The sequence below is a fragment of the Phacochoerus africanus genome, chromosome 8 (assembly GCF_016906955.1).
Source record: "Phacochoerus africanus isolate WHEZ1 chromosome 8, ROS_Pafr_v1, whole genome shotgun sequence".
NCBI lineage: Eukaryota > Metazoa > Chordata > Mammalia > Artiodactyla > Suidae > Phacochoerus > Phacochoerus africanus.
The window spans coordinates 145,338,079-145,410,167 of NC_062551.1; the positions used below are offsets into that span (position 1 = coordinate 145,338,079).

General features: G+C 40.3%; 2 protein-coding genes across 10 annotated transcripts in view; both read right to left on the reverse strand.

Moving 5' to 3' along the window:
- Positions 1 to 607: 607 nt before the first annotated feature.
- On the reverse strand, positions 608 to 29,640 carry DYNLT5 (dynein light chain Tctex-type family member 5). The gene is made up of 5 exons (XM_047792113.1): positions 29,355 to 29,640; positions 27,593 to 27,714; positions 8,684 to 8,775; positions 2,005 to 2,129; positions 608 to 1,168 (listed from the first exon to the last, which is right to left on the reverse strand). The coding sequence occupies exons 2-5, from the start codon at positions 27,709 to 27,711 to the stop codon at positions 965 to 967; spliced, it is 540 nt and encodes a 179-aa protein (XP_047648069.1). The 5' UTR covers positions 27,712 to 27,714; positions 29,355 to 29,640; the 3' UTR covers positions 608 to 964.
- Positions 29,641 to 37,972: 8,332 nt separating this feature from the next.
- SGIP1 (SH3GL interacting endocytic adaptor 1) overlaps positions 37,973 to 72,089 on the reverse strand; it is a 229,982-nt gene continuing 195,865 nt past the window's right edge. For all 9 annotated transcript variants that reach the window (XM_047788738.1, XM_047788744.1, XM_047788743.1 and 6 more), the window contains 7 exons: positions 66,494 to 66,605; positions 55,108 to 55,263; positions 49,192 to 49,324; positions 43,214 to 43,416; positions 41,977 to 42,041; positions 40,990 to 41,154; positions 37,973 to 39,999 (listed from right to left, as the gene is read on the reverse strand). In XM_047788738.1, coding sequence (XP_047644694.1) covers positions 39,977 to 39,999; positions 40,990 to 41,154; positions 41,977 to 42,041; positions 43,214 to 43,416; positions 49,192 to 49,324; positions 55,108 to 55,263; positions 66,494 to 66,605 — 857 coding nt within the window. In that variant the 3' untranslated portion in view covers positions 37,973 to 39,976. The remainder of the gene's footprint in view (positions 40,000 to 40,989; positions 41,155 to 41,976; positions 42,042 to 43,213; positions 43,417 to 49,191; positions 49,325 to 55,107; positions 55,264 to 66,493; positions 66,606 to 72,089) is intronic.

Sequence of the window (72,089 nt, forward strand, 5' to 3'; positions counted from 1 at the left end):
CCTAAAAAGCCTTTGTTCATTTTGTTGTTTCCATTATTGAAGAGCTAATATTTGGTTCTCCCACAATTTTGTAAAGTGCTGGCAACCCACAAGGGCTTCTAGTTTTAGCCAGCCGTCCTGTGGGACTAGGATAATTGTGATGAAATCATTAATTCTACCTCAGCAGTTTCTACTGTCAGGTACATGTAACCGTAATTGCAGTTAATGAATGCTGCTCAATTTATTAAGTACAAAATGAAAACCAGTTTTCTTTTATATACAGCATTGCGATCTAGTAACATTGATCATTTGTGTGTCCCATATTGAATATTCTGCCATCATTTATTAGGGTCTATAGCCACATTTTTAAAAAAAACTTCTCTTCATTAAAAAACAATGCATGGGCAGTTCCCACTGTGGCTCAGCAGAAACGAATCTGACTAGCATCCAAGAAGATGCAGGTTCGCTCCCTGGCCTCGCTCAGTGGGTTAAAGGATCTGGTGTTGCCGTGAGTTGTGGTGTAGGTCGCAGATATGGCTCGAATCTGGCATTGCTATGGTCGTGGCTTAGGCCAGTGGCTGCAGCTCTGATTCAACCCTTAGCCTGGGAACCTCCAAGTGCCACAGGTATGGCCCTAAAAAGATAAAAACAAAAACAAACAAACAAAAAGCATGGAATTCCAACTCTCCAACTAAAGAGTAATTAAAATAATTAGTACCCAAAGTAATATTTAATAAGAATCTATGTCTATGAAAAACAATCCAGCAGAACAAAGACTTAGTTCCTTCTTTGGATAAACAAAATTCTTTCTCGTGCCACTTTCCCTTCACCAATTCTGACAAGAGTATGAAAAAGTCCCAAAGCTTCCAGTTGTTTGAAATATTAGTGTTGTTTCTTTCTCAAACACTTGAGCAGTGAAACTCGTGTACATAGATACAGTCTATTTCTTGATTAAAAAAGTAAGGACTAGATGTCTGGTTTTTCATCACTCCAAGTAAACTGAATAGACATTTGCAAGGGCAAAGAGAGAAGAATTTCTGAAAATGTATGACGAAAAATTATCATTTTTAGGATCCCAGAGGCATCTGCTTGCAATGAGTAGGCTCTGGCTATTCAGTTGTCCAATATGAACCACCACAATTAGCTTATACCGTGGAATCATCAAGTCCTTGACCTGGGCTTTAATAACCTAGAAATTAAAAGAAAAGGTCCTCACTTAGTCATGTTGAAACTTACAGAGTCTTAATTTTCATCACAAATATTGTGGATTTAATTTAAGAAAAAATCATGATGTGAAGACTTTCAGTAAATGCTGTAAAATGGTAGCTATGATTTTCTGCAAGCACCATCCTCACCAGATAGGACATTTAGGGACAAAAGGATCGCACCAGCAAGAAATCTACATGTTTTAAAGCACAGGGAAAAGTTACAATCCTGAGAACAGAATTCAATGGCTTTATCACTTTCTTTGAAGATCTATGCTGAGATGACCTCCCTTCAAAAATGTTGGCCTTAGAGTTACACCATCCTGCTCATGTCTAATTAAGAGAGCATATATCTGACGTTTCCTGTAATATGACTACTCATAAATGCTTATTAAAGAGTTTGTTATTTAAAAAAGTGCAGCAAGGATGATGGCGTGCCAGCACTTTAGGTGATAAAAATGGAAATAGTGTATTTGAAGGGCACCATGTTTGCATTTGACGACATACAAAGAAGGTGCCTCGAAGAGAAAATGATCATTAAAATATTGTCTCTTTTACAATAAAAAATTTTAAACAGATTGGGCAGTTTTATACATTTTCTGAACAGAATACATGCAAACGATGCACATAAGAATTGGTTGAGACAAAGGCTTTTTACACCCACGCAATATGGTATATGACCTCATGAATATTTTCATAAAATAAAAAATCAGCAGTTTTACTGCTACTGCAAAGTAACTGTCTTCATCAAAAAGTAGGGGGTTGTGCTTTTAGCAAATATTCTGGTCATAGTTAACACTTTGGGAAATCACAGGTATACCTCAGAAATCGTCTTGGTCATCTGTTTACAGAACTCTGGTTCATATCGTTCTTCTTGTAGGTAGTTAGTTAACACATCTTTCAGAATGTGATCGACGATAACCACAGGAAAATGTTTGGTAGGACCTGAAAATACAGACGAAATCGCTTTCAAAGAAATAATTTCAAATCACACTTTCCCACCCCGTCACTTACATCCAAAGAGTACTGAAACATGGAAAGGCATTTACTCTTCTGGGTGGCTTCTATTTAAGGGGAAAAAAAAGTTGTCCTGATCTGGTTTCCAGTGAAGCTCTCTGATGGAGGAGGAGGACAAGGGACTCATCCATTTATCAGACTACCTAACAGGTGTGTTCAGTGCCACTGAGGCTTGACATTGGAAGCATCTTCCTTCCAGTTCCCACTACTACTGACTCACTTCCAAGTGTCAACATCTTTCTAACTGGACCCCAGCTCTTACGTCTCCCTCCACCAATCTATCTACCACACTACAACTGACCCCAGCAGCTCCTTGGCAAAGTCTAAGGTTCAGCTCCTACCCAACCTACAGCCTCTTCTCTGACCATTGCTGCTTTTCTCGTGATGACTGCTTCAGCATCATGGGCTTCACCTGTCCTTTAAAGAATGCTGTGTACATCTGCTCTTCTTTTCATTTCTTTATTTATTTTTTGCTTTTTAGGGCTGCACCTGTGGCATATGGAATTTCCCAGGCTAGGGGTCGAATCGGAGTGGCAGCTGCTGGCCTCTGCTCCAGCCACAGCAACGCCGGATCCTTAACCCACTGAGTGAGGCCAGGGAGTGAACCCACATCCCAATGAGCCACAGTGGGAACTCTTCCTCATCTGAGAAATATCCACTCATGTTCAAGGCCAGTTCAGATGTCTTCTGCTTCAGGTAGCCTTCCTCCTCTCCTCAGGTAAAAACCAGCCCTTGCTTCTCTGTGCGCCCAAAGTGCTGAGTGTCCCCTGCTGTCCTGGCTCCTAATCCACCTGATAATGGCTCCTAATCCACCTGATACCTGCCTTCCTCCCCTCAAATGGTAAGCTGGATCAGATTGTACCCTCCTGAGAATCGAACGTGATGCCAAAGGCATAATAAATTATTTATGGTATGGTTTCTGAATTTAAATAGAATTAAACATTTTATAGATGATAACCACAGGACAAATGACAGCTGCTTTTATTGAGTATGTTCTCATGTTAGCCACCATGATAAGTATTTTGTATTTATTTCCTTGTATGTATAATCTCCCAGTAAATCTCTGGGGGTAAATCTTACCATTATTCCCACTTCACAGATGGGAAAACAGAGGTTTAAATCTGTTGGATAACTTGCCTTGAATCACACAGTGGTAGGGCTCGGATGTACTCCCTGGTTTATCTCACTCAAGAGCCTAAATTCTTAACCATGTTTAACCCACTTTCAGAGGAAGAGCTTCGGCTGCATCTTATCCTGCATCCCAGGAATCTTAGCTGTACCCCCCCAGGAATATTAACCTCCTCTGTCATTGCACAACATGAGCACGTGCCCAGGGCCTAGTGTACAGAGGCTCCATCATTACTTGCTAAGTTGATATGGGTGAAGAATTATACCCAATTCTATTTTAATATTCATCAGTATTTTTTAAAGGCTTATTTTTGTTGACTGTATCAGCGTCTAAGGAAATATTTCGCACACTAAAGTTAGGATGATTCTAGGAGAACTTAATAAAGAGACTTGTTGGGAAAATCTGAGCAGGATGTAGGAAGTTAGGAAGGAAAGTGTAGAGCCCCCTTGGCTAATGAAAGTGAGAGCATTGCCCCCATTCTAATCTCTACCCCAACCTCAGCAGATCCCAAAAGAGCCATGTGGAGAGGGCTCCCTTGAGAGCACTTGTGTCCTTCTGTTGATGGATGCAAACAGCCGGAGATGAAACCACAGGTAGGAGTTCACACTCCTCTCTTCTCACTCCCTGCTGAGGTTTCCTGATGGCTGAACTTAACAGGAAGGTGACAGCCCATGCTTAGGGTTAAGGTAGGTCACTCTCCTGGGGCTCAATAAATAGTATTTGTATTTTAATAATTATGTATAAATTGTTCAATTAAATTTAAGTCAGCATGGGGAATGAATCTGGACGTGTAGAACAGAAACTTCTGAGTTGGTGAGTATGATCATGAACCCCAGCATGTTGTCAGCAGGAATCTCTGGTCTTCAGGGGAATGACAAGCAGTTATAAAACTCTGACGGATTGGTCCTGATTGCTCCTGCTTCATTGGCTCAGGGATAAAGCACCAGCCCCTGGAGGCAATGCTTTAGATACCTACTGTGTACCCATCCTGTGGACCTTTTAGAAGATTTCCACTTGCCTACTCTAGTGAAATGAGGCTAATTTTGAGGGTGGTTTCTCCCTATTGAAGAAATTGATAAATGATACTACCAGCTCAGACTAAATTAAAATAGATTATAGCCTCTAGATTGGTACCTCTCTTTTTCATTCCTTCCCACGGAGCACTCAGGCTGCATTTATCTTAACTTGACATATATCATTCACCTTGAATGTCATCTGGCCTCATATTACAGTGCCTGTACGCACCATTCCCTTCACAAAATGGCAAATTCTTTTAGTGCAGATATTTGTCCACCTGGTCAACCTCCCTGTCATTTGGGAACAGCATTTCCCAAAGGGAAGGAACTGATCCTCTTTCCACCGTAACCATGTGCTTTTTAAGATCTATCATTACCTCCTCTGAGCACCTCCAGGTCATGCTTGATTGGCTCTGGGTAGACTCACTCCAAGTCCAGCCAATTGGAGTTCTTTGTTGGAATTTTTATTTTAAACTGCAATTGGGGTGTAGGTAGGGAGCAGGGAGTCAAACTCTTTCTGGTGGCAAAAGTTATGACATGTGACCCTGAGGAAATGCTGGAGGTCATGTTGCTCACGGTGGGAAGGAAGCCAGGTCTCAGTGACAGAGGAAACCTACACACAGTTTAGTGCTAAAAAGACAGAATCCTGAGTCCTGGGGTCCAGCAACTCCCACAGTCCAGCTTCACCAATGTCCTTTCTGTACTTTGCTTCGTTTTTTAAAGAAATCTAATTAACTAGATTCTACTCTGAAGAAAATTTAAAACATAGTAGTCAATGTTTCTTTTCACACTTCTTTGTGACCTCGGCCCTATACAGCCAGAATAATCCATTGCCTCACTCAGGCTGGGATTCTGAGATGCAGAGAGAAAGCATCAGTGTTCGGCTTTGGAACAAAGCTCTCAAAGCCTTCAGAGTGGACTCGTGTGAATGCCTACAGTCTTTTCTTTTTTTAGAGCAAATTTTTTTTTCTTTAGGAGGAAAGAATGCTTTTGGATATCAAAAAGCAAAGACCTGAAGAAGGATCAGGATGGGGAAAAAATAGAAAAAAAAAAAAAAAAAAGCCCTGTCCCCATAAGTAGATTTAAGAAAGAACAGACAAAAAATTTGGTTATTTAATATATCTGTATCTTAGCTTTCCAAATTAGGATACTAATAAGAATGACCACATATTGCTTTTTGTTGGGATTAAATGAGGTGAAATAGTTAAAATGCACAGAACAGGGCCTGCCACACAAACAAAGCCACTCAGGAGATATTTCTTCTTATTCATGTTGTTGCTGTTATTTTTGCTGCCTCACTCTGAGTGAAGAGATAGGAACTGGTCCTGCTGAGAAGGCAGCAAGATGGGTGAGGGTGCAGGTAGGGAGGTCAGGTGGAAAGGACTCTATAGGGTGGAGCAAAGTCATCCCTAAGAGACTGGCAGGCTCTGTCCAACAAAGCAGCTGATGACAAAGCCTTATCATCTCATGGAAGTTGAACTCAAACAATGTCTCTCTCTCTCTGTCTTTAGATTCTACTTTTCACTCTGTTGGCTTCATTGTCAGGTGGGCTGTGTTGATGTGGCAGCAAAGATGGCCACCAACAGCCCTCGTCTGGCGTGCGACTCACAAGCAGTGTTCTTAAAGAATCACATAGCTCTATTGTCCTTGCCCCAGAAAAAGTCCTATGCAGAACGCATCCCATATTTACCAGGAACTTACAGGGAATGCCACAGAAGGCTTTTATTCCTCATGAGCTAAGGTGACGTCCCAGAACAGTCATTTTGAGAAGCAATCACATACCGAATGGGGAAGCAACTTAGATCAAACACTTCATTTAATTCTCCCATCCTTATGATGTGCGGACTATTATCCCTACTTACAGATGAAGAAACTGAGATTCAAGGAGGCGGAATACCTTGCAAAAACATCATTTATTTAGAAAGTGGTAAAATGAGTATTCAGATTCATAGACATTGACTCGTTCAGCCTGTATATTCCTCTGTACTCATGTTTCTGTACTTAATAGGAAGACGTAAATGGCTTTTGTTATAAGAAACATTTCAAGTCTTCCGTTCCCTTTTTTCTTTCCTTAATTATGCTCATGTTTCATTTCGTTTTTGGTGGCTATAATCAGTCAGTTAAAGGGAGGACAGGAGTTCCCCATGTGGCGCAGCGGAAACACATCTGACTAGAATCCGTGAGGATGTGGGTTTGATCCCTGGCCTTGCTCAGTGGGTTGGTGATCTGGTGTCTTTGTGAGCTGTGGTATAGGTCTCAGATGGCACTCAGATCCCGCGTTGCTGTGGCTGTGGCTGTGGCTGGCAGCTGTAGCTCCAACTCGACCCCTATCCTGGGAATGTTCATATGTCATGGGTTTAGCTCTAAAAAGCAAAGAAAGAAAGAAAGGGAAAAGAGAAAGGGAGGGCAAACATGCTAACATCTATTTTTTATTTTATTTTTATTTTTAGTCTTTTTTTTTGCTATTTCTTGGGCCGCTCCCACAGCATATGGAAGTTCCCAGGCTAGGGGTCAAATCGGAGCTGCAGCCACCGGCCTACGCCAGAGCCACAGCAACGCAGGATCCGAGCTGCATCTGCAACCTACACCACAGCTCACGGCAACGCTGGATCGTTCACCCACTGAGCAAGGGCAGGGATCGAACCCGCAACCTCATGGTTCCTAGTCGGATTCGTTAACCACTGCGCCACGACAGGAACTCCAAACATGCTAACATTTAAAATGTGTTTAGATGATGCAAATATTATTGAGTAGATGTGAAAAAATAAACACAGTAATACTGGTGATTGACTATTTTTTTTTCTTCACTCTTCTGGTCAGTATTGTATTTATAGATATGAGAAAATCTTTTCCAGAGGTCCACAAAGTACCTTTCAAATGCAAAGTAAACCCAGAAACAAGCAGAAGTAAGTTTTTGATTCTTCACAAAATTGCGACGAATGCTTAAAAGATGAGTTGTCAAGCATGAAAGGCTTTAATCAAAAAAAGAATAATGCACATGACTTTTTGAAAGAAAATATGGAAAATAATTTATCCTAAGGTATTTCTAAAATTACTTTTCTCACTTGGTTCAATCCTCAGTACTTCTAAAATGGATTAGATGATTGGAAATGTGTTATGAAAACATATCCTTATGAAGAAGAAACTGGGTTTCCTATTTCAACTACTTTATCTTGTGGAAATCTAAGGATGTGCAGCTGGATTTAGGGCTTGGTATCAGGCTTCCTGTGGGGAAAAGATGACAAAAGCTGCCATGGTCCTCACTTTCTTTCAGGTTTCAGGGTCTGATCTACTTCTTCAACAGCCCAAACAACATTTTCCGAATTGAATCTCAAAGACTTTGATGGGCCTGATCAATCAAAGGGTTGTGTACCATCCCCAGATCAGTCACTGCTACATCTCTGAAGGCAGTGTCAGCTCTAGCAGGATGCTATGGACCAAAAGTGGTAATGATGGCAGTGGTGGGGCTCCCCTAAAGGAAACCTGGGAAGGTTACCAGAAGGAGAATAAATGTATGTGGTATGGCAGGAATATTAGTTGTCTAACAAAGGCACTGTGAAAATACCGGTAGACAGACTAATTAAGGAGCCTTATAATCCATGTTGCCTTGGGGATTACTGTAGAAAACTGTCTGGAAGGCCTAATGGGATCTGCTGATGGTGTATAATTTTCTTGAGGTTAACTGGCCACAGATGAAACCACTCTGGTCCATGGTGTCTTCCTTTGGCCATTGGTAAGTCTCTGTGGAATTTCTTTTCGGCGGTAATTATATATGGATCCAGATAATAGTGGGCAGTACACATTTAGAGAGAACAAGTAATTCTATGAGGAAACATGAATGGGGAATGACAGTCACTGTGGACTCCACCTGGAATATAGGAGCAGGTGCAAATATTTTTGTTTTCAGAGACCCAAAAGCTCTGTGGGAAGGGATAAACATCTTGGTTAACAGGGGACCAGGAGTCATTTGCCTTTGCCTTGAAGGCTTTTTTCTCCACTTACCAGCAACCTTGATTGGTTTTGTTTGAAAAAATCTTTAATGCATATCTCTTTCATTTAACTCAAGATAACCTGGAAATACCCAGTGATTCAGTAATATACACCACACCTCCGTGCCAACCAGTGAATTGCTTGGTATTTAGGAAATACTGATAAAGAAAAGTAGGCAATGGATACCAGTCTCATTTTGCAGAGGAAGAAATTAAAGCAGTATCAAATTAATTAAGATATATTGTGCTAGCATTGAAGATAATGCCAGGTTATCATATAGTATTTTAAGTAAATATCATTCATGAGATTAGAAATTTTAATTAGGAGGGAGTGACAAAACAACATACCCAACTGATAGGTATTTTCCATCTGAACTATGAGGCGAGAGGCATCTTCACGCTGGCTAGGTTCATCCATATAAGAGACTGTACTCACAGAGCTAAAAGCAAGGAGAAAACCAATTTCAATAATATTATAACAATTATAATGACAAAATTATAACAATAATAACAAAACACGACTCTGCTTTCAGCAAAAGTGTTACCAAAGTTTTATGTTTTCTCCAAGAAAATTTCAAACGTCTCATGTAAATATGTAATTTTTATTTATACAAAAATTAGATTGTAATTTAAGTCTAAATTAAAGACTTAAAGTCTTTAAGTGATGTAATTAACACCTAAAACATTTTAGAGGTGAAAATAACATGGGAGTAGAGAAGTGACTTGGAGCTGCTCTCCATATAGTGGCTGAAGCCCAGTGCAGTGCCTGGGGCATTTGATTATCACTAAAGTGTTCATGGGTTGTTCTGTCTCTGGGGTAACAGAGTGTGTATAGGATTTGACCAATCGCGGATTTCAGTTGGTTAAATCCGTGGATGCAGAACCTGCAGATACTAAGGGCCAACTATACTTTGCCATTTTACATAAGGGACTTGAGCATCCACGGATTTTGGTACCCAAACTGGCTCCGGAAACAAATGCCCCATGGATACTGAGGGACCGCTATGTATGTTTCCAAAGCTATTGTCAATTGCCTCTTTACCACAGATGCAAAGGCTCTCCTCCAAGTGGACAAAACTCACAAAAGGGGCTGGGGATTAAATGAGGAAGCTTAAAATGTTGGGAAACAAGCTCTCTATATACATGGGAGTTTACTATTAAGTGTACCTCACAAAATCCCTTCTTAGAAAAAAGAAAAATGAGAAACTCATGGGCATCATGAGAGAAACCGCAAGTCACCCAAATGCTCATAATCAGTAAGCATCAACCACCCTTTTCAACATTAAAAAGAGGGTTTTGACTTGGTTACCAAGGTGATAGAAGCTTATCCAGGTGCTGAACAAGAGACCCAAGCAAAGAGTAACCCCTAAAGCCCCTCCAGGACTATTTATTCAATGTAATCAGAGGAAATTCAACTTTCACTAATGTCAGTCTCAGATCTTTACCCCAATTCTCTCCACCTGTGAAATGAAGGTTAAGACAGATGTCATTTCAAAGAATATAATAGTGTGTATGTGTTTGCGAGCATGCACACACCTGTGCACGCGTGTGTGTTTTCAGAGTGACTGCTTTTATAAGCATGCCATGTTTTTGCTTTAATTAGATGAGAATGAGATTTTTGTTTTAAATCTTTTGGGATTTTTTTTTTTTTATCTCTGCAAGGAATTTTAAATACTTAGTTCTGAGCTGTTGGGAATTAGTGAGCTTCTTGAAAATTGCTATTTTAAGAACATCAAGGATATTATATTTTTAAAAATCCTTTAATACAATTTACCCAATAAATTAAGGCTTACCCACCCAACCCTGGAAAGTGATGCAAGGCATTATGGCTGCTTTTCCATGATGGATTTCTGGATTAGAGTTAGTCTTCATTCTTGTAACACCTGCTTCCCTCAATTTTCTCCTGCCCTTTGAAGTAGCAACCAATCTGTTTAGCCACATTGGCTGCAGGTGTTGTGGGCAGCACCAAAGATGATAGCGTTTGCTTAGAAATCCCCATATTGCAGTAAGCCCCTTGATTCTAAGATAAGCCAGCCTGACCCAAATTGTATATGTCACTTTTCATTTTGCAAAACATTTTCCACCAATTATCTCATTTTACCTTTATAATACTCTTTGAAGTAAATAAAAGAATCATTATTCCACTCATTTCAGTGATAAAGGGAACTGGACAAAGATATTAACATCATACACATGGGAAAGGCAGACTTAGATTTCAAATGTTCTATTTACCTTTTAGGGACAAAGTTTCACACAAGATCGTATCTGACAGAATGGAAGTAGGGGCAATGACTACCTGAAATAATTAATTGCTACAACCAAAATTTACTCACACAAACCTAAGAAGGCATTAATAAAAACCTTCTTTTTCTTTCTTTCTTTTTTTTTTAGATCTGCACGTGCAGCCTATGGAAGTTCCCAGGCTAGAGTTTGAATCAGAGCTGCACCTGCTGGCCTACACCTCAGCCATGGCCACACTGGATCAGAGCCACATCTGTGACCTATGCCATAGCTTGTGGCAATGCTGGATCTGCAACCCACTGAGCAAGGCCAGGGATTGAACCCACATCCTCATGGATACTACGATGGGCTCCTAACCTGCTGAGCCACAATGGGACTCTATTTTTTCTACTAAATGCCATATTAAAAACTCATACAAGAAAGGAAGACAGTTGGTACAAAACTCAAATTAGTAGGAGTTAGAAGTCTGAGACAAAAAAAAACAAACAAGGATTTTTACAAATAGTCCTTACTATTGCAATAGCCATGTTACTAAAAGAATGGTATGCAGTGCACTTTATAATATTATCAGTATGAAGTTAGTAAGTGTCATAAGGGCAACTTAAAACCCCCTGGATGAAGATGGACATGCAAAAATAGAAAGTTTTTCAGAGTGACTTTTTTTGAAATACTTAAGACAATTTTATTCAGTGTGTTTTTACTTCTACAGTATTCTGTCAACAGTGTATAGTCATTGTACAAAGTTCAAAATGCACAGGAAAGTATAAAGAACAAAGAAAAATTACACAATAATTTACCAACCTCAGCAAATTTTGCTTTTTTTTTAGGGCTGCACTTTCGGCATATGGAGGTTCTCAGGCTAGGGGTTGAATCGGAGCTGCAGATGCTGGCCTATGCCACAGACACAGCAACACCAGATGCAAGCTATATCTGTGACCTTTACCACAGCTCATGGCAACACCAGATCCTTAACCCACTGAGCGAGGTCAGGCATTGAACCCACATCCTTATGGATACTAGTCGGGTTTGTAACCTGCTGAGCCACCAGGGGAATGCCTATCTAACCACTCTTAATATTTAAAAAAACTTCAGATATGATCTTACATACTGGATCATATGATAGGTGGATATTTAACTCAGAAATGTATAGTAGATAATATTCTATGCCAAAAGAGAGTACTCTACATGCATATTTTCAATATCAAGACAGTATTTAATATATGAATATACTGCATTTTATTTAACCATATATTCTTCAGGCCATTTAGATTGTCTTTAATGCTCCACCATTATAAAGAATACTGTCACGGCCATCGTGGCAGGGACTGTCTTTTGCTTTCCAGTGTTGTTCTCTTCATTGTTAGCAGAACCGGAAGTTCGTGGGAATATGTCTTTCCAAACTAAAGACAAATTCTTGGACTCTTTGGTGCTCTTGGAGTCATGCGGCTTGTGAGCCAATGAGATGTAAGTGGAAGTTAGGGGTGAAAATTCCTTTTTTTTTTTTTTTTTTTGGCTGAGCCCACAGCATAGGTTAGTTCCTGGGCCAGGGGTAGAACCTGCATCACAGCAGGGACCCAAGCTGCTGTAGTGACAACCCTGGATCCTTAACCTGCTGAGCTACCAATGGAGGTCCAGGGGTGAACGTTCGGAGAGAATTAATTCAACAAAAATAACTCAACCAACAGGGGCTAGTTTATGACTGGAATGTGGATATGATGGCAAGAGCTCAGCAGCTATCTTGAGTCCTGAGATGACCTTATGGATTACAGATCAGAAAGCTAGAAGACCAGGCCCCTGAGCTGCTTTTTCCAGATGTCTTACATGTAAGAAAAAAAATATATTTCTATTTTGTTTGTGCCACTGTTTTTGTTTTCTTTTTAAAAGTATTATTCTAAGAAGCATTAGATATAACTGATATAAATTTTAACTGATCTAGTTGTTTGGAAGTGGGATGCTGCAAGTCATAGAGCATAAAACTTGAAGTTAATTTTGAGGAAGAGATGGAATTTTGGGGAGTGAGATTTCAGATATATTGTTAGAAACCTGGCTTCTCTTATCATGCAGAGAAAAGTATTTGATCGTCTATTGATTTCTGTACATTGGAAGACTGACCATGTATCACCAGGACTATAATAACTTCATGGTAGATTACAGGAAATTTTTACTTTTTAAGAAACTCTATTTATGGTGTTTTTCAAAACAGATATCCAATAGCTTCTGTATTAGATTGAGATGGCTTGGGGAAAGGGAGAGAGAAAAGAGAATAAGCGAAACAGAAAAAAACAAGTTATTTATTTCTTGAAAAAAGAGAAAAATGAAGACAAAATATTAAAAGTGCTTTCAGTAATCAATGTCAGTTCAGAATATTGGCTAAGAAAAGCTTGGGCATATTTTATATGGATAAAAGCTTTATGCAAGCCCTTTGAAATTTTTGAAGATTAAAAACTGAAGATGCTTCAAAGAGCAAATTTATAATTTTAATTATCAGTGCTGTAGACATAGCACAATAAATTTATTGAGTGTATTTCACAATATTACATGTGAATGAGTTTCAGTTTTCTAAGACCAGGCCTTCCTTAGTTTATAACCACAGTCCTTCCAGATACATGATCTCATTGTGAATGGAATGCTGTAGCTTTTTTTGTTAAATGTGAGAAATGTTTTTGCTGTCTATGTGTTTCATCTGTGTGTTGGCATTTACGAAGGAAGAGGATCTCAATTGGCAAAATATGTCCAAGAGGAGTTCCCGTCGTGGCGCAGTGGTTAACGAATCCGACTAGGAACCATGAGGTTGCGGGTTCGGTCCCTGCCCTTGCTCAGTGGGTTGACGATCCGGCGTTGCCGTGAGCTGTGGTGTAGGTTGCAGACATGGCTCGAATCCCGCGTTGTTGTGGCTCTGGCTTAGGCTGGTGGCTACAGTTCCGATTGGACCCCGAGCCTAGGAACCTCCATATGCCGCGGGAGCGGCCCAAGAAATAGCAAAAAGACAAATTATATATATATATATATATCTCTTGGATATATATATATATATATATATATATCCAAGAGAGTTGTAAAGTTTTAGGAAGGAAGGGAGATTAAAAGTAAAAGCAGGAAAACTGAAAGCCCAGCGTGAACTGCTGGTGAAAACACTGAACGAACCAAATATATTATTCTAGAGAGAGGAGTAACAATTTGTGACCAATGTAAATTCCAGTTACCACCTGGAATCACATGTACTATCGCTCAGGACAGATGGAATTAGCCTGGATGTGGAAATAACTGCATGAAATCAGTTCACAATAACAGAAATAACCCTCCTATATTGTACTGGATTGACCCTGCTAACATCCCACACGAATCCAACATCCTGTGTTCTGATTATGCCGAAAAAGAGCCAAGGAAATTAACTCAGGAGTTCGAATATGTTTATTTTTTTCACGAATTTCAGTTTCCTGAAAACATCTTACAAATTTGCATGCTAAACCATTTCTTGAATTACATAGAATAAATACAAGGAATGTCTTATTGTTATAATGGCTGGAGATAAAAATAATAATTTCAATTAAATCTCACCAGCCACAGTACCATCTAATTCTTATTAAGAATGCACTCCAGATATTTTCGCTGCCATTATGACTTAGATGTTTTGAAGCTGCAGTGAGAGATAATATTTGAATGGATAACCAGCCATGGAGCCATTAATTTAGTAGATTAAAAGGCCAGACGTTCATCTCTTTCTTCGATGTGTGACTGTGAAATGCCCGGAGATAACATATATTGAGCCGTCTCATTAAACATGCCCTCCTTTTTCTTCTTTTTCTTTTTCTTTCTTTTTTATTTGTTGCTAAAGTCATGTGCTGCCTCCCAGTGGAGATATTTCAGAGCACACAGAGCAATATAAGGTTTCAAGGTATAAATTTATACATTTGTTCTTTTTTTGGTTTTTGTTTTTTCTCCATTGTTTCAACAGATATTTATTACCCACAATGTGACAGGCAAGATGGGAAGTGCTAGTAACACAAAGAAAAATGAGAGTCCCTGTACTGGAGAAACAAGATGCGGAAAATAAAATCAAATATGCATCAAAACTCTTGTGGCAACTTTCCACCTCAAATCTTCTACGGATTATTTTTGTGAATGTTATGCTTAAGAGCAAAAGCACACTAACTCTTTCCCCATCAGTGGAAGGTACAGACTGTCTATTCAGGTAATTTAATTTTGTGGTGACAGTTTATAGCAAGGTTGTTGGATTTTTATGTAGTTTTCAGCTATTTTATTCGCATTCTTGGTCCCATCTTACTAGTAAAAGGAAGGCTATAATGCAAACAAAATTCAAGATGTATTTTCACAAACTGAGAGAAAAAGACATGATATGTGTTCTTGTTTTTTAAGAGGACAAAGGGGCTGAGGGACAAAGAATGAATCATGCCATGTGTGAAAAGTCTAGCTCTGAAGTGATTGGAATAATCCAGTAGAGACAATTGACAAAGTAGAACAATTTTGAGTGCGTGGATAGAAAGTCAGAGTTAGTGCCTGAAGCTCACTGACAGATCTCTTCATCCAAGAGAAGGTGAGGTTAAGGTCAAGGGCAGCTGATGAAACTTCTGTTGCAGCTCCTGGATGAATGCACAGTTCCAAGTTGCATTACCCTTGGCCATCATCAGAGAGGTGAGGCTGAGAGTACGGGTGCCATGGTTACCTCTGCAATGCTATGGATACCTTCAAGGACTATGGTCTATTCCAACAGGTGTTCTGGCATTGCTGCAAGCTGCAGCATAGATCACAGATGTGGCTTGATCCAGTGTTGCTGTGGCTGTGATGTAGACTGCAGTTGACCCTGAGCCTGTAGCTCTGAGTTGACCCCTAGCCCGAGAACTTCCATATGCTGCAGGTGCAACCATAAAAATAAAAAAAAAGATAAAAAAGGTTAACGTATACTTTGTTTTCAAAACTTGAACCAACATTTTTCTATTTGCTGTAAATGCGTCTTATGTCTGCAAGAGGAAAGCCCTTAGTCACCCTGGACTAAACACATACATGGACCTGTGAATCTAACCTATTTGAAATATGAGCAAAAGAACTTGCTTGTCCAGGAATTAGTATAAAACAATAATTATTTACTGTTCCATCAAAAATATTTATTGAGTGATTGCTATGTGCCAAGCACTATTCTAGGTCTTTGGGATACAAAAATGAAAATAAACAAAAAACCCCAAACCAAGATCTCTGCCTTCAAGGAACATAGTGAGAAGAGACAGAAAGGAGACAATAAAATACTAAACAAGTAAATTATATATTATGTTAGAAGGGGCTAAGTGCTACAAGGAAAAGAACGGCTTGGTTAAGGGAGCTTGGAAGTGGGGGGGGGGCTGTTTGCAGTTTTAAATAGAATGATCAAGATAGATCTCCCTGAGCAAAGAGTTGGAGGAGGTAAGGAAATGAACCATGTGGATGAAGAGTGTGGTGAGGGGAGAGAGAAGCGAGAAGCGAGAAGCAGGAGGCAGGAGGCCGCCTGGTGTTTTTTTTTTTTTTTTTTGCCTTTTTGCCTTTTTGCCTTTTCTAGGGCTGCTTCCGTGGCATATGGAGGTTCCCAGGTTAGGGGTCTAATCTGAGCTGTAGCCACCAGCCTATGCCAGAGCCACAGCAATGCAGGATCCGAGCTGCGTCTGCAACCTACACCACAGCTCACGGCAACGCTGGGTCCTTAACCCACTGAGGGTAGGCCAGGGATTGAACCCGCAACCTCATGGTTCCTAGTCGGATTTGTTAACCACTGCGCCACGACAGGAACTCCCGCCTGGTATTTTTGAAGAAGTGCATAGAGGCCAGAGGGAGCAAGCCAAGGGTGGAAGACGACGAAGGTACCAAGGTGTCAGGCAGTGAGCCCATGTAGGGCTTTGTGGGCCATTTTAAAACCTTGGCTTTTATTCTGATAGAGCAGAAGCCTTTATAGAGTTTTGAGCAGAGGAATAGCAAGTTCCACTTTATATGTTACGACGATAACTCCGAATGCTGTGCTGAGAATAGACTACAGGCCGGCCTGTGTAAAAATAGGAAGTCCAATTAGAAAGCTTTTATAGTAATCCACACAAGAGATGATAGTAACTGCTATACAGGAAACTGCGTCTCTCCCAAATACATGGGCTGAAGCCTTCACACCCTCCCTTCCCCACCTGCCCCTGTGTGTGTATTAGAGATAGGGCCTTTAAAGAGATGATTAGGGAGTTCCCATTGTGGCGCAGTGGTTAACGAATCCAACTAGGAACCATGAGGTTGCGGGTTCAATCCCTGGCCTCCCTCAGTGGGTTAAGGATCCGGCCTTGCTGTGAGCTGTGGTGTAGGTTGCAGATGCGGTTCGATCCCATATTGCTGTGGCTCTGGCTTAGGCTGGTGGCTACAGCTCTGATTAGACCCCTAGCCTGGGAACCTCCATATGCTGCGGGAGCGGCCCTAGAAAAGGCAAAAAGACAAATAAAAAAATAAAAAAAATAAAGAGATGATTAAGGTTAAGTGAAGAGGAAGAGACTCCATCCTGTGAAGACATGGTGAAAAGGTGGCCGCCTGCAAATTAGGAAGTGGGCCCTCACCAGAACCTAACCAAGCTGGCACCCTGATTCCAGAATTCCAGCCTCCAGAACTGGGAGAAAATAAATTCCTATTGTTAAAGCCCCTCAGTCTGTGGTATTCTGCTATGGCAGCTCAGGCTGACTAATGCAGTGACCCAGGTGGAGATGGTACCAGTGGGGGATAGTGCTAAGTAGCTGGATTCTGAGTATATTTTAAACATTGACAGAACCTCCTGCTGAGTGGGAAGGAAGGTAGTTAGATGGAGTTAAGTTGTGAGCATGTTGAGTTTGTGATGTCTACTGAAGTGAGGGGAGGAGAAGCCATTAGACCTTTGAGTCTGGGCTTTGGGAGCGATGGTTGGGCTGCAGATATAAATTTGGAGGCATAACACCACATCTCAATCACTAGACTGGACAAGATTCCCGAGGAGAGAAGCACAGGACAAGAGAAGAAGGGGACAAAGGACGGCTCCCTGACGCACTCCTACATTAGGAAACTGGGAAGAAGAGGAGGGACCAGTGAAGAAGATTGGGAAAGAGGGACTGGCCAGGTATAAAGAAGGAAAACAGGAGACCGTGTGTCCTGAAGCCCAAGGACAGACGGTCTTTCCAGGAGGAAGGAGTGGTGGAGGGTGTCAGATGCAGAGAGGTCAAATAAGAGGAGAACTGAGGACTGACTGCTGCATGAGCAATGGGAAAGTCATTGTGACCTTGACAGGAGCAATATCAGGAGTTCTAGGACAGTCTCTTTTGTTCACCACTGTATCTTTAGCACCTGGCACAATGCCTGTAACCCAGGCAACAAACATTGTGTTCAGTGAACAAAAGACATGGCACTGTGATGAAGTCATTATTATCCTTATTTTGTAGATAATATGTTAAGACTCAAAGAATATTACATAGTAGCTAGTTAACAGAAGATCAGGGATTCAAACTCAGGTCTGCTTGGATATCAGAATTCTATGTAAGAATAACAATCAGTCCTTGCTCTGTACTTAGGTGTGCTGAGAACCATTCCAGGTGCTTCCATGTATGACTGTAATAAATTCCCATCGCACCTGGAAGTGACATTTACTATTTTAACCTTATTTTGAAGAAGAAGAAACTGAAGCATAGAAGGCTTACTAACTTATGCAAGATCAGCAGCTTGGATGTGCTCAAGCTGGAGCTTGACCCCAGCCCGTCTTCTGAGTCGCCCTGTTCCACTCACTAAGTTGATGCTATTCCATTCACTCCTTTAACTACACAGTTGCCCCTGGGGGGTTAGGAGTGCCGACTCTCTTTTGCAGTGGAAAATGCAGCATAAATTCTGGTCAGCTCTCAGTATCTGGGTTGAATTTCTTCTCTATCCTTGATTCCACATCCACGGTTTTGAAACAAAACCCCCACCTGTTATAAGTGAACCCATGCATTTCAAACTCAGGTTGTCGAAGGATCAACTGAATTGCATTAGCTAGCCAGGGCTGTCAGAGCCAAGTACTGTGGACCGAGGGGCTTAAACAACAGCAATGAACTGCCTGACAGTTCTGGAGGAACGGGTTCCTTCTGAGAGCTGTGAAAAAAGGATCTTTTCCCGGCCTCTCTCCTCGGCTTGCAGATGGCCGTCTCTTCCCTGTTTGTGTCCCAGTTTCCTTTTCTTATAAGGACACCAGTCATATTGGATTAGGGGCCACCCTGATGAACTCATTTAAAACTTAACCACCTCTCTTAAAGACTCTGTTTCACATTCTGCGATACTGGGGATTAGGACTTCAGCATATGAATTTGGCAGGGGGTGTGGGATGCATAATTTAGCCCATAACAAGTACAAGTACTAGGGTCAGAGAACCACACTTGCTGTGTCACCTGGGAGTTGTAATATGCTGGCAGGTTTCCAAGCCTCAGTTTCCTCAATATAGGGGGATAATAAGGCATGTATACCCCTAATTTTCCTAAATACTATTAGATTTCTTCGCTGAGTGCCTGCATAAACTTTGCTTCCCACTAACTTTGCCAACATTTGCTTCTATTCTCTCTTCTTATATTTTGCCATTCAGATGGGTGCAATATGGTATCTTGTTTTAATTTGCATTTTTCTCATTCCAAGTGAATTTAAGCATCTCTTCACATTCTGCTTCACCATTTGGGCTTTGCTTCTGTAAACTGCTATTTATCTCTTTTGACTATTTAAAACTTGTTTTCCGCGGTTATTTTTTTTTAGATTGTTAATGTGCATGAGCTAAAAACTATATCTTCTACTAGCCTGTAAACTGTCTATTGTCTTCTTTGTGGAACAGAAATGCTAAGTTTTATTGTAGTTGTATTTATCAAGTTTTTTTTTATGGTTTTAGTTTTTCATTTTGGGATGAAATATTTCCCTCCCACAGAACACAAAAATATTCTATACTTTCTTCTATTAACTCTATAGCTTTCCACATTTCAGTCTTCCATGAAAATGGTGTAAGAATCCAGCTTCATTTGCCTTCATATAGTAAGCCAGTTTTCTCCCAATACCATCCATCAAAAAAAAAAAAAAATCCATCATTTCTCTGTGTTCATATATTATGTTCTGTATACTTATGGGTCTACTTCTAAAGTGTCTATGTGTTTCACTGGTCTCTTTGTTTATTCCTGCACCTCTTTTATGTTCCTGCATTTATGATCACATTTCCTTACCATTGCTTTGTGGTATATCTTAATACGGAGAGGGTAACTTCCTCCTCAATACTCACTCTTCAAAGCTAACTTAGTTACTCAGAATTCTTTCCTTATTTATAAGATTTAGAAGTAGTTTGGGAGTTCCCGTCGTGGCACAGTGGTTAACGAATCCAACTAGGAACCATGAGGTTGTGGGTTCAATCCCTGGCCTTGCTCAGTGGGTTAAGGACCCGGTGTTGCTGTGAGCTGTGGTGTAGGTTGCAGACGCAGCTCAGATGCCCCGTTGCTGTGGCTCTGGCATAGGCTGGTGGCTACAGCTCCGATTAGACCCCTAGCCTAGGAACCTCCATATGCTGTGGGTGCGGCCCTAGAAAAGACAAAAAAAAAAAAAAAGAAAAAAAAAGAAAAAAAAGAAATAGTTTCTTGTGTTTCTCAAAAAGTACAAATGGATTTTGATTGTTATATTGAATTCATAGGTTAATTTGAGAAATAGGGATATCTTCTGGTGTTAAGCGCTTCATCTATGAACTATTTCTCCATTAATTCAAATCTTTCTTAACATGAATGTCTTTACCTGGAATTACACTCCCAGGGCAGTTTTCACAAAGATGCCAACGAAGGGTTCCATGCTGTGTTGCATACCTTGGCAGGGAGTCAAAGTCCATCTTTCTCTCCCTAGTTCTTGGCCCATCTAAGCACAAACAAGGATTGATTATTATTGTTACACAGTTCATCCAGAGAGGAATGGATAAGAACATATGTGATGGAAGTCTATGAAGGACTGCAATGCAGCAGGAAGAAGCCAAGAGCTAGGTCTCCATAGTTACATGAGTAAATATAAAAAATAAAAGTGTTGAAAGAGATAGAGAAAACAAAATGGGATTTATAGCACCATACCATTTATGTCAATAAAAATTCAGATCTCTAAGTACTTGTTTTATAATGTTTTATGAGAGTCAGTCAGGTGAGGCACAAAAGGAATCAGAGGAGAGGTTCAGGAAAAAACAGTTAACTTTACTCACAGGTCCAGGAGACAAGAGATTCAACACGCCACACAGGGCCATGTGGAAAACGCCAGAGGAGTCAAGAGGCAGAGGACGAGAGCCAGGGAGACCCAGGGCTAGAGCCTTTAGTAGGGTTTCCCAGGGAAAGGCGAAGCTCAGGGGAAATAGCACAGGTCTGACCAGTCTGGATAATTTCAAAGAGCTCTAAGCAATAGGAGAGGCCCCTAGCTGTCTGGTACTTCGTACCAGGATGGTGAAGGCAGAGAGATCTAGCTTCCCGGACTATGTGGGGGGCCAGAGAGAAGAGCTGGTTCTCAGTTGGTTAGTTTGCATAGCAAAAGCATGTTCCCTGGTGGGGCCTTGACTATCCTTATGTCCTTAATAATTGACTAGACCTGGGAGGGGCAGTCTTTCCTCAGCTGGAAAGCTTTTTTTTTTCTTTCTTTCACCTGCAGCCTATGGAAGTTCATGGGCTAGGGGTTGAATCGGAGCTGCAGCTGAGATGCCAATGCCTCAACCTAGGTAATACCAGATCCTTAACCCACTGAGCGAGGCCAGGGATCGAACCTGCATCCTCACAGACACAATGTGGAGTCCTTAACTCGCTGAGCCACAATGGGGACTCCCAGAAAGGTTTTTTTAAGGTAATATGTTTTTATGTATAACTGATTCACTTTGCTGTACACCTGAAATCAATACAACATGGTGAATCAGCCATTCTCCAATAAAATTAAATTAAAAAATAAAATAAGCCATCAGTCCAAAGCATCACCATTTGGAAAAAAAGTAAAAGATGTCAAAACATCATAATACATAGAAAATGTAAAAATGTATAAGAAAGTATTTAAACATTCTTGTAGTATATGTAGTATTTTGTGCATCAGAGTATCTGCCTCCTGGGACCTGAGAGTGGGCGGAGGATGGGAAAGAAGATGGACAATCGGGCAAGCCCGAGGCTTCCTACGCATACTGGGAAAGCCAGAGTGCTATGAAATGATATTCAACTCAACTCTGTTCCTCAGATAAATAAGATAGTAAGTGAGATAAACAGGGATGATAAAAATATCTTCTCTATTTAACCCTCAGGGCTTTTATGAGATTCATATGGATATTGTACATGATGTATTGATCAAGCACAACATAATACTAGCCATTATTGTGGTTTAATTTGGGAACATGGCCATGGCAGATTTCTCAAGCTTCTCTCTTTTTTGGGGGAAGCCATGTCTCATCCAGATCTTGGTGGGGGCTTTCCTTTGATTTAGATGGCAGGAGAACTTAGCGAACTCCTTGAGGAAACAGGCCAGGCAACATCATTTTTTTTTTTTTTTGGTCTTTTTGCCTTTTCCTGGGCCGCTCCTGTGGCATATGGAGGTTCCCAGGCCAGGAGTTGAATCTGAGCCATAGCCACCGGCCTACACCAGAGCCACAACAATGCAGGATCCGAGCCACGTCTGACCTACACCCACAGCTCACGGCAACGCCGGATCCTTCACCCACTGAGCAAGGCCAGGGATCGAACCCGCAACCTCATGGTTCCTAGTCAGATTCGTTAATCACTGCGCCACGATGGGAACTCCAGGCAACATCATTTTTAACTGCACATGAGCAGCTCAAGTAGTATAGGTTGGAAGCATAGAATAAATTCACCACATTTATTCTATGCTTTCTCTCCCCAGATTATTTCTGTGTGGTTCACCACCTAGCATGGTGCCTGGAATGTACTTATTGGTCCATAAACAGTTATTTCAAATGATGTAATGAATGCAATTTTTCCACTTTTTCGGAAAAAAAGATTACCAGGTAGCCTTCGGCTTACTTGAAAAAGAAGCTTCTGCAGAGAACAACCCTGCAGTTCATCACCTTTATACACCTAACATGTGGCACAATAATTGGCACAGAGTGGATGCCTCATAAACCTTGAATAAATGAAAGAGTGAAAAAATACAATGTGGCCTAACTAGAATGTTAGACACCATCAGGGGCTTCAGACAGAGGGAGGTGGGATCCATCAAAATTCTTGTTTATGACATCACTGTAATTTTAGTTTGAGACAGAAGAGAGCCTCTGACCTACCAGTTGAACTACTGGCCACAGAGATAAGAAGCCTGGATATTATGTCACATTATTCTGGGAAAGTAACTTAACCCCAGGCTTCTATTTCCATGTTAAGGATATGAGAGCAGCACATCTGTTCAAACGCTCTTTGAAGACTGCCAAAGGCTGCTTCCAACAAGAAAGATATCATTGTAAACACCTGCTCTTACCCATGGATGGGAAGCAGAAGGTTCTGGCGAATGAATACAAGAGTTTCAACAGGGCAAGTTACATATAACCAACTCTCAGAGAATGAGAATTCTTGACGGTAAACAAAAGCCCATTTTACCACTCGCTAATTCTGTAAATTTGGAGTCTCAGCCTCTCTAAGCATCTGTTTCTTCATTTGTAGGATGAAGATGATAATACCATCTCTCTTACAGAACAAGGATCAGAAAACATTTCTGTGAAATGCCACACTGCAGATTTTTTTGGCTTTGCAGGACTTGCATTTCTTTCTTTCTTTTTTTTTCTTTTTAGGGCTGCACCTGTGGTATATGGAAGTTTCTGGGCTAGGAGTCAAGTCAGAGTTGCAGCTGCTGACCTATGCCAAAGCCACAGCAACTCTGGATCCAAGTGACCTATGCTGTAGCTTGAGGCAATGCTGGATCCTTAACCCACTGAGTAAGCCAGGGATCAAACCCACATCCTCATGAATACTAATTGGGTCTTAACCCCCTGAGCGACAGTGGGAACTCCAGGACCTGTATTTCTATCGCAACTACTCAACTCTGCCATTATAGTGGGACAGCAGCCAGAGACAATACATACATGAAGAAGCATAGATGTGTTCCAATAAAGTCTTATCTATGGATACTAAAATTTGAGTTTCTTATAATTTTCACATGGCAAAAAATATTTTCCTATAGATTTTTTTCCAACCATGTAAAAACTTTTATACAAAAACGGGTGGCAGGTTAGACTGGGCCCTTGGACTGTAGTTTGCCAACCCCTGATGCAGCGCTTCTATGAAGCTTAAATGAAATCATAGTGAGGACTCAATAAATATTCGTTTATCTCCATTATTACTATCAATTAAGGGAAAAACAAAGAAAATTCAAAATTACAGATGAAGCCTGATGACAACTAAGTAGACAGAGGAAGAAATATGCCAACGTACTAACAGGGACGATGTTGGGATCGTAAGAGCCAGCTTAAAATGGTTCTTCTTTTTAAAGCATAAAGCATAAACACTACATCATCATGAAAGCAGCATTTAAATAAAAGATCTAACCTTAAAAATGGTTAATGATAATTATATTGAGTATAAATTCAATCTTCTTCCCACCTCAGGTATCTGTTAAGCTCAGGGATCAACTGTAAGCATTAGTTACTAACGCAGAAGACGGCAGATGTAGAAACCAAGATTGGAGGACTGAACTTATGCTGATCTCATACCACATCCAAGAAACGGTTCTCCAAGTAGGTCTACTTCCTCCTCTTCTCCTTTGCCCTCCTTATCAGTGTATTTATTGCTCTAAAGGCAAATCAGTCTACAGTCGAATGAGGGAGATAGGCAAGAAAAAGGCCAAACACAGGGCCATGTAAAACATGAAAGCAGCCGAAACAGAAAGGGAGAGCATTCAACCTAGTGGGAGGGGGGAGTGGCTGTAATTGGGTAATTATGACATCAGGGCTTACATCCATTTCATTGACGGCACGTCCTCCAAGCAGTGCATAATCTAAACACTAAGAGGTTTGCCCGAGTTATTGTTCAGGAACTTGGAGTCGGCTGCATCTAGTTCAAGCTGAGCTGGTTAAGACTAGACAGGACCACGGCCCCTTCAACTGGGCAGACGGAAGTGTCAGATCGGTGACCTTTTGACATCAGAGAGCTGCAAACTCTACCCTCAGAACATGCAGACGCCTGTAGGCTAGTTAGGTCTGTTCAGAACAATGAGTGCTGTACCTTTTCCCAATCCCCTCTCCCGCCCCTCCCCATGTTCCTCAAGCCTCAGACCACCCTGCTTCTTTATTCTTTTTATCCCATAAACACTCAAGCCCCCTCCCTGAGAGGAGGTGGATTTGAGACTGGGTCTCCCATCTTGGCTGCCTTGAGAATGAACCCTCTCTTTGTGGCAAAACTCAGCGTCTTCGTGTTTTAGCTTGCTGTGCATCAGGCAAAATAACTTGTTTTGGAAACAGATATAGAGAGCTTCCTGGAGAGGTGGAGATGGAGCTAAATCCTGAAGGAGGAAAAGGAGGAAGTCAGCGTGTAGGAAGAGCATTCCAGACAAGGGTACACCATGGGAAAGCCACGTGGGCCAAGGGCGGGTAGCAAGGCAGAGCACTGAGGGATTATAAATACGGAGGCTGGGAGGGACCAGAGAGTAGGATGCAAGCAGCATAGTGGGAAGACGATACTGGAGAAGAAGGCAAGAGGCTGTGGACCCTTCTTCCAGCCTCATAATTGAGGACTGTCCCCCAGCCCTTAAACTGTTATGGGACCGATACGCCTCTGTTATTTCATAGTGAAAGGGTAAGAATGACGTCTCCGTTGTAGGATTCGTGCTGAGGAAATGAAAGGAGATAATGTATTAGGTCCTCACTATACTTCAGAATATGCTTCATCCTGTTGAAATTAAGTTACTCCAAGAATCGCTTTGAAATAACTTTTGAATGAAAGGTATATGCTTTTCCAAAACGCACTGCAAATTCAAAACAATGTTGCATTTGATAGCTCCCCAGCTTTCAGAATTTTTCTCCTCATGGAAGACCCATTTCGGGAAGGAGAATCACACATACCTGCTGCTCTTGGTGAGTGATGAAGACGATGGGAGGTAAGTGGTTAGGGTTGGGCGGGGGGCAGCCTCCATAATGGCCTCTGTGTTGCCTGATTGCTTGGAAGCCGTTCATTTGCTATTGAGGTAACAAGTTCCAATAGAGGACCCATTCTGAATATTTTGTTTGAGAGCCCCAGTTTCTAACTTTGAAATATATCAAAATAATTATCATTTAAGTGTCTTTGTTAGTAAAACATAATCTTCCCTAATGTGTTGTTAAAACTAGTTTTGTGTTCTTGTTACCTTTGAATTTGTATTTACTCTTCATCAATAAAATAAGGGTTGGAGTTCCCATTGTGGTGCAGTGGAAACGAATCCGACTAGGAACCATGGGGTTGTGGGTTCGATCCCTGGCCTCACTCAGTGGGTTAAGGATCTGGCATTGCTGTGGCTTTGGCGTAGGCCGGCAGCAACAGCTCCGACTGGACCCCTAGCCTGGGAACCTCCATATGCCTCGGGTGCAGCCTTAAAAAAGAGAATAAAATAAAATAAAATAAAAGTAAAGTAAATAAAAGTAAAATAAGGGTGATATCTCCTTCTTTGAATTGCTTCTGATTCTAGCTGATTTCCTAACTTGCTTTGAAAGGGAAGAAGTAAATGACAATTATGCAAGTAGGAATCTTAGTTTAGTTTTTGGATATGAGAACAGTGATTTTTTAAATCACAGGACTAGGATTTATGTCAGATTATTATTGTAATTTTTTTTCAAAAAGTTAAATTTAAGCTAACAATTATTTTAAGATAATGAAAAAAAACCTCTTACACTTAAGTATTGGAAATAGCAGCCAAAAATGACTTAGGATCAGAGGCAAAATTTATAGAGGTTAATTATTCCTCCAACTTTACTTCTGATGTATGCTGAGATTGCTACTTCTTCATATTTCCCATGTGTAAAAGAGAGAGATTGTACTTGTAATCCGCAAAGATCCAGTGTTGAAAAATGGAATTTTGAATAAGTGCATTAATACACTCTGGGAGTAGAACAATTTGGTTTCAGAAGTCTAATGTAAACCTGTTCCAGTTCTTTTGGACACACACATACCTAACCACAGGTAATCATGTATGTTTCAATCTCGTAGAAACCCCTTAAGAAGAAAATTCTATTACATAAGTTAATTGACCTCTGCATTGGATCATTTGTTTGGTTTTCTTCCCAAATGGCAGTTTAAAAATGCTACGAAAGTATTAAAAATTCATTCATCTTTTTAAGGAGAGCAAATGCAATACGTACCAAGAGCGAAAAAGGTACTTATTACCCTTTGATCCACTGTAAACCTCTGGAAGAAAACAACCAGAGACTTCTTATAGCAGGACAAATTAAAGTGGACACAAACTGAAAATGCTTGATAATTAAAGAATGGTTAGCCAACCCAGAATTATAAACTAACAAAATATTATGCAGCCATTTAAAAGGATAAGACAAAGATTATGCAAATGCATCACAAAAATTGTTTAAAACAATGCTAAATGCATTTTTGTGTATTTATGGATAACAAAATGCAAAAATGATGTATTTATATGATATTGAAGAGAAGAATTCAGGAAACAATGTACTAAGTAGCTGGTCTACACTGCATATGACATTCTTTTGAGGAGATAATTTTGGGGGTAGTCTCTGGAATAGTAAAAAATGGTGCTGCAGTCGGTGTTATTATTTAAGTTGGCTTGCTCTTTTTCTCTTTTATTCTTTTTCCTGATGCACAACACAGTGATTCAATATTGCCATACATTCTACATAATCACCATGATAGATCTAGTTGGCATCCTCCCTCTTTCTTTAAAAAAAAAAAAAAAATGGCCCCCAAAGATGACCTAAACCCTGCGCTTGTCCATTTTTCGCCCCTTTCATGTCCCAAAGTAAATGTGTTTTTTATCCCTCCTGATAAATATCATGAAGCTGTTTCTTCAATAATTGAGTCTGTTAATAGACATTTAGTCACTCACTCTTTGGGGCGGCCGTGAGGTTCCTTCCGCCTGAACTCATGACTACTTAGAGAAGACACACTGCCCTTTTTCTTCAGTAAATGAGTTGTTCTGTCTTTAGCAATGTCTGACGTCATCATAACCTAAGGAGGAACACTTTAGTAAAAATACTGGACAAAAGATCTGAAGACATTTTAGTAGAACACAGAGACGCATTCTAAATAGGCTACACAGATACTTTAAAAAGAAAAATTTTTTTGAATAGGGAAGTGGGGTTTCCTTAAGAGTGATTTTTAGTATATGTTATTATTCTGGTCCCTATAACTGGAAATAGGATAACACTGATAACTTTTACTTATGCAATAGCATACTTAATTCACATAAGCAGATGGTAAGCTACAACGAAATATTTGACTGCAGAAGAGGTTAAAGTCACTGAGAAAAGATAGCTATATGTAGCTATTATCCTACTCCAGAAAGCAGTATTTTTATTGTCTCTCCCAAATTTAATCTTTATGAAAGTTTGCTAATTAATATTTGTTGTTGTTGCAATTATTTTAAAAATTTAAATAAACTGCTTCTGCAAAGGGTATTTTTTTTTTTCAAGCAACAGTGATTTACTTTGTAAAGAGTAAACAGAACTTAACCTTTAATGAAGGAATTTGTTGGAAAACCTACCTCTTTTCACAAATGCTTGTGAAAAAGCTGGTAATGGGACTGGACTTTCCAGAACTCAGATTATAACTCTACTGCCCTAGCTGCCTATATACAATGCCTTTAGACATCCCCTTAAATGATTTCATAATCTGTAAATCTGAGAGCCCTAACAGGAAGATGTGCTAGACACTAAGAGAACTGCCTGGCTTTAAAGAGCTGGCAGGTGAGTGGGTAGGGCAGATAAGTACACAACCTAAAACGCCAGTGTGATCAGAGTCAGGGCAGACCGAAGCCAAGGGTACTGGGGCACACAAATACAGCAGAGGTACTGTGTGTTAGGAAGAGAGGCAGTGATGGGGGGGTGTGTGTATGTGTAATTGTGTACCTGGGTATGAGTGTGTACACAAATGTGAGCTTCTCTGTGTGAGCACGTGTCTCTGTGGGCATGTGCTTCTGTGTATGAGCATTGACTGTGTCCCCATGAGTGTACGAGGCTATGTGTATGAGGATCTGTGTACAGGAATGCAAGTGTGTGCCCCTGTGAGCATCTCTTTGTGTGTGCACCTGCGTGTATGAGTGATTATCTGTGTACCTGAGCGCGTGCCTTTGTGTGTCTGTGTATGCACCTTTGTGTGTGATGTCTGTGCACTGAGCCTGTTTCAGTGGGTCATTCAGGTTCCGATCTTAAAGCGACACAGACAGACCTCGGTCTGCTCACCTGTTTCCACGCAGGCCAGAAATGGGACATAGGGGTCCAGAGGGGCTGTGGCTCTGGTGTCGCCAGACTAACTTCAGGGAGACTACTCAGAACTCACGCTGCTCAGGACCCGACCGGCCGGCCAGCTCTGCACTGGGCATCGCCCTAAAGTCCAGACACGCGCGCGGTCAGGGAACCAAAGGCCGGGACCTGCTTCCAGTTCCCAAACTTGAGGCCACCTTTTTCTTATTTGTTGGAGTGAGGAGGAATAAGGCACCAGAGAGGGAGGTCGTGACCAAGGCAGGCAGGCTATTTCTCAACATGGGACCCTCTTCTTCAGCCCTAGCGACCCTCAAACTTGTCTTTGGCCTTGGTCTCTCTCTCTCTTCTCTGCTCCTGCCAGACGTGCTGCGGAGAGGGCGCACTTACCTAAGGCAGGGCTGGAGCTGCAGGCGCGTCTCTGCCCGGGGACCTCCCAGAACGCGGGCTCTTCCTCTTCTGGGACCGGCGCGGGGAGGCGCTCTCGCCTCCCCGGGTTTCTCTCTGCTCGGGACGTCGGTGCACTCCCATTGGACTCCGCGACACGTCTCCAAGGAGACCTTCTCAAACAGAGTCAATGGCCCGCCCTAGGCGCACCAAATCGTTGCATGGTCCTCTGAGCCACCTAAGGACCTCATCTGTCACTGCCCAAAGGGGGCCGCCCTGAGCCCGGCTGTGCCCTGGGATGGCCGCAAGCCGAAGGGGAAAGCGATTCATCCTATAGCTAGGGGGACATCTGAGACTCAAGATGCAGCCCTGAGAGGCTTCATCAGTTCCTGTTGCTGCAGATGTCGGGGGCAAGAGTGCGAAATGCTGCCAGTGCCGAGGACAGGAAACCCGAGGCACAGAGAGAAAGTCAAGCAACTCTTTTCCTTCCCCCTTCCCTGACGCTGCTGCTTTTTCATCCCAACAACCCTCCCACCCCGTCCCGCCCCTCCTTCCCGCCCTTGGGTGGCACAGATAGCTGATAAAAGGGATAACTACTGAGAGCTCATATTGACCAGATTCTGGCAAACAGTGTTAGTCTTATCTGGTCGTCCCAACACCACTTTCAAGAAAGAGCTGTTCTTCCTTTACCATTTAGAGAATTGAGATTCTAACATGTTGAATAATATGCCCAGGGCCCCTGTGGTCTCAGAGGCTTATCTCTTGTGCATTAAAAACTTTGACTTTCCTTGACACGTGCCTTGAAACCACGCTTCCTAGTCCTTAAAATTTAAGAGGATTTGAAATGGCAGCTCTTTGGAGTTGGGAACTTGATGTAACTAAAAAGTCCTACCGCCCTTAATAACTCTCCCCTTTCTAACCTCAGAGCCCCTCCCCCAACTTAAATCAAACAGAAAGGAACCCTGAAGGGACCCTCACATAGGGGACAATCACTGGAGGTAAAAATAAGATGGTGCCTCTAAGCACCTAGCCTGGCTCAGGTCCGCTGATGGATGCTCAGTGCGGTTAGAATTGGCTGTCAAAAGCAATACATCAGGACAACAGGAGAGCATTGGGGTTACGATAGTGTTGGGGAGAGAACATTAACATTTTTCTGGCTTATCTTATCTCCTGTTTTTAGAAAAAAAAAAAAAGAAGAACAGGAAAGGATTGTTGATTACTAGGTACTAGGTAGGAACTGCTAGGTGACTGATAAATATTATCTCATTTAATCTATTCGCTGGTCCTGTGATTAAGGGATATGAACACCATTTTTTTTATGCTAAGGAAATGATGAATCATTGAGTAACTTGCTCAAGACTATAGTTAAATTATAGAGATGAGATTTATCCAACTCTAAAGAGCTTGCACTGTGCCAGACTTTTTGCCCGCCGTGCTCACCTTAGATATGTAATGAAAAATTTCCAGAAATGTGGTAGAATTTTAAGAGGCTGGTAATAAAAGAGGTTCACAACTCAGTTCATTTTTATGTTTTTCATTTATTTTCCAGGAAAAAAAATCACATTTAAATAACAACTTAGATATTTCATCTTGTTCTCACATATAATTAAACTTTGTCCAGAAATGGGAACCCTAGTTGCAGTAATGTGCCACGGTAAATAATTGCATATTCAGGATTTTGTGAAATGGGTGATTGGGAAAATTATGAAGGAAAAAAACATTTGTAAAAAATCATTATTTACCAAAAAAAGATATATACACCTTTTCTAACCTATAAGGCAAGTAACATTAAAATGTTCTCATGATTTTCTTTACTGAATCAATATTACACATTCATCTCACCATTGCTCAACAGAGAGCTTTGGGCAGTTCTGTGAAGGAACAGGCCCTTGCTTCTTTTGCTGGTTTTTTTCTTGAGCACAGCACAGAAGCAGTAAAGATTTCATCACAGACAAAGCAATAATGGCTACGAGAATAAAGTATTCTCTGTTGAATTACACATGTAGGAAAAAGAGCCAGCCATCAACATTTTAACTAATTTTTAAAAGTGTACTCGAGTATTTTCGTCCACAATTCTTTTTATAAATATTTAATGCTCAATATATTTTGTGAAAATATGTACTCCACCCCAGGTCATAAAGACATTGTTTATTTTTTGCTACAAAGATCATGGACAACTCTAAATAAAAGGTGCTACCAACTCAAAGTATACATTAATAGCATTTTCCTAAAGAAAGACAATTGGCTGAATTTTATTACCTTTAGAAACACAGCAAAATTTCTCTGAACTTCTTTTCCTAGTTTCTCTCCTTGTTAAACTACAAAAAAACCCAAAAAAAACCAAAAAAACAAAAACTGAAACCCACAATGCCTTACACTGCCACTTAGGAGGGATGATTAAATTTTGATCGTCTCTTTCATATAGATCTTTCCCTATGCAGAGTGAAAAAAAAAATTTTGAATATTGAAACCCAACGCTATTCTTACAGTTTAAAAAGCCAATTCTATAAATGACTGCTTGGTCTGTCATAAGCCCTGCTCATAGATTAACGTATCATCATACCAACGCTTGACTTTTTAAAGAACACTTAATTATTCAGTGGCAATGTTTCCACAGAGAAAGAGATCAAACGGGAGTCAGTCCCTCTCATGCATATCCATTTAACAAAGCAAGAACTAAATACTGACCTGAAAAATCACAGCTATCAAATTGATCATCCTAGCATCTCATAAGGAAAAGAAACAACTTTGGACTTTGGGAAGATAATCTTAGTGGTAGTCGTTAGGTGTGTTATTTACAATATCTTAGGAGTTCCCATTGTGGCTCAGCGGGTTGGTTATGAGCCCAACTAGTATCCATGAGGAGGTGGGTTCAATCTCTGGCTCCCTCAGTGGGTTAAGGATCCAGCGTTGCAGTGAGCTGTGGTGTGGGTCTCAGACGTGGCTCAGCTCCTGCATTTCCACGGTGTAGGCTGGCAGCTGCAGTTTTGATTCAACCCCTAGTCTGGGAACTTCCATATGCTACAAGTGTGGCCCTAAAAAGAAAAAAAAATTTTTTAGGGTAAAAAAAATGAATAACATTAAAAATTTGTTTTGCCAAAAAAGAAAAGAAAATGCCAATGGAGTAATACACAACTGAATAAGTGACATGGAGTTAACGTTTGCAGGCTGTACTCATTCAATGGAATAATCTAAAATGATAAATGGCTTATTATCCATCAACTGATTCACAAACTATGAATGAACTAAAAATTGAACTATATTTAGGGAAATGTACAGTGATTCAGCTTTATTCTTTTCTATCTGATAACAGACAGTTTACCCAGTAATATTTATTTATTTATTTATGTTTTTCTTTTTAGGGCCCCACCCATGGCACATGGAAATTCTCAGGCTAGGGGTCGAATTGGAGCTACAGCTGCCGACCTACACCACAGCCATAAGCAACAGGGGATCTGTGCCGTGTCTGCAACCTGCACCACAGCTCACGGCAATGCCAGATCCTTAACCCATCGAGTAGGGCCAGGGATTGAACCTGCGTCCTCATGGATATTAACTAGTTGGGTTTGCTACCACTAAGCCACAACAGGAACTCCTACCAGGAATTTTTACAAAAACTTTGCTGATTTATTTGTTTTTTATAAAAAGATTGATTTGCAAAATAAAGCAAAGCAAAAAAGAATTATCTGATGCTCATTAATAGAGTAGAAGCTTCAAAATCTAATCCAAACAGTGCGTTTCTCTCAGATTTAACTGAATTTTAAAGTATACTTTCTAACAAGATTATGTAAAAAAAGTGTCAGCATCAGTCTATCATGATTCAATTTCTTAAAATGTTCAAAGTATTATAAAGATTGTTCACTAGTATTAATTCCATTCTGCAAAGAATTTCGACCATCTGCCGCAGATAGCAGCCTGATGTGCTGGTCATAGGTGCAGATCTTAAAAATAAATATTAAAATATTAAAACAATGTCATTGTTTTGTTTTGAATATTCTAGGTGATTAAGTTAAATTCACTAAGATATACTAATGACATTTAACGTAGATACTAGTTTATTTAAAGTGGCAGATATTCCTCTTAGAGTTCAAACAAAAACCCAGAAGCATCTTTCCAAAGCATTCCTGGTTATATTGTCTGAAGTCGCTGAAAGCTATGTAAACTGTGTTAAAAGAAAACTTTTCTTAAGTTTCTTCGAGGTGTGTTTAGAAAAAAAATGTTTTCCTGATCCAAAAGCTTCGGTTTCATTAAAAGGCGAACATTTATTGTCAATGCCCAAGAAGTGGGGACCACGGGTAGGATCATTCGGTCTCAGATCGCAGTGAACATTTCCCAGAACCAGTGGTCCTGAACATGACTTGGAAAAGACTGGAATACAGGTGAATGCAGTAGAAGTATCCTTTACTTATTTTCATTCACCAATTAAGGGACACATAAACATATATTTGCTTTTCATTGGAACATCTTTTGTTTTGTGTTTTGTTTTTTGGCCACACCCAAAGCAGGTGGAACTTCCTGGGTCAGGGATCAAACCCGAGCCTCAGTTACAACGTCAGCAACACCAGATCCTTAACCTGTTGTGCCACAGAGAACTTCCAAAACATCTTTTCTTATAAGGTTAAAGATGTATTTAAAACAGGCAACTTGCTACCCTAGGGATAGAAGGAGACAATTAGCAATAAATCAAAGGAAAAATGGAATTTGGAGAAGAAATGATCACAACCCATGGTGAATGTGAACAAGGATGTGACTTTCTCTCCTAGAAATACTCATTTTGGGTAGAAATCAGATATTAAACCTGAGGGATAATCGAGAGGTCTGGCCCTGGTCAACTCAATAGACTCTCAAATTTGACATTCTTTCAAGGACATTTGGGTTCAGTTAGATATTACAAATGCAGCGCTGGCCTAAAGAAGATGCCATAACATCAAAGCAAGAGAAATGCTAGTGGGTTTGTTGTTTGTTTTTAATATTTGGAGACTTAAACATTGCACTCCTATCTCATGTTCCCTCTGTACATTCTATGGACAAAAGGTGATGCGATGGCAGCCATATTTGATTCATGAATGAGCAAATGGTATTTAAATACTGCTTGCCAAAGAAAAAATGGAAGGATCAGGAAAATACAATAAAAACCAAAGAGAGAAGTTCACGTAGTAAAGGGGGTGGGGTGGGTCATCGGAAAAGCCTCTTTAACTAGTATAACAAGGACTGATTTGTTCAATCATATCAACAATTTAATTTGACTCATTTTAAGGAAACATGTTGACATTAACTTTTAAAGCAATGTTAAGAGATCACCTCCATTTTGATATCATAAAAATTATGCTTCCATTTAAAAAAAAACCTGCTTGATCAGAAAACCATGTAGCAAAACGAATACATTTAGATTGAATGGGATATGCTCCAATGCATAATCTTTTGGGAAAAAGAAAGTTTAAGCAAATGAACAAGTGAACAAACCAGAAATATATCTCTGTAATAGATATCTGCACATTTCACTCTGTCATTCAACTTTAACTGACAGACTGTTTTTTTTTTTTTTGAGAAAAAAATGCACAGATGAAAACGATTGGTGCAACCCTTTTGAAATGATACTAGTCCAGGCTTCTGAAGCATTCAGTTCAAAAGCCTGCAAAATAAACAGTCTAAACCCACAAGGTAGATGTCTGTGTCCCTGGCAAGGAAGGAGCCAGTTTTTAGGATGTTGTATTTGGAAGGAATGACAGCTTACAACTGCCTTACTTCTTTTAATCTTTTAAGACATTGATGAAAAGGACAGAACTGTGAAAATGAGAGAATGCATTTCAGTCCACTTTGAGACGGAAATAGCATAGCAGAACTCTAAGGAAAAGAGGGAATTTCCTAGAGAAATCACCCCCTAATGCATCCCCCCTCTTTAAGATTAGAGGAAGCTAAAGAGACTGAATGAAAAAATAAGCTTACTAGAAAAATGGTATTCAAGGGATAATTTAATGTCAAAAATCTGATAAAATGTCAGACCTAGAAAGTATTTGAGAGATCTACTAGGGCAGTGAGTCTCAAATTTCGGGTGCTTGTTAAAATACATATTCCTAAACCCCATCCCTACAGATTTATCCATTCAGTATGAATTTATTGACGTCTAACTCTCTTCTAGGCTCTGGGAATGTAGTGGTGACTAAACCAAATTCATTGCCTGTGTTAAATAAATGATACTACAAGTAGTCCACAAATCATGCTGTGAGAAACATACCCTTTTCCAACAATTTTGCTCTTGGAACTATCCTTATTTTGATATTAATTTTTCATAGCACCTTTTAACTGGATGCTCAATGGAATATGTATAATAAAATGAAACAGAAGAGTTCATTCCCCAGAATGAACATATAAAACAGGTCAAGGGCTTCCACTGCCATCAAGACAATGGGGTTACTTCTAGCTGCCCTATACTTTGAGCAAATTAATTAATCCATCTAAGCCTCAGTGTCACTATTTGTAAAACAGGAATTAAAAAGAATATCTACAATTTGGGGGTTGATATAAAGATTAAATGAGTTAATAGCTACAGCAATTGGCCCACGGTAAGCACTCAAGTGAATATCAATTCTTATTGTACATCAACTACTGATTGTACAAGCTTCTTTGTAAAGCCTCCGAGGTTGGATCTTTCTGAGTCGGGTAGAATGATGGAAACTTCTGAGGTGGGAGAAGCTTTATAGATCACTGATGTGTTATTATGGGGTTCAAACAGTGCTCTGGTGGATCAGATTTACACTCCTGGAAAAGCTCCTTCATTGCTTTGAGCTAACAGGATTCCATGTACAATTTTAGTAGAAAAAAATTTGGCTTTTAAGAAAAGCTTGAAAACCACTGGCAATCTAAATCCCTCATTCTAAAAATGAGAAGAGACTTGTGTTGGCCAAGGGGGGAGGGGGAGGAAGTGGGCTGGATTGGGAGACTGGGGTTAGTAGTTGAAAACTGTTGCGTTTGGAGTGGATAGGCAATGGGATCCTGCTGTATGGCATAGGGAACTATATCCAATCAATCGTCATGGATCAGAGTGGAGCATAATGTGAGAAAAAGGATGTTTATAAATGGGTCACTTTGCTGTACAGCAGAAATTGCCAGAACATTGTAAATCAACTACAATAAAAAATGTAAACGGAAGTACCAGTTACATAAAATATTATCTTGAGTTTTTTGTACAATAGAAAAAATAATGTCCAACCTAAAAAAATAATAATAACGATGAGAACCTGAAAAGGGCTATGATTTGTCCCAGGTCACAGAGCAGGAGTCAGTGGTAGAGCTAATGCAGTTACTACGATTCTTTGCAAATGGAAACATAAGGAATTATGGCCTCAAACACTTTGTAGATTGAGATTGAGTAAAAATACATAAAACAAAAATAAAACAATTGTAGTTTGACTTTCTAGGGGGAGGGTTCCTCTCAATTCCCTCAAAACTATTTGAAATGTGGACATTCTTTCTTTACAGGTGAAATGTATTCCCACATACCATACAGTAAATTTTCATTTTGGCTATAGGTGTAAGGAAGAATAGAGCTTTAAAAATAATAACAAATTTCATTCTTTGGAATTGAATGTTCCAATTATGATAAAATTCAGACTAATTCATAACAAGTAATTTATTTTTAAAAAACACAAAAATGAATTTATTTGAAAAAACATTTTCCATGTTGCCAAAATAAAGCAGTATCATTCATACTTTCCATCTTGTTAGAGTAGAATCTTTTAAAATCAGAATTCTACGGAAATGGTGTTCTGATTAATGGGAATCCTTTGTTTATATTTTAACCCTGGTATTGAAAATCTTAATATCTACTAGTCAATTTTGTTTTGTTTTAGGAATTCAAAATGAATCTGTCTTAATGTTTCTTTTAGAATTGTATTGTCTAGGATCATTTTTCCTAACATGAATTCTTATCATACAGTACTGTGGATATAGGAGTAACAGGATATTATAAACTACAAGATTAAAAAAAACCCCACTAAAACCTAAATACCTGATGTGAGTTTATTGTGTTATTATTTGACCTATTTTCTGAAAGAAGACAGGGTATATAATATCTACTGAGATTTTCTGGTTATTCAATAATAATAATTATTATAAAAATTAATAACTTCGAAATCATCAACTTCCATTCTGTTTCATAAAGACCAATTATGGAATCAGAGGATATCTTCATAGTTTCAAATTTAGTTCCTAGAAACATTTGAATAATGTTAGAGATCATTGTAATTTATGGTTTGAATTATATTTTATAATATCAACAAAATTATTCTTTGGAAAGAAAAACACTGTATTTAATTACTAATTTGCCCTAGAACTATTTAAAATAAAATAAAATTATAATAAGCAAGACATGAGCACCAGTAATATTTACACGTTTTTATTTTTATTTATTTTTTTGTCTTTTTGCCTTTTCTAGGGCCGCTTCTGCAGCATATGGAGGTTCCCAGGCTAGGGGTCTAATCAGACCTGCAGCGTCTGCGACCTACACCACAGCTCATGGCAACACCGGATCCTTAACCCACTGAGCAAGGCCAGGGATGGAACCTGCAACCTCATGGTTCCTAGTCAGATTCGTTAACCACTGAGCCACGATGGGAACTCCCAATATTTACACACTTTTAATATGTGATTTGTGTTAATATTTAATATGGTTTTTTATGAACCAATTTCTTAAAAACATGTTTTTATATTCATATGCTGGATAATTCTCAATTTTCTGCTTCTTACTCTCCATCCCTTCATTGGATTCAGTGTTTGAACTATTCCCGTGCTTCATGGGATTTAAAAGTTTGCATTTTCTACTTTGGTTTCAAAATCAAATTGTTCTTTACTTAAAATGAGTCTATTAGTTATTTGTTCAAAAAACTTCAATACCAGACTGTTTGGGGAGCCAATCGAGAATTCACTTGAAGAGTAAGAATTCTTCTAAGGTAAAACCGGGCATTTGAACATTCTCTTGGTAGCAAGCACTGACTGAGAAGTACAAATATTAATTTTAAAAGTTCCACTATGAACAATTGCAAGTCACGATCTCATTTTAAAAGTAAGACTTAGAAAATTTAATTTGATTCTAAAATTTAAAGGGGCTAAATTTTCTTTGTCGAATATGAGTGAATGTAAAATAAAATTTAGCAACTAGTGATAAATATAACAATAAATAACTACAGTTATTTAATAGTATAATCTAGACTAGGAATTAGTTTTTCTGTTTAGGTTCGATGATTAAAAGATGAATCACATGTTCAGATTGGAATGGAAGAAGATTTTACAACTGGGACCCCTGAAGAAATGCTTCATCATTCTGAATTTTCATATTATGAGGCCAGACTGAGTAATTACCATTTTTATTATACCTTGCAACAATGAAATCATAACATACAGTTTTAATAACTCTCTTTTTGACTCCCCAAGAATGGCAAAGATTTATAGTTACATACAATGAATCTCATCCAAAAGGAAATTTATTGCACAATAATATGGTTAGAATTTCATTTATAAAGCTTATTTTTTTTTTCCTTCTCAAATGATATAAATAATGACAATTAAAATTCTCCATCTGGATTTAAATAGGGGACTAAAAATCATTTTTTCTGGGATTTTTAGACTCAATGTTTTGATTCCTTTGGGTAACGAGAAAGATACTTAGTACCATTCTCCAGGCTGGATGGGACAGCCTCTGTTTAGAGTTGTTGTGCAGAAGTTGTTAACCGGCTCAACTACGGAAATTCTTGAAATTTTAAAATCACAGTTTTGGTTTTAGTCTGATCATTCAGTAATCTCCCACCTTGGCTAGACAGTGGAGAGATGGGGAAGTAGTTAAGACTTCAATGTCTTCTTTCCTCTTGTTTATAATTTCATATACTTAAACTTTAAATATGAATTGCTTTCCCTTTTTACACAAGTTATAAAAATAAGAGGCCTTGTTTACACAGTTTGCATTTTTATGAAATTTGCGGTTTGAAAAAAAAGCTTTTTAAAAAGTGGTAATTAATGCTTTTTTTTGAATATGCTGCAACCTTAGCATTTTTTTTTTGTCTGAAATAGTTTCTGAATTTAACCCACTAAACATGTGAAGATAGAATTTGTATTTAGCACTAGAGTAAAACATACTAAGGACTGAAGAAAAGGACTTTTTTTTTCCTGGTTCCACTTAATTCTCTTTGTGCGTGGCACCCCCGTTATGACAGCGATCAATATTATATTTAAATTTTATATATTGACAAAATGCAATCTACCTCTGTAAGCATTGTGCCATTCAACAGTACTACTATTAAATTTACATACCACAGTTTAAATTACATCCATTTCAGGAATGGTAGAATGCTAAAACTCAAAGTATCTAACTGCCTTACTGGAATGAGTACAATTTACAAATACAATAATTACATTTTAAAACCATTAACAATATTACACCTAGAAGTAAATACTGTAGGACTGGTCGTCAAGGTATTGTGTGAGGGAAATCAGTGCTGAAAGTCAATGACATTTCTAGCAGATATATCCCAAGTGCAGATTTTGGTTTGTTTTCACCAAACCAAAATTAAAACCTGTTTCTCATACAACAGTTCTCCATTATCGGAATCCTCCAAATCCTTGCATAAGATTTATTAGTTATCTGCCAAGTATTTTCCTGCAAGAAAAAAATAGCATATCCATAAGTTACCTGTTAGGTCCGTAATGTGGTCATGTTATAGGTAACGTTTTATTTTTTCTGCCTACTCCTAGAAGCCAAATACGACATGCTTGAGGGATATAATACTAAGAGAAAATACATACAGTTTTTTAAGTTTTCAGTTTTCCAGACCAGCTAGCTCCCTTTTCACATTTCCATATATGAACACTTTGCAGATATTTGGGTTTGGCCCAGAATAGGTTGGAAGATTTGTTCCTGGATGTGAGAATCCAACTCGTTATAGGAAGAGTAACCATATAATTACTTTCCAACCTGGGTCATTTTTGATAGTGCAAGGGGTGTAATTAATAATTACATCAGTAATTCAGGCATAAAACCCAGGACATTTCCCAAGAAATCATTGACAAATATAATCACCTTAATATTGGGGAATCTCCCACAATGAACTCCCGAGTGTCCCAAAAACCTATCTCATGACCACACTCAGCTCAAGGGCAACCAGTTCTGATCTCTGGCCTCGATTTTTTAAGGTTGCTATTAAAGTGAAAGGTGGAGCCTCTCAAATCTCAGCTAAGGCTGACAAGTCTAAAATCTATGAAGACTTGCTGAAGATAAACACTTTTCAGGCAGGAGATATTAAAACAAAAAGAGCATTTATCTTGTTTACTAATATAACAAAAGTAGGATTTACTCCATTAACTTCCATGTCAACGTCTATAAAATGGGATTGACTGGTCTGTCTCATAGAAGAAATAGCTATAGTCATGATAAATAGACAAGGCCTTCCTAATTTCTCATTTCCATATCACTGTCCTATTTTTATTCCATTCAGCAGTTGGTTTGCTTTTTGATTGTGATAAGAAATGGGAGTTGGGAATGAGGAAGAGGAGGAGAAAGATCAGAAAATCACAACAGATTCCTTCTTAAGGATAAGCCGTTAGTGCAGCATTATTTTTTGCAAATGAAACTTACAGGAGACCCCCTTACCTGCAGCAAATCTTTTCTTGATGAGTGAAAATCTATACCCTGCTCCAACAAGTTCAATGTCACAGCCAGAAAGGGTGCTTCCTTCACTTGTAAACTGCACAACCAATGGGGAAGGTTTGCTTGGGCCTTCAGATAACTGAAATCTTGCCAATAAAGAACCCACCCCTACAAAAAAAGTGTTATTACAAGATAACCATCAACACAACATTGAGGATATAATTTTGGAAACTGTATTCAAAGTTAATGGGCAAAGTCAAATTTACTAGAAAATAGTATGTGTTTGAGTGACAAAATGGTAAAGAATAACAATTTATCATTAAATATTACTCATGACTGGAGTTCCCCTTGTGGCTCAGTGGGTTAAGAACCCAACAGAGTGTCCATGAGGATGCAGGTGCCATCCCTGACCTTGCTCAGTGGGTAAGGATCCCGTGTGCCACAAGGTGCGGTGTCGGTTGCTGATGCAGCTCGGATCCGGTGTTGCCGTGGCTGTGGTATAGACTGAAGCGGCAGCTCTGAATTGACCCCTAGCCCGGGTACTTCCATATGCTGCAGGTGTGGCCATAAGAAGAAAAAAATACTATTCATGACTTTTTTTTGCACACTGATTAAAATGTAATTCAGCCAAACGGTACTTCAAAATTTGGGAGAATGCTGCTTGGAAGGCAATATTTTCCAGGTTATGATTAATAGCAGATGAAAGTGAAAAATATTTAAACCATCAGGAAGTGTGAGATCTGATACAGAATGGAAACATGCCTCATTAAGAGCTCTTTGGTGCTTAAGGTATGGTTCTGTTTGATGTGGGTTCTTGGGCAGAAAAGAGGAAGCTATTTGCTGTTATTGGTTAAAATAAGTATATACCTTAATGAACTGAAATATTTTACTTGCTTTTAGTGCTAGGTATATGTTGGTTAATAGTTTTCTAATATCTGAAGGTTATTTCAGCTTTATATATTAAATAAAACAAGCCTGTGATTACATTACCTCCATTTTCTGACTTCTGAGAAATATCGGGAATCTTCCACAATATTCTTTGTTGTTCAGCATTCCTAAAAATAAAAGTGGTAAAAGACTTTTGCATATGCAAGAGTTTTTGTTTAATGGATGTTGTATTTTTCCAGAATGTTAATCAAAATTATCTTAAAGATTTAAGCTACAATTTAAGCATTATCTGTCTGTCTGTCTACCTACTCAGCCATCCCTTCCTCCTCTAATTCCCCTCCCTCCCTCCATCTATCCATCCATCCATACATAAATTCTCTCCTTTCCCTTTCCTTATTGTAACTAGTCACAACACTCTTGTTGGAGAAATAATCATTTAGAGGACAATGCAGTTTAAAACATTAAAAAATATATATCTACTGAACAAAAATAGATGGGATGTATTAGTTGATCAATTAATTTAGGTAATTTAAATTGAACCTGTCATATGGCTGACATTCTTTTTTTTCTCTCTCAATGTTTTACTTTCTGCTTCTACCAATCATATTGAAAAACTATAGTATTTTTCCTTAAAAGAATAAGCTCTTAACAGCCACTCTTGGTTGTCAGTGTCTATTCTGTTTCTGTTCCCATATCTTCTCTAGCCTGTCTCATTAGAGTCCAGAGGCTACAAAAGAAAACTCAGTCTCCCCTGTCAGTAGGTTCTTAGATGCAGATTAGGGTCCACCCATTTCAGGACTACTTGAAATTTTGATGATAGAAGGGAGGCAGAGGAGATTTTCCTGCTGCTTTGGGGCTGTGTTCTGCTGGCCAGCAGCCTAACTGAGGCGTGAGCATCTTGCTAAACAGTTTTGTCTCAGTTTTGTAGTTGTTGAGAAGCACTTTATGCAGTGCCTGTAGGAGTTTCTCATCCTTGGATTCTCATGAGGGTGGGTTCTTGAATTCAATAGCTCCACTGACAGGATTCTGATTTCTTTCCTTCCTGGTTGGGGCCAAGGTGGCGGCTCCCCTGGTGGGCCAGTTCTGCAGTGTTCTGGGAAACGTCCTAGGAGATCCAGGCTCAAGCTTGCTGCTCTTTTACTGTGTGAAGATCTAAAGCCCTGAGTTAAGTCATTTTCCTTTGAAATAGCTATCCAAGTTTTTATTTTCTGCCCTGAACCCTGACACCCAGACCTGCTGGGATCTCTTCCTGGAGGAAACCCACATGGGGAGAAGTCTGTGGTCCTTTTGCCCAGCAGGGGCCCTTTGCAGAAAATGAAGGGGACTAGTGGCTCCTTACCAGACTGCTGGTGGGAGCACCGCCTGGAGCTTGGTCACCCCTCCGTCTACAGGAACCAGGAACTGCACGTTGTTGAGAGCCACAGCCGTGGTCATTGCGTCTGTGTTGTATTTGTAATCTATGCGCAGGTCGGTGCTTGCCGGCTCACACCGCCAGTTCACTGCCAAGTTCAGAGGCGTGGACTGAATGCCCTGGGCCGATACCTTGCCAAAGACAGGAGAGAGAATAATTAAGGCTTGACCATGAACCTGAAACAAAACCAGAAGCTGTGATTCTCTTCCATTGGGATATTCTTAGATACCAAAATATCATAGTGCTGTTTATGCTGCTCACAAAAGAGCACTCAGTAAAGAAAAAAAAAAAAAAATCACCATGAATGGTGGCATGTGAGAGACAGCTGAGTGCTTCAAGTAGACTGTTACAGATTAAAACCATAAAGTCAATGGTGAAAATCTCTATAGCACTTCAGAATTTACAATGTACTTTATGTCAGCGAGTGAGCTGGTAGCACACTGGTTAGGAGCTGAGGCCAAGAAGGCAGATGGTCCTGGGTGTGAGTTCTTTTTTTTTCTTTGTTTTTTAAAAAGTTGAAGTATAGATATAGTAATTCATAATTTTAAAAAGTTATACTTAATTTTTTTTTTTAACCTTTTGGGGCTATACCTGCAGCATATGGAGATTCCCAGGCTAGGGGGCAAACTGGAACTGCAGCTTCTGGCCTACACCACAGCCATAGCAACTCCAGATCCAAGCCGCATGTGCCACCTACACCGAAGCTTATGGCAACACCAGATCCTTAACCCACTGAGCGGGGCCAGGGCTCGACCCCTGAATCCTCGTGGATACTAGTTGGGCTCGTTGCTGCTGAGCCACCGTGGGAACTCCATAAAGGCTATACTTCACTTATAATTATTATAAAGCATTGGCTGTATTCCCCGCATTGTACAATACTATACCTTTTTTTATACCTAATAGTTTGTACCTCTTAATCCTCTAAGCCTATGTTGTCCCCTCTTCCCTCTCCCCTCTAGAAACCACTAGTTTGTTCTCTAGACCCATGAGTCAGTTTCTTGTTCTCTCTGACCCATGAGTCAGTTTCTTTTTTTTTTTTTTTTTGTCTTTTTGCCATTTCTTGGGCCACTCCCACGGCATATGGAGGTTCCCAGGCTAGGGGTCTCATCGGAGCCATAGCCACTGGCCTACGCCAGAGCCACAGCAACGCAGGATCCGAGCCACGTCTGACCTACACCACAGCTCATGGCAACGCCGGATCGTTAACCCACTGAGCAAGGCCAGGGATCGAACCCGCAACCTCATGGTTCCTAGTTGGATGTGTTAACCACTGCGCCACGACGGGAACTCCAGTTTCTTTTTTGATATATTTACTACTTTGTTGTATTTTTAACATATAAGTGATATGATACAGTATTTTACTTTTCTGTCTAACATAATTCACTTAGAACAGTACCCTCCAAGTCCACCCATGTTGCTGCAAATGGCAAAATTTCATTCATTTTTATGGCTGAGTAGTATTCTACTGTATCTATACACCACATCTTCTTTATCCATTCATCTGTTGATAGGCACTTAGGTTGCTTCCGTATCTTGGCTTTTGTAAATAGTGCTGCTATGACTATCGGGGTACATGTATCTTTTCAAATTAGTGTTCTTGTTTTTTCAGATATATCTGGCTGTGAGTTCTGATTGCCACTTCCAAGCTGAGTGATCTCGGGCCAGTCACTGAACCTCTCTGTCCCTCAGTTATTTCCTCATCTGCCAAATGAAAACAACAATAACAATAATATTTACACCTACAGATGCTAGGAAGATTATATGAAATCATATATGTTTATTATCATATATGTTTATATGTTTATATATTATCATATATGTTTATATGAAAGAGTAATTGTAGTGCCTAGCACATAGGAAGGAACTAATGTTTTAATACATATTACTTAGTAATATCATCACATTTGCTCCTCATGAATCAGTGAGTTAGGCAAAGCAAGTTGCTATTACTTGAGATGTGCCAAAGCAAGGACATGAACCCAGGTCGTCTGACTGGCAGTGCTGCATTGTAGTGTCTACTGCCAATTCTAGTTAGAATCTACTGTGAATGCGACCAAGGAAAAGCCAGGTTTGAACAATCAACAAAAAGTTATATAAAGACAATAATAACAACTTGAATCCTGGGTCTGCAGTGACAAATTTGCAATGTTATTATTTCTGTGTACCTGTCAAGTACACACACACTGTAGGGGTCAAGTGGGTGGGGTCTGTGCCCTTGCATTTTTATTCATGAAGTGTGAGGTTTGCTGATTTTCAAGCATACCAACTGCTCTTTATTGGCCTCGCAATGCCTGAGCATATGGACACCATGGGGAAGGCTCCTGAAGGCAGGCTGTGCTTACAAGGTTAGCATGGCTGCTGTAGAAACAAACCCAGAAATGGATTCTTTTATAAAATGACAGACATGGCTTTCAATGACATAATTTTACTTAGATAACCATTATAATAAAAGTTTTAAAACTTTATAATAAACTCCACAATAAGCCTTATAATCAAGTTTTTTCCTTTCCTTTTCTTTTTTTCTCATGGCTGCACCTGCGGCACATGGAAATTCTTGGGTCAGGGGCTGAGTCGGAGGTGCTGCTGCAGCCTATATCACAGGTACGGCAATACCAGATCCAAGCAACATCTGTGACCTATGTCACAGCTTGTGGCAACAGGGGATCCTTAACTCACTGAGCAAGACCAGGGGTCAAACCTGCATCCTCACAGACACTAAATTGGGTTCTTAACCCACTGAGCCACAATGGGAACTCCAATAATACAGTTTTTAAAATTTAAATATTTTTCACAACACAGTCCTCTGCAGATGAGCTTTTATTTAGAAGTCTATTATTTAAGATAGCTCGAAAGCCCAGCAGCCTCACGCTCCCCGCCCTGTCTGTGTACTCTGTTCTGAGCAGGAGGTCTCAACTTCACAGCAGTTCCTGCGCTCCATGAGAAGCTTTATGGGTGTATGATTGTCCTGGTTACTGCGATGCTACCGGGGGCCAGAAAGTAGACACACTGTGATTTGAGGGCTATCTCACAAAACCATGCCTCCCACAGAATGCCTTGCATTGTTTTTTTGTTTTTTTTGTTTTTTTTTTGTCTTTTTTGCCTTTTCTAGGGCCGCTCCTGCAGCACCTGGAGGTTCCCAGGCTAGGGGTCCAATCGGAACTGTAGCCACCGGCCTACGCCAGAGCCACAGCAACGCAGGATCCGTGCCGCGTCTTCAACCTACACCACAGCTCATGGCAACGCCGGATCCTTAACCCACTGAGCAAAGGCAGGGACCGAACCCGCAACCTCATGGTTCCTAGTCGGATTCGTTAACCACTGAGCCACGACAGGAACTCCAGAATCCCCTGCATTGTTGAAAAACAATAACAACAACACAACTACACAACAACAAAAGGGATTTCTCCATTTGTTTCTGCTGTGCCACAACGGGAACTCCATTTTTTTTTTTGCTCTGAGGGATGGCAGGCCTAGGGCTACTTGTAGCTCACAAAGTATTTCAAAATATGCTAGGTTGCTAGCTCCTTACAACCTATGAAATACCTATGTGGGAATCTTTTAAATCTTTTTTTTCTTTCCTTTTTTTTATGGCTGCACGTGCGGCATATGGAGGTTCCCAGGCTAGGGGTCCAATTGGAGCTGCAGCTGCTGGCCTACACCACAGCCATAGCAACACCAGATCTGAGCCTCCCCTGAGACTTACACCACAGCTCACGGCAACGCTGGACTCCTAACCCACTGAGCAAGGCCAGGGATCGACCCTGCAACCTCGTGGTTCCTAGTCGGATTCATTTCTGCTGCGCCATGACGGGAACTCCGTTTTTTATCTTTATTTACAGATGAGGAAACTGAGACTCAGTGCCCAAGGTGAGTGGACGGTAGGAAGCTGACAATTCCAGAATTCAGTCGCTTGCCTACATTTTAATACTTTTCACCAAGCTCAGAAGCAATAGGTGAATTCTGTCTACTTTCAAGGTTTTGTTATCATGTCCAAAGCTTAGGTAATACTATTCTTACCTGGAAAACATATTCATTTGCATTTCTGTGAAATGTACCATCACATAGACACTTCATGTTCAATAGTTTCTTTACAATATAAATCAGTGGTTTTCAATCGATAGGGTGGATTATATTCACTTGGAGGACTTGTAAAAATACATATATCTCAGTCGCACTCTGAACCAATTAAATCAGAATCTCTGGGAGTGTTAGGGCCCAGAAGGTATCCCTGTCTCTATCTCTATTTCTAGCCTCTCCCCCTCTGCATCCCCATCTCTATTTGTCTATAAATAGATTTTTATTACAGATGTCTATTTATATTTCTCTGTATCGATCCATAATTAGCACTAGTTCAGAACCAGCACTTGTTTATAACTTCCCTGGTGATTGCAAAGTGCACTCATGTTTGAGATGCACTGATTTTTTGAAAGTTAATTTTATTGCTTTAGTATAGTATTATTTTATTTAAATTAAGAAAATTAAAGTATGGTTAATTTACAGTGTTGTATAATTTCTGCTGTGTAATTTCTGTTGTGTAATTTCTGCTGTACAGAAAAATCATTCATATATACATATACATATATTCTTGCTTTTTTGTTTTTGTCTTTTTGCCATTTCTTGGGCCGCTCCCGCGGCACATGGAGGTTCCCAGGCTAGGGGTCGAATCGGAGCTGTAGCCGCCAGCCTATGCCAGAGCCACAGCAACGCGGGATCCAAGCCGCGTCTGCAACCTACACCACAGCTCACGGCAACGCCGGATCCTTAACCCACTGAGCAAGGCCAGGGATCGAACCTGCAACCTCACGGTTCCTAGTCAGATTCGTTAACCACTGCGCCACGATGGGAACTCCTATATTCTTTTTTTATATTCTTTTCCATCGTGATCTATCCCAAGAGATTGGATATAGTTCCCTGTGCTATCCCGCAGGACATCATTGCCTTTTCATTTTAAATGTGATCGTTTGTACCTACTAACCCCAAACTTCCAGTCCCTCCCCTCCCCTTTGGCAACCACAAGTCTGTTCTCTATGTCTGTAAGTCCATTTCTGCTGTGTAGACATGTTCATTTGTGCCCTATTTTAGATTCCACATGTAAGTGATATCATGGTATTTGTCTTTCTCTTCCTGACTTACTTCACTTAGTAGGGTAATCTCTAGTTGCATATATGTTGCTGAGAATGGCATTATTTCATTCCTTTTTATGGCTGAGTAGAGATGCACAGATTTCTGTTAAAGTACAACTTTCAAAAATAATAATTTTGTTTCCTCATCTTAAGCAAAATAATTTGAGCATATTTAATCACAAAAATTACAATGCACTAAAAAGAACCTAGGAGAGCAAGTGATTGGGAATCAGTGGGATACTCAGGCGCTATAGAATCCTGGTTTGAAACAGGCTTATTTATTAGGTCGGTAATAATCTGGGGTCAAGGGCAGGCTTAAGCACAAAAAGAAAGTCCTCCTATCTTATACTGGGATGTGCCAAACATTCTGTTAACAGTAAAAACTTTCCTAACAAAGTTTCATTAGAATTGATTTCATAGGACTATCACATGATGAAAAAACACCAGGTACTTATATTTAATCATTTAATGCTCTTTACAAAACCACAGTGAGCTAGTCTGCCAATATTTGTAATCTTAACTGAAGTAATTTACTGCAAACTCATCTTTGTGGCATCTTAATAAAATGTTTTACTTGTAAGTTTAAACTCATGAAGATAGGTATGGATAGTCTTGTCATTAAACAGCCTCCAAATAGTCAAAAAGGTTCCTATTTTCTTAAAAATTATAGCTTTTAAATAATATTGAAGGAAATGTTAGTTTATGGACTTTCACTTAATGTTAGGTATGTTAGAACATACATTTGTAATGTGAGAGACACCCTGATCATATAAATAGCCTTACCTGATATTTGAGCATGTCCACATTATAATATGTAGCCTGGGGTTTTTGTTCTGATACTTTCTTGAGGTGAGTCATCAAATTTGGCATGTTTACCCAGAACTCCTTGGTATTGGCTTCATTTTGGGTATTATCACTATTCAATTGGGAAGAAAAAAAATGATTGAGTGACAAGCATGCTTTGTGACAAACATAAACTACACCACACCAAAAAAGCATCTTAGCAAATGGTCATCTGATTTCTATATCCGTCTTTGGCAATATGTAGAGGTTATATTATTCACAATAGTGTAGTTTTAGTACAATCGCAGTTCTGAATGGTATTACGTTAATAGATTAATTCCCATAGGGAGGCATTATTGTATTGCTATAAATCTCAGTGAGTACCCAGGAATATTAACCAATCAGTGTGATAATTGGTTGCTTTAAAGAGTGAATTATTTATTAACCCGAATTTAATAGCTCTTTCTACATCACCACCGTTTCCTCTGAATTAGTCGGTTAATGCAATCAAGGAGCTGAGTACATTGATTTTCTTTTGGACTTATTTGAAGGGCAGTTTCCCAGAAATTACTGAGTTAAATATTTGGCCACATATAAACATAGTCTTTCTCTCCAACTGAGGAGAAAAGGGTGATACGAAAATTACCATGCCAGCTTTTTAGCATCCATACTATTTCATCTAAGGGCACCTAGATCATAAAAAGTCACCTCACTTATAAGATGATCCTGGAATTTAAGAGATAATAAGAATGGTAGTTACACTAGAGTGTATAGTTTTTTGTTGGTTTTTTTTTTTTTTTTTTTGCCACACCTGTGGCATGTGGAAGTTTCCGGAGGCCATGGATGGACTCTGCACCACAGTAGTGCCAACACCAGATCCTTAACCTGCAGAGCCACCAAGGACCTCCCATGCAGTCTTGATGAACTGAGGACTTTGTATTTCTATGAGAGTCGTCGGCTTTGCTCAGAGACCTGTTCTCAGGCCACTCGCCCCATGTCTCTTCAAAGGTTTGTCTCAATGGCAAAAAGAACCAGGCAAGAGTGTGCAAAGCACCTGTTCCCTTCCCCCACGACTAGGAACCTGAGGGCCCAAGTGAGTTAATATCTGACTGGCATCACTTTTAGAATTAATTCTCTATAATACTGTAACAGTAGCTGTAATTTTGGCACCTAGGCCCTCTGTTACATACATTATAAACTATTTCATTAAAATCCACCCTGCAAAGGAAGAATTATCTTCCTATTTATTTATTTATTTTAGGGCCGCACCCATGGCACATGGAGGTTCCCAGGCTAGAGGCCCAATCGGAGCTGCAGTTGCCCGCCTACACCACAGCCACAGCAATGCCAGATCCAAGCCACCTCTGTGACCTACACCACAGCTCATGGCAACGCTGGACTCCTAACCACGGAGCAAGGCCAGGGATCAAGCTCACATCCTCATGCATACTAGTTGGGTTATCGCTGAGCCCCAATGGGAGCTCCATCTTCCTTTTTAAAGATAAGTAAATGTTACAAAAAGAGAAAATCAGCGGTTAGGAAGGTAGAAGCGTGATAGCGATGAGGTGATAAAGGCAGGTCAAAAGAAGGTTCCTGAGATTCAGCCTCCAGAAGTCAAACAAATCAAGAACTGAGGGCCTTGGAGTTCCCATCGTGGCGCAGCGGAAATGAATCTGACTAGGAACCATGAAGTTGTGGGTGCCATCCCTGGCCTCGCTCAGTGGGTTAAGGATCTGGTGTTGCCGTGAACTGTGGTGTAGGTCACAGATGCAGCTCAGATCCGGAGTTGCTTGTGGCTGTGGTGCAGGCCGGCAGCTATAGCTTTGATTAGACTCCTAGCCTGGGAACCTCCATATGCCTTGGGTGCGGGCCTCTGAGGGCCTTAAAACTGCTCCTGGTCTGTTAGGAGGGAGTGATAGCGGTCGGGGGTGGGGAGCAAGTCTCAGCATGACCCATAGGCTTCTGCTGTGCCTGATAGAGGTTGTCGAGCACACAGCAAAGCCCTATGACTCTGGGCAGGTAGGAGGTGAATGGAAAAGACCTCTGGCCCCTGGACTTTGCTCCTGCTAAGCTAAGGATGCTGATCTAAGGATGCTATTCAAAGCATCCACGTTACCCAGGGCTTCCAGAGTGGCAGCTACACAAGGAGGCAGGAGATAAACTTAAGAGAGGTTGAGCAAAATTAAGTAATTTACTAAAGTTTGAATAGCCAATAAGTGACCGAGTCAGGATTCTAGCCCAGGTCAGTTCTACTGCAGGTCATACTCTCCCACTATATCAAAACAGATGTGGAATGAATATCCAGCAACACGTCATTAATTTGTGTTAAGTAAATCTGAATAACTGAGAAAATAACTGAGAAAATAACTGTGTAGTAACAAAATAAGCTAAGTTATATGTCTGTGATGAATCCTCAGAGAACTTGCTTTAATATATCCAATCTTTTGGGATAGAACATGATGGAAGATAGTATGAGAAAGTATAGAAAAATAGAGTCATGAGAAATATAGTCACATATATATGTATGACTGGGTCACTATGCTGTAGAGCAGAAGTTGACACAACCCTCTAAATCAACTATACTCTAGCAAAAATTTTAAAAAATGGTCAAGAAGGAAGCTTTGCCAATCAAAAGTTTTCAGAGATGCAATGTTTGCATGCTTAAAAGGCTTGAGAATTCTTTGGTTTAAGGATTGGTCCTGAACATGCTTTGTAAGCAAACTCCTTTCATAAAGGAAAAGTAGAAGGACATCTGAATTCATTCCCTGTCACAGGGATTGCAAACCCAAATGTCCCCAGGGGTCAAGCTGGTAACCTAATTAAGTCTTTCAGTAATGATAATTGAGAGGATTGGCTAGGGGTAAGACCACAGATAAAGAAAGGTTTGAATTGCATTTGAGAATAGTGCTTGGCTCCATAGCCCTTTTTGTTTCTTTGTTTGTTTTTAAGGCTACACTCATGGCATATGGAAGCTTCCAGAAAGTTCCCAGTTCCCAGCTGCAGCTGCCGGCCTACGCCACAGCCATAGCAACGGGCAATCTGTGACCTATACCACAGTTCACAGCAATGCCAGATCCTTAACCCAATGAGCAAGGCCAGGGATTGAACTGGAGTCCGCATAGATACTAGTCTGGTTCATTAATGCTGTGCCACATTGGGAACTCCTCCATTGCTTTTTAAAACCTAGGTGTAGCAGGGGTGGTGGAGCAACGCTACATAACCAAACAAATAGGCTCTAGGACTAATGGGTCACCAGTCATAGCCCTGACATAAGAATCAAATAGTTGGAGTTAATAAAGTCCAAATTAAGGAGGATTTTTGTTTTTGTTTTGTTCAAAAAATAATGTAAGGGTCCAGACAATGTTTTGTCAAACAAACATGTTCAGACTGATATTTAACTCAATAAGACTGCTGTATTAATATAAGCATTAAACGCTTACATATATGCCCATTTGGCAGCATAACTGCCTAAAAATACAACCAAAATGATGACTTTTGCACCAATGATATTTACAAACAAGCTGGTGAGATGGTGGCACCTCATTGCTAATTTCAGATGGAGGAACCTAGAAATATAAAATTAGCTGTCTCGATGTGCACATGGAAAACACAGAGGGAAACAGAAATAAGAAGCTGCTGATTTCCAATCTTGATCATTTCACATTCATTTTTCATTCAATGGGCAAGCATTTCATTCATATTTATTTACTTATTTATTTCTGTATTTATTGCTTTTTAGGGCTGCACCCATATAGCGTATGGAAGTTCCCAGGCTAGGGGGTCGAATCAGAGCCGCAGCTGCTGGTCTTATAACCACAGCCACAGCAACAGCTCGGGATCCGAGCTGTGCCTGAGACCTACACCACAGCTCAGGGCAATGCCGGCTCCTTAACCCACTGAGCGAGGCCAGGGATCGAACCCACGTCGTCATGGATACGAGTCAGATTCATTTCTGCTGAGCCACAACAGGGACTCCCCTCTTTCACATTGTTAAACCTGGAGTCAAGTTTGCCAGTTAAGCCATTACAAGGATCAAAGGGAAGGAGGTGATCTTGGTCATCACCTGAAAGACCCTGACTTTTTTCACTGCTGGAGTGAAAAGGCTTCACTCAGTTAAGAGAGTGACTATATTGGTCCTCAAATTCCAAATACCAATAAGCTGTAGTTATTTCTACATAAAGAAGCAGCTTGATAAACTGCTTTATAGTTGAACTCTTCATTCACGCAACACAATCCAGTCCTTATCAGGCACGGGGGAAGGCACTGAGGCTGTGGTCGTGGACTCATGGATGTGTTTTACTGTCTAGTGGGAGAGATGGATGAAAGAAGAAATCAACAGGTAATTGTTAGTTCTTAGTACGTGGGACAAAGCGAAGAATAGGGAACCTTCAGAGAAGTACCACAGCTACTGATTTAGTTTGGGAGGAGAGCGGGGAGGTCAGCAGAGGCTGCGAGGAGCTGAGATCTGAAAGATGAGTAGGAGTCTAGGGAAGAAAGGTGGAAATCCTCTTGGAGGCAGAGAGAACACAGCCCTGCTGTGGGAAAGGACTCAGTCTGTGCCTAAGACTGGCCAGTCTGGCTGGAGCTGCAAGGGTTCTGAAGAGGATGATGGGAGATGAGGACAGACAGACGAGCGGGAGTGGATGGCTCAGGGCCGGGAGGTAAGGGTCACACGTTTGGATTCTGGTCCAGAGGCAATGTGAAGCCATCAGAGTACTACGAGTGAGGACAACGCGATTTAGCTCAAAAAAGGTCATCTGGACATTGTGTGTAGGAGGGAGGCAAGGTTGGATGCAGGGAGGGAAGGAGGAAAGCAGATGCTGCGGTCCAGGGAAATGAGTCAGAATTTGGATAGGAGAGGTCACGATAAAGGGGAAAAGTGGCCGTGTTAGAGAGAGATTTTTAGATGGAATATCAGGACTTGATGAAGGAAAAAACTGTCAAGAATGACTTCTTTGAAAAGTCAAATTTGGTTTTGAAATTTGGTTTTGAAATTTGTCTCTTTGGTCCTGTTTTATAAATAGGTTATTTTGTATCATTTTTATAACATAGAATCTAGCGGATAATTCTTTTTTTTTTTGCCTTTTCTAGGGCCTCTTCTGCAGCATATGGAAGTTCCCAGGCTAGGGGTCGAATCGGAGCTGTAGCCACCGGCCTACGCCAGAGCCACAGCAACGTGGCATCCAAGCTGCGTCTGCAACCCACACCACAGCTCACGGCAACGCCGGATCGTTAACCCACTGAGCAAGGCCAGGGATTGAACCCACAACCTCATGGTTCCTAGTCGGATTCGTTAACCACTGAGCCACGACGGGAACTCCTAGTTTTTAATAGGATGTATATGTGTGTTGTGTGAATGGGTACATATACGTATATGGCAAAGACATCCCATTCAGATTTAATAGTTAGGAAATGTGACAAAGTGTTTTTTACAGAAACAAATTCACATAAGCTTCTTTGATGCCATGCATGTAAAGTTCCACCAAAATAATTACCATTACAAGACAATGAAATTAAAGTTTCACAGAGATTTTCAAGCTTATGTGAAGAGACGCTTACAGCTCAAATGTCATTTGATTCTAAAGGGGGCTAATACAACAAATGGATTTTATTTCTTTTATTGGGCTCATTTCCTACCATCCTCATCCACTGCCTACCCAATGATAAGCAAGCAGACAGTGAATGCATTTACTCTAAAGGTCTCTTTAGCCACTTGAGACAGTTGGCCATAAAATACATATATGTACACACACAATCACCCACCAAATACTTTGACAGCTAACCAAGTTCTGGGTTTGCATCTCTGGACGTATCTCAGCCGTGGCCGTTTTTCTACAGTGCTTCTCTCTTCCTCATCTACGTATAAAGTGCTAAGCTACGCATATCTATAAAAAAATGTGTGCAAAATATATTTACCAGCAGAGAAGTTGGGGATTTGGCAGGACGTGTTCTAACCTGCTGAAATTTATCACCCGGAAAGTCAGAGCAGCTGGTGATGGGTTGTTGGCAAAGTGTCTGGTGATGCCGGCAGGAAAGGACAATACCATTTCTCCAGTAATCTTCACGATACATCTGGCGCGTCACAACACGTGAGAGGAAAGAGAGGAAACCCAGGTCAGCATGCTGTGAATCAAAGCAGTTGCGAAAAGCAAAAATTTCTGTGATGATACGACACAGCGGAAAAGTGGACAAGTAAGCTCTTTCAATTCACTCTAAACTGCTAACGCAAGTTCTCAGACCTGAGGGCTCAAAGGTTTGTTTTAACACGGATCCAAAAAAAAGTGGCTATTTTGTTGAAGATTTTTTTTTGGACTGTATGATGAAAAATGCTTTTCTCTTTCTGTGGAAAAGTCTGTATGCTCACCTCGAAGAGAGTCATTTATAGTGGTTCACGCGCTGTCTCTTGTTGATTTCTGAATTGTTGGCAGCGTATGTGAATATACTAAATTGCACCATGTTATCACACTATTTATCAGGGCTTAGTTTCGGAGTAGCATGACTGATGCCTTGAGCATGTTTTTTTATGGGCTCGCAGATGCAGCTTGGATCCCACATTGCTGTGGCTGTGGCATAGGCCGGCAGCCGTAGCTCTGATTTGACCCCTAGCCTGGGAACCTCCATATGCTGCAGGTGCGGCCCTAAAAAGACAAAAAAAGGGGCGGTTTTCTTGACGTATAGTTGATACATAATAACTGGCACTTATTTATAGTGTAAAATTTCATAATTTCTGACATAACGTACACCTGTAAAACCATCACACAATCAAGATAATCAAGAGAGCCCACATCCCTAAAAGTTTCCTCCTGTGTTTTGTCTTCCTCTCTCCTGCCTTTCTCCATCCTTTTCTTCCCTGTCCCTTGGCAACTGCTAATGTTTCTGACACTACCTATTAATTTGCACTTTCTAAAATTTTCTATATACAGAATCACAAGTGTGATTTTTTGGGGAGGGGCGGATCTGGCTCATTCCACTCAGCACAATTATTTTGAGATTCATCTCTGTCATGTGTGACTCAATAGTTGATGCGTTTTCATTGCTGGGTAGGTAGCATATGGACATACCACGGGTTTTGAAAAATTCATTCACTTGTTAAAGAACATTTGGATTCTTTCCATTTTTTGGGGTTTTTTTTTTGCCTATTAGAAATAACTCTGTGATGAATATGTGTGTACAAGTCTGGGTCCGGACACTTGCTCTCTGTTTTCTTGGATAAATATGTAGGAGCGCAATGGCTGGATCATGTGGTAGTGGCACGCTGAACTTTTAAAGAAACGGCCAAATTGTTTTCAGAAGTGGAAAATACAGCTGGGTATGAGAGGTTCAGTTCTTCCACATTCTCACCAAAATTTGATAGGATCTGTCTTTTTAAGTTTAGCCATTCTAGTAGGTGAGTAATGGTATTTCATTATTGTTTTAATCTGCATTTCTCTATTCATTATTGTTTTAATCTGCATTTCTCTAGTCACTAAGGATCTTAAGCATCTTTTCATGTGCTGATTCATCATCAGTTGTCTACTTGGGTTAAGTGTCTGCTCAGATTTTCTGCCAAGTTTTTAAATTGAGTTTTCTGTTCTCTTATTGAATTTTGAGGGGTTTTTGTACATTCTGGATACAAATAATTTGTCAGGTAATGCTTTGCAAAGATTTATTTCCTAGTCTGTGGCTAATTTCTTCCTTTATTTTAGGAGTAACTTTGAAGAGCAGAAGTTTTTAATTTATCAATTTATTCTTTTATGGGTGGTAGCTAATCAGTTTATTCTTTTGAAGTCTTATCTGAGAAATCTTTGCTACACCCAGGGTCACAAAAATTTCACCCATGTTTTATTTTAGAATTTTGCAGGTTTTTTTTTTTTTTTTGTCTTTTTGCCATTTCTTGGGCCGCTCCCACAGCATATGGAGGTTCCCAGGCTAGGGGTAAAATTGGAGCTGTAGCTGCCAGCCTATGCCAGAGCCACAGCAATGTGGGATCCAAGCCGCGTCTGCAACCTACACCACAGCTCACGGCAACGCCGGATCCTTAACCCACTGAGCAAGGGCAGGGACCGAACCCGCAACCTCATGGTTCCTAGTCGGATTCGTTAACCACTGAGCCACGATGGGAACTCTAGAATTTTGCAGTTTTATATTTAGCTTTATAATCCATTTTTTAGTTAACTTTTATATGTTTTCTGTGAGGTAGGGTCCAAGTTCATTTTTTAGTGTGTAGATGTGGATATCTAATAGTTCTAACACCATTTGTTGAATTTATCCCCTTGACACTTGTATTGAAATTCAGTTGTACATATATGTGTGGGTCTATTTCTAAAGTCTTTCTTTTGTTCCACTGATCTATTTTGTCTGTCTTTACACCAATATCCCACTGTCTTGATTACTGTGGCTTTAAAATCATTCTGAAATCAAGTAGCATTACTTCATCCACTTTGGTTTTTTTTCAAAGTTGTTTTGGCTAATGTAAGTCCTTTGTGTTTCCACGTGAAGTTTACAATCAATGTGTCAATTTCTACATAAAATCAACATAGTTCTAATTCACCCTTTACTGCCTGCTCTGAGAGAGTCTTGGGCCCTTAATATATTTTTTGTTTGCCTATAGGCACTATGTTACACTTTGTCAGTAGAGGGCGCTAGAGAGACATTGCAGAAAGAGATTTTTTTTTTTTTCTTTCCTTCCTGCTTCCAGTGTGCAGGCTAGACAGGATCCTGCGGTACTCAAGGCTTATCTAGACCTAGGCTCTCGCAGTGCAAGAAGCATGGGGCACCCCCAGTGGGTGGGTACCACAACCCATGTGGCTTTGTTAGTGCCCAGTAATACTGATAAGCTTCCATAGCCTCTTGCTCCTGAGGCAGATGTGGCCGGGCTGCCCCAATGCCCAGCTCCTTTAATGCCAATAGGGTCCCTGACACCATGATCCTTAAACTGTCATATGCACACCTTCTTTACAGCCAGCTTCTGCAGGGCACAGTGGTCGGCAATACCCACTGCCATTAGCTTCTTTGGGCAGCCCCCTCAGCCAGTTGTACAGTGCTGTGTGTCTGTGTGAGACACCTCCTATGGATAGTTGGGATTCTGCTGGGCTCTGCCTATGCCACGGCCTGGAAACTCTCCAGGAAGTCACACCTCACCTCTCAGGGGTCACACTGTCCTTCACCCAAGTCCCCGATTCTTGCAAATCATTGTTTCATATGGTGTGTCTGTTTTTGAAGTAGTTTCAGGCAGAAGGGTAAACTGGTCCCTTGTCACGAGACATGTTTCTACAATATTTTCTTAGCCTCTTTGCTGAAAACTCCATCTTGTCCTGCTTTACTTTATCCCATCTTCCTGCTTGAAAAACAGTCGCAATGCTGGTGAATGACTTAAACCTTAAGCACAAAGACCTCAAGGCATAAGTTATTCATAGGGTCAGCTGAATGAGGACATAAAGCGTTGGTCTAGGCACGCCGGACCTGTGCAGATTGGCACGCCTTTTGCACAAGCATGATAGGTCCTCTGAAGAAGAAGAGAAAGAGGAACCTCATGGCCCCAAGTGGTTTATGAGCGGTCGTTAGCAGAATATGCATTAGCAAAGAGAACCAAGGTGCAAACCTAGGCATGCAGGGTTGCCTCAGAGAGGCATGCCCTTTCTGGAAGCACAGTGAGGAGTCTCTGGAATGCTAGGCAGAGATAGCTGACACCAAGCTTCCTCAAATGCTAATGATTGTCATGTGCCTAAAGGTCAGAGTAAAAGCTTAACCTTCTACCAGCTAAGGGGCTTTTAAAATAGTAAAAGAACTTGCAAAATAGTAAACAAACCCTATATCCTCCACCCACAGCCCCTCCTCACTTGATGTCATCCTCAAGAGCACAACAAAAGCAGTGTGGTTTCTTGAGGCTGGGCTCTTGGTCCCTGAGACCTTGAGTCCCCCAGTTCCCACCTTTACTTAAGATGAATGTGTCTGTGTCTTGTTTTATGTTAACTTTTTTCCTTGAGTTTCACAACACCTGTTCTTCAGCCCCATCCTGCTGAGCGGGTCTCGGCAGTCCCTGTTACTCCACCTTGACCAGAAGCAGAAATCTCAGAAGGATTATTCTTCTTTGGGAATTGGTAAATATTTAAAAATGAGTGAACTTATTTACGACTTTCCTATACATCTGGATAACTGACCCTTTTACCATTTTTATAACTTTAAGTTCAAGAATATACTTTCTAGGGAAACAGGTTAATAAATGAAAACTTTGCTCACCCTTGAATATAGGAAACTCTATTTGCTCCACAGTTACGCTGTACACTGTGTACCTGTGACTGATGAGACACGAGGGGCTCAGGGGAGATGGTAACTTGTACATATTCAAAACAGGTTGTGTGCGAGTTCCTGTCATGGCTCAGCAGCGACCAACCTGACTAGAATCCATGAGGACTCGGGTTCCATCCCTGGCCTCACTCAGTGGGTTAAGAATCTGGCGCTGCCGTGAACTGTGGTGTATGTCGCAGACACAGCTTGGAGTTGGTGCTGCTATGGCTCTAGTGTAGGCTGGCAGCTGCAGCTCTGATTCAACCCCTAGGCTGGCAACCTCTATATGTCACAGTGCGGCCCTAAAAAAGACAGAAAAAAACAGCTTGTGTGAAGAACTGCTCTAACCTTGTAAATGCAAGGCTGGGTGTGGGGTAGAGGTGGAGGCAGATGAGCTTTCTAAAGTTACCATGCGTCACCTCCTCCCCACTCAGATATTACCGTCCGCCACGCTGATCTATTCTGGGTGAGAATTTTGGTTTCTGGACCTTTTCCCCTCCATTGCTCCTAGAGAATATCACCGATCTCCAGTTTGGAGCCAAGTCTGCTGTCTTCCTTCTCTATCTTTGGGATCCACCAGCCTTGCTTGAGTTATTGGTGCTGAATTGGTGCTAAGTCTGGACTTCCCCTTAAGCTGAGTCTCCTCTTTAAAAAGACTGTTGACGTGTAGTTGATTTATAACACTGTGTTAACATCTGCTGCCTGTCTACTCTCGATGTTTTTCAATATGCAAACGTGAAAAATGTTTGACAGCTCTAGGAAAAAAAATCAGTTTGAGTACTTGTTAAATTGGATATAGTACCTACCGTCACTCAGTATATTGCTGTTAGCAGTGGTGACGCAATTTTTTTTTTTTTTGTCTTTTTAGGGCTGCATCTGTGCCATATGGAGGTTCCCAGGCTAGGGGTCGAATCGGAGCTATAGCCGCCGGCCTACGCCACAATCATAGCAACGCAGGATCCGAGCCACGTCTGCGACCTACACCACAGCTCACGGCAAAGCGGGATCCTTAACCTACTGAGCAAGGCCAGGGATGGAACCTGCAACCTCATGGTTCCTAGTCAGATTCGTTTCCGCTGCGCCACGATGGGAACTCCTCAAGTGGTTTTTAACTAGTAAGGAATCTACTTAGTTTCTTTTCCAAGTTACTCAAAATGAAATCTCAGTGCTGTCTTGGTGGGGGTACTTTCTCTTTTCAAAGCAAGTCAGCAACGGGAGGAGGTGGCATTTATTAAGTCAATAAACATTTATCATCAACTCCTAACTATATAAGTTGCTTTGTTTTTGTTTTCGAGTGGGGAAGCAATTAAAAAAATGAGCAAAATAAGCCCCTGCCTTCAAAAGGCTTGCGATGTTGAGTGGACAATGAGAGGAGCAGTCCATATAAACCACTATAAGAAACACCCTACTCCCTCTTACGTTACATGTCTCTACTGCATCTTAACTGGTCAGAGTCAGACCTTTGAGGATTTAATAATCCATCCAGTGTCTAAGTCGATCTGAAATTTTCTATAGTCAGAAAGAGAAAAACAAATACCACATGATATCACTTAGAGGTGGAATCTAAAATACGGCACAAAAGATCCTATCAACAAAACAGAAACAGACTCACAGATGTGGAGAACAGACTTGTGGTGGCCAAGGGGGAAGAGGGAGGAAGTGGGATGGATGGGGAGCTTGGGGTTGGTAGATGGAAACTATTACATTTAGAATAGATAAGCAATGAGGTCCTACTGTATAGCACAGGGAACTATGTTCAATCTCTTGGGTTAGGCCATGATGGAAGATAACATGAGAAAAAGAATGTGTATTGTGTATGCATGTGTATATATATATGTGTGTGTGTATGTATGCATATGTATATATATGTGTGTGTGTGTATATGTATACATATTTGCATATATATCTATTTTTATATATATAAAAGACTGGGTCACTATGCTATATAGCAGAAATTGACACCACACTGTAAATCAACTACACCTTATTTTAAAAAAAAGAAAACCAAAAAATAATTATTTTCAACCTATACTTACTAAAGGAAAGTCTTTGTTCAACAGTAAGGATTTTTCCTCCCAGTATGTGATGTGGCTACATTTCGTGTGAGTTTAAATTATGGAAATTTAAAATACTACAATATGGAAAAATGAACGCATGTACTTTATGAAGTAAATCTGAAATCATTTGACTCCCACAAATGAAACGTTTGTCCAGAATGGCAAAAAATTTCAGAGTCAACTGGTCAAGTGACTTATAAACTGGCTTCTCCCTGTTGTGGGCAGCATCGTGTTAGCTGGTTAACAGAAATGCTGGCCAATTTTGGTTGGGAAATGTGTGGATTTGATTTATGTGAGGTCACCAGAAGTGCATCTGCCACATAGAGTGTGACATCTACTGCTTTGTGACTTAAGCCCATAGTTTTCAAGTGTATATACCTCTCTGCATAGGCTATTTCCTTTCCTCTATTTATCATCCCCTTTCATTGACTTGGGTACTTGGCAAAAACTCCTTTTCACATTTCAAGACTCAGATCAATGGCAGACCTTTCCAAAGCCTTCTTTAATATCCTCTCTATTTAGCTCTCCTCAACTTTTCCTTTCTTTAGGTTCCTTGGACAGACAGATTTTTAAAAAGCTGGTAGTTTCTTGCACATATTCTACTGTGAAGCCAAGTACTGTGTCTTTTTTTTTTTTATTTTCTTCTGTGTCTTAGGTTCTGGGAAGGCAAAGGTGCAAAACACAGAACCCAGTGCTGAGCAGGAACTCAATAGAGTGCTTTTAAAATAAATTCATACATTAACAATTATATATAAGCTGGCTTATCAATGCATCAGGCGTTATGTGATGCACTAGAATGTGCCGTGAGAAACAGGACAAATGTGATCTTGCCCAAGCTTCTGGATGAAGCAGGGAGACAGCACTTGAGTAAATAATTGAAACATGATGATAAGGGAAGGATAGAATGTGACTGAGAAACCTAAGGTTTTCTTGGTAATTAGAGAATTAGTACCTAGAACCAGGGTTTTTCAAATAGGAGCTAATAATGGGAGACGTATTTCCCCCCAGAGAAGCAGCAAAGGCAAGGCATTCTCTGCCTATGAGCTACTGAGAAAGACTCAGATGTCAGAATAGCAGAATACCTACTACAGGTGTTCTGAATACTCAGTGAAAGAGTATAACTATATTCACATGGATTATATACCATAAGATATAATAAAGCAGTAGATTTATGTTCGGGGAACAAATGGAGAAGCCTTTGATGCAGGATGAGAGGCAACCACATGCAAAAGCAAACCCACATGGCTTTTCTGCATTGTTTCTCTATGTGGTGCTGTGTTTGGCTTTACCCGCCTCCTTCCCACCTTGCCCCATGATGGAACTTTCGAACTTGACTTGTTTCTTGAAAGTGAATAACAAAGCAACAGCAATTAAAATGATTCACCGCCAGGAGATGAAATTAAATTTAGAAGACTGTCACTTTTTTTTTTGTCTTTTTGCTATTTCTTTGGGCCGCTTCCGAGGCATATGGAGGTTCCCAGGCTAGGGGTCAAATTGGAGCTGTAGTCACTGGCCTACGCCAGAGCCACAGCAACGGGGGATCCGAGCCGCGTCTGCAACCTACACCACAGCTCACGGCAACGCCGGATCCTTAACCTGCTGAGCAAGGGCAGGGACTGAACTCGCAACCTCATGGTTCCTAATTGGATTCGTTAACCACTGCGCCACGACGGGAACTCCAAAGGACTGTCACTTTTGATTTGTTCATATTTCAGATCCCATAATTTCAGTGAAATACACTAAATCTCCCACTTACAGGTATGCAGTATAGACTACAAGTATTCATGGCCATATAATTGAAAAAAAACTCAATATGTGTAGTCATCTATAAATCAAAGGCTCAGTTAATTTGGGAGGGCATGGGAAAGCACTGACGTTAATTTGGTGTAAGTGCCACATTATTGGAATACCAAGTCCAAGGTCATGGACACCAGACTCGCTCTATAGATCTTTACAGACACTTGTCATAGTGTGCTGGGGAAACAAAACGGGATGAAGAACCCAGCTAGTATAGGGACAGGTCCACAAGTGACTGGTAGGCTGTTATGCCACTTCTTGGGATTTAAAAAAAGATGATCATTAAGGGTTTCTTAACTCCCATTGCCCCATCTCTACACCTTTCCCACAGTTCATTCTATTTATGAACAAGTCTAATTCACCAATATATACCCCACCTAGCACAATGGCAGCCACAGAGCAAACATTCTATAAATGTCAGGTGAGTAATTCAATGCAACTTGTTCAGCAAATATGCATTGGGTACTTCATGCCAGGCCTTGTTGTAGGTGCTGAGGATACAACAACGAACAAAATGAAATGGACAGAAGTCCCAGTTCTCAGAGCTTCCATTCCAGGGGGGGAAGACAGACAGGGGACGCTGAAAACATGGAACTTGTTAATGAACATGTTCATTAATTAGAAAACATGTAGCATGTGAACTATGGAGAAAAACAAAGTGAGGTAAGGAGAAAGGTAGTGTTGGCACAGAGGAGTGTTGCTGTTGTACACAGGATGGACAGGCAAGGTCTCTGATCAGTCTGCTGAAGGATCATGAAGGAAGTGAGGGGGCAAGTCACTCAGATCTTGGTGATAGATTTCACGAAGGTGGGAGGGGCAACAAATGCAAAGATGCTGAAATGCAGATGGAGTTGGGCTGATGAAAGAGAAACAGCCCAGGGTGGCTAGAGGGACCTGAATAAGGAGACTGACAGAGGCAGGGTCTTATAGGCCATTATAAAGCATTTGGTTTTGACTCTGAACACGTTAGAAAGATTTTGAGCCAAAGAGTTACATGATACATTGAGAAGAGATTTTAGGGGGGAGCAAAAGTGAAAGTATCCTTACTACCAATTTGTTCTAGCTGAATAAGTGAATGAATAAATGACTGAATGCAAGCCAATTAGTAGGCAGACAAAAAAGGATTCATTCTTGTGTGATTCCCCGTGTTTTTCACTCCAGTAGAGACAGCTCTTCATACTTTTGACTATTCATTGTCTTAGGGTGTGTGTTTCTCCCTGCAATTTAGGTGAGTTTTCTAAGGTATAGGTCAGTCAGTCATAAGTGGCCCTTAGGACTGATGTGACAGAAAGCCACACAAAGTCTTTGCTCAGGGAAGAGTCTACAAACATGTATGCATGTATATAAAGTATACATACAACCTAAGCTCATGATGCTTACTTGCTCTAAGAGTTCAAACGCATAAACTATGTGAGGGGCCTTTAATTTCTATTCATGTGTGATTGTGGCAAATGACCTCCCTGCTTTAAAGATGAAAAAGAACAGACATGGGAGAAACCAGAGTGCTGCAGACCGAATGTGTATGTTCTCCCCAAATTTATGTATTTAAACCTAATCCCTGATGTGATGGTATGTGGGGTGGGGCTGTTGGGAGGTGATCAGATCATGAGAATAAACCTTCATGAATGAGATTATAGCCTTTATAAAAGAGGTCCACAAAGCTCCTTAGCTCTTTAACCCTTTCCTATGAACCAGGAAATTGGCTCTCTTGTCAGTTATTGAGTCTTCCAGGACCTGGATTTTGGACTTTCCAGCCTCCAGAACTTTGAGGAATAAATTTCTGTTTATAGCCACCCCACCTGTTATAGCAGCCATAAGTTCATAACTCATAAATGGATTAAGACACCAGAGTCCACAGTGTTAGTTTCACTAAAAAACTCTTGGGCCCAGAATAAAATCAAAATGCTGTTTAAAAGGATATTTAGGGAGGTTGCTAGATCCCAGTGACTAGGAAGGAGTGGAGCTACTAATTATATTAGGTTTTTTTTGGCATAATATTGTTAGATTTAAACTCAAAAAAATATAGTGTTTCTGAAGTGTAAAGAGGTTTAAAAATTAGTCATGCAGATTCTCACTTACAATATATAGAGATCCAAGTGCTAATTATACTTAATTATCACTGTTTCAAAGCTTTTTCATAAAATAGTCTAGTGTTCTTTATGCACATTTAATTTTTTCTTTTATTCTTATTTCCATAGATACTAAGGTTTTCTAAACCCTAGTTCATGCAAGTAAAAAATAAAGAGCAATTCTTTCCTCACCTAGATTTGTCTTTTATTTATCCATTGAATTCAGACCTATAACTGGATAGTGAAAATTGCAAATCAGTTTGACTTAGGTGTATGGTTTTCAGTATAGACCAATAATCATCTTTAAAAAAAAAGTTGAAGCCCTTTACGAAATTGCTGAATGCTGTAGACCCTCTCTATGGACAACTGTGCACATGAACACACACAATGGACTTGAAATACAATTTCAGGGGATCCCTAGACTTCCTGAAACCTATCTATGGAACTCCTTAAAGAGAGGAAAAGTATGTAATTATACTACAGTACATTCAGGTTAAGTCCATTGTCAGGATCTGATATAAGTGAAATCAGACTCGTGTAAATAAGAGAGTGGTACATTTTTATCTAAAATTTTTACTTCGCTCTGATTAAAATTTTTTAGGCTGGGTTTTTTGTTGGTTTTTTTGTTGTTGTTGTTTGTTTTTACTTAACAAGGGTAACTCATAGCTTGTCCTCTTCCTCCGTGTGTTATGGAAAGATGGTTTTACCCCAGGTTCTCATTACAATTCACCATTATTTCAGTTTGTAGGTGGGTGACTCCCATCCAGGAAAGACCAGGACAATAAAGACATGATTCAGACATTTACTCTTGTGAGATGATAAATTTTCTCACTGTTGGCAGAGTTAGGTGAGAGTTTTCTGTAGCCTGTAACCAAAACTGAATCAGAGATTTCTGGATACTAAGGTATTAGATTATTGGACCTTCTGGCACATTTTTTAAAAAGCAGTGAATTAATATTCCTAATTCAATTCATTCTAGGTGTGCCACCTGTTCTTGATAGTTGGATTTTTTTTTTTTTTGGTTTTAGTATATGGAATGAAATAGTTATATGTAGGGTGTCCTCACTGAATAGGACAGTTTGAAGAAGACAGTGGCCCAAGCCCCAGGCTTACTTGCTTGGATCTGCTCCTTTGAAGTAGGCATTGACCGTTTCTGTAAATGCTGCTGCAACAGGGAGGGTGTCCTGGGCTCCCATGGTTAGGGGGCTGGGTCCCCTGGAAGAACCTGCACGAAAGGAAAAACCTTCATTTAATATGGATTGGAGACAATTTAGCATAATTGGAACTAAAAGCCCATTAAAGGATTAAAGGATGCAATCTAATTACTGCAACAAAACTAATGTGCCAGGACATAACTGTATATTCAACATACAGCTCAAGTATTTAAAGGAAAATATTTGGCTGGCTTACAGACAAACACATTTGAAATTAATTCAATTATGCATTTTAACTACAGAAAAAAATTCAAGCAGAAGAATCAAATCATAGGCATCTTCAATGTTTTACATACAGCATAGGCAGTATTTGCATGACAGTTTGTACAGCAGGTAGTTAATAAAGAAAACTATGGGTTTCCTCTTTGAGCATTTACCTTACACAACTGCCCATACATTCAAAATGACTTGCCTTCTTCGTTTTAAAGGGTCAAGCAGCCATGGGGCTCCATGTATACGCTGTCCTTTCCTGGGTTCTTTTCATTTCAGAAAGTCCAATTATCCTCAGATCAAGTAGGCTCAAGGCACATGTCCCCAAACATACACAACCCAAATGTACACCTTGACTTAGCATAACACATAAATGAATCAATTCACTTCACTAAAAATAACAGCAGGAGTTCCTCTCGTGGCGCAGTGGTTAACGAATCCGACTAGGAACCATGAGGTTGAGGGTTCAGTCCCTGGCCTTGCTCAGTGGGTTAACGATCTGGCGTTTCTGTGAGCAGCTCGGATCCCGCGTTGCTGTGGCTCTGGTGTAGGCTGGCAGCTACAGCTCCAACTGGACCCCTAGCCTGGGAACCTCCATATGCCATGGGAGCGGCCCAAGAAATGGCAAAAAGACAAAACATGAATAAATAAATAAATAAATAAGTAAATAAAATAAAATAAAATAACAGCAGTGCTCATGTTTACTGAACATCTACTATACATCAGACCCTATACTGGCTACCTTACAAGAATTCAAGCCCCACATCAGTCCTATGGGATAGGCAACATTCTTCCCATTTTATAGGAAAAAACCTAAAGCTCAAAGAGCTAAGTGACTTGTACAAGATAACCCAGTTAAGTGGCAAAACTAAAATTCAAACCTAGGTTTGCCATCTTGTGAGGCTCATGTATTTCCCATTCTGTTTATACGATATAGTTTGTCTAAATGAAACCTTTTCTTGTATGGTTTTGATATAACTTGAGATTTCCAAAAAAGAGCAAAGTTTAGGATTGTTGTCTTTGTTATTAAGCTCTAGATGTGGCACTAAAGAGTCAAGTTTTAGTAATGACAAAGTATTAAATTATGTCACCTATTCATTGCTTCTACTTCCTATCACTCAGAACATACTTACTCTTCCCTACTTTGTCCCAGACCACGTTATGCTTTTTATCTTTTACCTTTGGTAACTTCCATCCTCTCCTCTGAGTATGAAAAAAATCAACCCTTTGTATATTTCCCTCAAGAAAGTTTTCCTTGATAATTCCAGTGCATGCAAATGTCTACTTTTTCTATCTTCCCTTGGCTTTCGCTATCTTGAAAGTGATAACTGGTTGTTAACAAACATTTGCTTACGATCTACTGTGTATCAGGCACTGTGGTAGGTGCTGGGGATTCAAAGATAAACACAGTCCTTGTCCTCAAGGAGTTGCAGTTCAGTGTACTAATACCATCATCACCATTAAGGTTACCAACATTCGCTACCAGAAGTGCCTCCATCACCATAATTTGTTGCATAGTTACTATATGTTTCACATATGTTATCTGTGTCTGTATGAAGTAAGCATTATATTCATTTTGTGTGGATAGAACCAAGGCTAAGAGTTTATACAACTTGCTCAGTCTTGCACAGCTGGTATGCAGAGTGTTTAAGATGGGTACCCAGACATGCATATTTTCAAAGCTTCGGCTCTGAGGACTATGTGAATTTGGTGCATTAGTGGTCAATGACATTACCAGCTGAGGGTAAGCAAACTGAGTTTTAAGTTGCATGTCTAAGTCTTTGCCACCTACAAGAGTTCAGATTTTAGAAGGTAGGAATTGCGACATGAGCCTCTTTTACCAAACAACCAGTCCCTAAAATGGAGCCAGGATTACACTGACCTTTCATTAAGTACACATCCAATTATCCATTGTTGGATCTCAGAAAGGCAACGTTTAGGCACATCTATAAGTAAAGAAGGCACTGAAAGGTACCACTGTTATTTTGTAATAGTATTGCTCAGTTTATTTGTTTATTCATTTTTCAAATATTTATTGAGTAACTCTTTGGTCTTGGAGGAGAATGGCTTTCCCAACTGTTAATTAAAACTGGGTGAGAGGAGTTCCCCTCGTGGCGCAGTGGTTAACGAATCCGACTAGGAACCATGAGGTTGCGAGTTCGATCTCTGGCCTTGCTCAGTGGGTTAATGATCCGGCGTTGCTGTGAGCTGTGGTGTAGGTTGCAGATGTGGCTCGGATCCTGCGTTGCTGTGGCTCTGGCGTAGGCTGGTGCCTACAGCTCCAATTAGACCCCTAGCGTGGGAACCTCCATATGTCGCGGGAGGCCCAAGAAATGGCAAAAAGACAAACAACAACAACAACAAAACTAACAAAAAAAAACTGGGTGAGAGTGGTGAGAGGGCTGGATCCTGACCATTATATCAGGGTCATGTGACTGGGACTTAGAGTTTGGTGAGGGTTTAGCTAGACTTGCATTCAAATAATTAAAGTAATTTGCTAATTGCTCTAAGAATGCTCTGAACAAAGCTCTATGAAACCTTTTAATGCTACTTAGATACGTCAGGGGTGGTTTCATTGAGAAAGTGACACTGGAGCTGAGGTTTGAGGATGAATAGGATCTTCCCACAAGGCCATGGTGTGGGAGTTCCCATTGTGGCTCAGTGGAAATGAATCTGACTAGCATCCTTGAGGATGCAGGTTTGATCCCCGGCCTCACTCAGTGGGTTAAGGGTCTGGGGTTGCCCTGGGCTGTGCGGTAGGCTGGCAGCTACAGCTCCCATTCGGCCTCTCGCCTGGGAACCTCCATATGCCAACAGTCTGGCCCTAAAAAGGCAAAAACAAAAATAAGATAAAAAAACAAGGTGATGGTATTAGGAGGTGAGAGCTTTGGGAGGTGATTAAGCGATGGGAATGGAGCACTCATGAATAGGATTAGTACCCTTTAAAGGAGGCCCCAGAGGGCTAGCTTGTCACTTCCACCCCATGAAGACTCAGTGAGTCTTTTGCAGTCTGCAGTCTGGAAGAGGGCTTTCACCAAACCACAACCGTGCTGGCACCATGCTCTCAAACCTACAGCCTCCAGAACAGTAAGAAATAAGATTTTGCTATTTATGAGCTATGCGGTCTGTGGTACTTTGTTACAGTGGTCAGACTAGACGAACACGTGCAGTCTGGCCCTGATCTACCCTTCATGACCCGCCTCTGCCCTCTTCCTCTAAGAGCCCTGCACTCGAGCTGTGTTCACCTCTGGGCGTGACAGTCCTTACTGTAGGTTTAATCAATAATGCCAGAGAAGGCGAAAACATCAAAATTTTACATAGACTACTTTTACCTTGAAGGAGTCACATTTTAGCATTCTGTCTTCACATCCCTATATTTTGCAATTAATATGCCATTTGTATTTTACTTTTTTCATTTATGACATAATTTTCCTTATTGCTATCTGGTCTACATATTATTTCCACAAGTATGTATTATGCTGGAAACATTTTCCAAATGTTGGGCCATTTCTAGGCAGCAAGTATTCTAAATCCATCTTCGTATGAAATGATCTTTTCCATTTCAATCATTCCCTTAAGGTATAGTCTGAGCACGACAAAGTGGGATGATCAAACCATAAAGCAGATATATTTTTGATTACTAAGAATACCAGATTATACTCAGTGAAAATGCAATTAGTGATAAGTGAATGCTTCTGATCCCCTATAGTACCTTAGAGAGTCTTTGTTCATATAATTATTGGAAAACTGGGTTAAAACCAGGAGCATGTCTAAGATGCTGAAAAATTCAAACCTAAGATGCTGAAAAGTTCAAACCTCATGAAAAATTCAAAGGTGACCAAGAGGGGCCTGAAAACTATTTTCAAATATCTGGAATAGTATTACCAGACAGTGACTCAAGGGACCAGAGTTCATGGCCATGGATCTGCAGGTTAATGGCTTTGTGACCTTGGGCAAGTCAATTAACTTTAGGTTTTCTCAACCATAAAATGAAGGCAATAGATCACATCATCTCTGGGTTTTAGGAGTCTATGATTCTAAGATGTTTATAGACTTTCAAGGACTTTTAAACAGTAGGAACAATTTTCTTTTTTGCTTTTTGTTTTTTAAAATGGAGCTACAGAATTTATTGGTATTATAAAAAATTTGCTAATGTGCAAGTATTTTATACCACATGGCAATAACCTTCCCAATCGACGCCTGACAAAAAGCCATCATATTTGTTATAGACAAGGACATACAAGTACAATCTGCACAGAAAATACATTAATTTCTTTAGGAGGTTTGAAAGTAATCGGAGGTTATGCATTATTTAACTCAATGTACTAAGAGTCCAAATTTTAAAGTAAAAGTGATCTTGGGAATTATATTCAAGGTGCCATTACAGATACTCTCACTAATTATTGGTACTACGAGTATCAGATGACACTTCAAAATTTATCCAATTAATGTTAAGTGAAGAGACTAATCCCAAAAGACTTAACAGTATTTCCCCAAATTCATAACATTCTTTGAAATTAACCTCAGTAATTATAACATAATTTAATAAACATGTGAGGAACAATTTTCTCACACACAAATAAGCTGCTTGGAAAACAGGATCCCTTCACTGGTGGTTTGAGTGTTTCTGCCAAACTTTTTTTTTTTCTTTTGTCTTTTCAGGGCCAAAGTTCCTGGGCTAGGGGTTGAATCCAATATGCAGCTGCCAGCCTACGCCATAGCCGCAGACGCACCAGGTCCTGGCCACGTCTGCAACCTACACCACAGCTCATGGCAATGCCGGATCCTTAACCCACTGAGCAGGGCCAGGGATCAAACTCGTGTCCTCATGGATACTAGTTGGGTTCATTACCGCTGAGCCACAATGGGAGCTCCAGATCTGCCAAACATTTACTGAAGTTCTATCACATGTAAGACAGTTGTGGGACACAAACATGTAAACTTTCAGGAAATAGGTTACGAACATACAGAAAACCTAATAATAATAACATATGCAAACAACTTAAGTTGACAGTTCAAGTGACAGCACTATGAAATTATTTTGCTGCAAGATTAATTGCCAAATGAGCAGAATAGGAAATGCTGCTCCTGGATTTAACAAAAAAGAAGCTTGGGCTCTGGAGTCCTAATAGACTTGGCTGTGACCCCAGCTCCTCCACTTACAACCTGTATGAGCAGGAGCAACCTATTTAATCTGTCTGTGACTCAGTTTCCATCTTTAAAATAAACTCGATAATAGTATCTAGGTTAGAGGCTTGTAGTGGACATCAAATGGGATAATATTT

Coding starts and splice junctions, on each gene's coding strand:
- DYNLT5 (XM_047792113.1), bottom strand. CDS start 27,711: ATGATGACGTCAGACATTGCTAAAGACAGAACAACTCATTTACTGAAG. Junction 8,776..27,592: donor CCTCACGGCCGCCCCAAAGA/GTGAGTGACTAA, acceptor CCTTGCTTTTAG/CTCTGTGAGTACAGTCTCTT. Junction 1,169..2,004: donor TGACCAAGACGATTTCTGAG/GTATACCTGTGA, acceptor TTTAATTTCTAG/GTTATTAAAGCCCAGGTCAA.